The following is a 72,089-nucleotide window of genomic DNA, read 5'->3' on the forward strand; positions in this document are numbered from 1 at the left end:
AGAGGTTTTTTGGGATGTGTTCTAATGCAGAATGGCAAAGTTATAGATTATGCCTCCATAGACTTGAAGGTTCATGACAAGAATCATCTAACATATATCTTAGAGTTTATTGCCATAGTTTTTTCCTTGAAAATATGACGTCACTATTTGTATGGCGTTCGTGTTTACATATTCATCGATTATATATAAGAGCCTACAATATGTGTTTATTTAGAAAGTGTTTAATCTCAGGAAAAGAAGGTTGTATATATGGGTAGTACCCTCCCTTATGAGAAAGTTAAGAAAACATTAAAAAAAGAAGGTGCAAAGACTTTCACGATTAGGAGTTTGATTAATTAATTACACAGAAGGGGGATTAGTTGTAATGAATAGGTATGAATCATCATTAGGTTCAGAATTAAAGGCTAGCAAAACCACAACACTATCAGGATTGAATTAAAGGCAAGTGATCATAAGTAAAAGATGATGGCTTTATAACTAGGGGGAGATGGTGTATTGAGATATCAAATAAGGTTGTGTATACCAATGGTTGATTATATTACTTTAAAAGTTAACTTATGAAGGGTGGTATGAGATTTGGTAAGAAGAGAAATCAATTTGTAGAGAATCTACTATAGAAGCTAAAGAGGATAGGAAGACATGTCTTTGAATTCGGAGAGGTTCCAAATTGAGGTACTAATCCTTTTCTTGGCTTTGATATTAAGTTGGCATGTTGTATTTATATTTTTATCATTGGTGTTTGAGCTGAATGTTAGATGTTACACCATAATCCTAGTAAGAAGTAATCTCATTTGAGGACAAATGTTCCCAAGGGGGAGATATTGTAATATCTCGTAAATTTAAATAAGTTGGAAGAAGAGTAGAAGTTAAAATAGTCACCTTTGGAATGAATTAAAATCTAGTAATTTTCTTAAGTTAGGAATTTTTTTTTTCAAATTCAAACTTCCATAACTCCTATCTCAAGATAATTAGATGTATTTCTTGATATTTTTAATGACCTTGGATAGATCTTTCCAATGCCGCCGAGTTTTTGCAATTTCGATATTGTATGAGTGTGATATGCCCTTTATAAGTCCGGCTATCGGATAAAGGTATTGTCCAAATCCGGGACCTTAAAGGGTGTTTTGATCTTTTCGTCACCCAACCTAATTAATTTTTTCTGGTAATAAATTGGGTTCTAAACTGATCTTATTTAGTTTATACTTTTAGAAAAATAATTTAGGGTTTGTATATAGGAGAAAAGAAGAGGACAAAAGAGGAGAAGGATAAGAAGAAGCAAGAATGTTCAAGATTGTCGAAGTTTGGTTTGTGAAATTCATCGGGAATGTTCTCTAAAAAGGTACATTGGATCTTCTAGTATTGTGTCAGTTCACCCACACACCAACTTGTTTAAATTCTGTAATTTGAGTAGGTTGAATGATAAAAAGTGAATTTCTTGAAAAATATTATTGAATTATTGTTGGTTTAGTTGTTGGATACCTAGTGTTGATTTGATTCATGTTTCGGGGTTTTGTTCCGATTTATATCTATTGCGTATTGAGGTTTCTAATGGTCCTCATATATTGAGGAAATAGCCACGGAAGTTTATCGGGTTTACAGATAAAAAACAGAGGAGAAAAGGCGAGAACGCATGTCCATAGGGTCTTGGGGTGCCATGCCTACCATAGTCCCACAAGATAACCTCTGTTCATACGGAAAGCACACCATCAAGAGAACCTCAACCTGGACTCTGATGTATGGGGCCTGGCGCCCCACTCGTCTCAGAGAGCCAAGGATGTTGTGCACTCCATTCATTCCCCACCTTTTCTTACTAGTTCCTTAGTGGTGTACCCACGTTTCTTAGTTGATTTCAACACTCTAAGATAAATCTAAACATAATGAAATAATCTATAAACATGAGATCATTAACCTTAAAACCATAATCAAATTCAAAGAAAAATAAGATCAAAGTATAAAAAGTTAAGAGTTAGTCTAGACGTTAAGAGGTAAGTCAAAGCTAAGTTTCTTAAAGTTTCGAGACTCTTTATTAACCATTTTAACTTCGTTTTAAGGCTCAAGTTTCATTTTAAATAAAGAGTGAAAAGTTGAGGTTCTTTAAGAGTATTCCTCAAGAGTTAATTTAGGACTCAAATTTCAAGCTAATTAAGTGTAAATAGCAATGTTTAATTTCATTTCATCAATACTATATGGGGACTATATATTCCCAAAGAGATTGAAAATATTTTCACAATTAAAAATTTAAGGGAACTATGTTTTCCAAAGAGCATTTGGGTTAGTCCTAGGAAAAAGTTATATCTTTATAGAATGAAGCAAGTAGGGAAATAGAAAATTCCAAGATAGTCTTTGAGCTATGTTTTAGAGCACTTATCTTAAATCATAGGAAAAGTTGTGTTTAAAACATATAAGATAAGAATAATTTTGGGACTAGTATTGAGCACCGGTGTGGGGATACGAGTTTCATATTAACTCAAGTCTCCAAGAAAACCATGTAGCCATCATGGGTAGAATACGGTCATACTTTTTAGATGAATCATTTTCACAATAAACTAGTGGATACATTAGACAATTCAGGTCCTATACTCTGGCAAGGTTAACATGGTCGGGCAGCGTAGGCCGAGTAATGCTTTCTCATCATTAAAACTACTAACTGACGGTTTTCGGTTAGAAAAACTCCCATTGTAGTAGTGGCATGGTTCATCAAGAGGTCCTTCTTAATATAAATGGGGGTATGAAAGTTCATTCATGCATTGTAGGAACATAATTTGAGAGAATGCATGATGTATATTTTATTATGATTATGAGTTGAAGTCAGTTTATTTTGTACTTTTACATACATCTTAGAGTTATTCTGTATCTTTGTATACATAGATCTTACATCATAGTTTTAAACAACTTATCTTTATTATGCACTTTCCTTTAAGTGTTTTATAATGAAATGAGTTCAGTTAAGTATTCACGACTTAAGAAGATCCAAGGTAAGTGTTTTTTCATAATCTCTTTCAATCCTATGTTTCAATTTGCATACTAATTCATTCAATGTATTGATACCACTTGTCCTGGATCGTATCATGATGCAGACTTAGGTAACTATTATCAACATTCGGCATACCATTAATCAAGTGAGTAGCTCAAAGTCAGTTGTTGAGCCTTCCTTTTTTTAGGAGGATAACTTTATCATTCAAATGATTGTTTTTAGTTTTATGTTATTCGGATGATTTTGGATCATGTCCCAACATCCCTGTTTATTTTAAAGGCTTCATACAAATATAGTGTTAGTTTCCGTACTCTTTTAATTTCACTTGTAAACGTTTAAGACTTGAGTTTCCACTTTATGTATGTATTACTTTTAAGTTATTTCTTGAGTGATATATTGTATTTAACTATTCCACTGAGTTATGTTAACAAGGCAGAGGGTTCTCTCAAGGTGACCAATGGTCATTAGGTGTCGGCCACGTCCAGGGTATAGGTTTGGGGAGTAATAATTACATGATACATGATTATGCATAAGTAAAGAGTGTGATTTTCAAGGTTCAATGTTGTCAATCACATGCAATGAGAGTATTTTTTTGAGAGAAAAAGTGTATTTTTTATCCATTGTGGTTGTGATTGTGATGTGTGTTGACGGTTGCTCTAGTACTATGCTTGTTAGGAATATCCACATAGTTGTCTCATAAACCACATACGTATATACTAATATTTAGCTTGTGTACCATATATGTTATGATAATTAACATATATGGTTCGCTCTGGTACTACTCTGATAGTCTAATGATTTGTGTGTGAGTTCCATGAGAGAACCGGGTTTAATTGTAGTGTTATGGTTGTACATTTTTATAGGCATATAAAAAATAGGCAAGGACTCATAGTGTGGGTTATACTATCACTATGAGTTGATTATATAATATCTGTTTTAATAAGATTTAGTTTTTTGTTCATATTTTATGCAATTGGAACTAGCCGATGATCCTATCAGTACATGTTAGTTATGTATTGACACCACTATTTCTCTTTATTTATTGAGTGCATGGTATATTAAGGTAGACCTACTATACCTCTATAATGAGATGAGTGAAATTTTGATTCAAGACTAAGCTACTTCTTCAGGGTTTCTATATTTTCCTCTTTTCTTAGTTCACTTTATTCAACTTAGAGTTTTTTGACTTATGATTTCTTGGCTTTTCTAATTTGCATCCATTATTTGTAATGATCGGGTTCATTCATTATATAAAAGAAAATGGGGGAAAATATGGGTAAGAAAAACTATTTGTAGTATTTGGAATTGTCCCAACCTACTTCACATTTGAAAGGAGTCATAATGGTGTAACTTAATCTAATAGCACTCGAGCAATATATTTATAATGTTGATTACATGAAGGTATAGATAAATTTTTAAGGGATCCAAAAAACATTACGTAATTGAATTTGGGTGAGTAGAACTCCCAGAATTGATCTTCACGTGAATAGTATTATGTGAGTGTCGTTGGTTAGATGTGTGTTGTGGAATGGGGGTCTTCGAATTATTTAAATAGCTTACTAGTTCCATGAAACCAACCATAGTGGGATTTTTGGTCCCGTCAGCGGGGCCATTATAATGGGGTGAAGCCCATTGGCGTGGCCACTATAGCAGGGTGAAGCCCATTGCAGCAGGCTTGAAGCGACTTGAGGTTATTAAAAAAAACCTAAACTACCTTGTCATGCACTTTTCATATTTTTGAACGAGGGAACGAATCTCGTGCGACTCCTACTCGTTTTTCACTATTCTTGAGGCTAAAGGTATATTTTTCACTCCCAAAATCCGCTTCTCGATACGTTGAACGTAATAGAATGTGAAATTAATGACGAGGAAGAATTTTTCATTGGAAACAATGTTAGGAAAATCCTTAGTTTGGATATTTCAGATCATGGGTATGATCAAGGGGTTATTAGAATTGTTAGCAATCCGGGTAATTAGTGATTTTTTATTGATTCTCATATTATAATGATTTTCTGTAGACTAAGAAATAGTGGAAAGATAAAAAATCAAATGTATCAAGATTTTAAGGGATTTAGGCTTGTTTTAGGTAGGTGATTGTTGTGATTCTATGATTGTGTGATGTATGCTTGTTCTTCCTTCATTATGATACTTGTATGTATAAGGTTGTTGCATTATTCATCATATTTGTTGTAAATGAGATAGATGAATTGCCATATTCCATGAATAACCACTTGATTATATGACTTTAGAGTTTCCTCCTTTCTTCATTTTGTAAATCTATAACTCTTTTATTAAAACTATCCCGAAGGCTCTTTGGAAAACTCATTTTCTGTTCTTGTTCAAATGTGAAAAACATTTCTTTTAAACTTCTTTGGGAGTACATAGTCTCCACTTATTTCTTTGAAGGAATAACTTCAACTCTTTAGTATTTACTTCGCTTGAAACTTGAGTCCTATAACAATGTTAAAACATTGCGAAAGACTCTTGAAAAGTTTTAAGAACTTTGCTTTGACATGCTAGTTGAATCTTAACTCCTTTGACTTTGATCTCAACTTTCCTTGAATTGCATTACGAATTCAAGGTTTATGATGTCATGTTTACGGATGATTTCACGATGTTTAGATGTACCGTGAAGTATTGGAATCAACTAAGAAACATGGGTACATCACTTAGGAACTAGTACGAAAAGGTGGGGAAAGAATAGGGTGAACTAGCGTTCTTGGCATTCTTAGAGGCATGAGATGCCAGGATCCTAACTCAGAGGCCAAGGTGGGGTGCTCTGGCTTGCGTGTCACCACAAGGTTCTACAGACATAGATTGTCCTTTGGGGGCTTTGGGAGACGAGACACCCTAACCCCTACTCCCAGGTGTTCCCCACTTTTCACTTTCATTTTTCATCTCTAAACACTTGAAACACTTATGATCATTGGCACCCTCAATACCTATCACGTTAAACTCTAAAAACTACTCAGAACAATTCAACACTAGGAATTCAACAACTCAACCAATAAGAATTCAACAATGTTCTTCAAGAACTCCACCTATTAACATGTAAACAACTCACCAACCACTGAACTGAAACAAGTTCAGTAAGTGAATGAATTTACCCAACAATAAAAGATATCACATACCTTTGTAAGGATCACCCCCACCAAATTTCACTCGCAGAACTTGACGTTTTTGGCGAATTGTTGGCTTCTTTCTACGTACCTCTTATTTTCTATATTCTCCAAGCCCTAAGCGTAATTTTTATTTTTTCAAAATGATCTAAATTTAGTGTTTACCCCAATAAATCCCTAAAAGAGAATTAATTAAATTATGTAAGGAAAATATAACTTTGACCTTCTCAAATCAGGATTGGACTTTACTTAATTCAACACCCAACTTGCGAAAGGGATGACTCACACATACTCTATGGAAATCGTGCAAACTCGGCGGCGTTGGAGAGATTATTCTAAGGGATTTTCTACCATATGTGGAACTACCCCTAAATCATCTTGAGCTAGGAGTTATGGTCATTTAAAAATGACCAAAACGCACTTTCCTAACTTAGAAAATATTCCTGATTTTTCATGTTCTTTCAAAAATAGTTATTCCACATTTTTAACTTTCTTTCTAGTCGTTTGTAGTGGCGAGATGAGGTTACATTTTTACCATAAATTGTAAATGAATATTATAATTCAATACATGTTATTTTTAATGCACCAAACTAGACAGTGTATGAGAAATAATCTATGTACAACTAATACAAGGATTACTGACGCAAGTATTAAAGGCAACATCAATTTTTCTCTAGTAACATGATTATAGTTCATTTGTGATACCTTTTGTCTCCTCACATGAAACTTGAGAGGATGTAATTGTGATTCATCGATATATTAAAGTTGATTGGGCTTTGGTTCGTAAAGCTTTACCATTAATTATATGGTGTGCGAACTTTAAAATCACATCCATCAATAAATATTGGGACAAATCAATGATGGAAGAACATGAAGCGGATAATTAAATATGATGAATAAAAACACTTTATAAGAGGAGAAAAGTTTTATTCTGAGAAATTAAGGCCTATATTTATAAGATTTGTTTGAAATTCCATCAAGCATCACCAATTGCCAAACTATTATTGCTTGGAGATAATTTTGGACACCCAGTTTTAACTTGATATTTCAAAGTTAATAATACAACATTTTTAATTCATCAAATAGTAAAAATCAGTTTTTATATCTTTTTTACGACTTAACAACAAATATCCTTATTTTTAAAAATATAAAAAAAAATTTATCTATTCGGTTTGATTCATTTTGTTGCGACTATGCTTGTTATAGTGTATCGTATATAAATAAAATGTTAGTTTCATTAAATTATTATTTTTATTTCAATCACATATTTACTTGACATTAATAACATTCTATATAACTTATTTATATTTGTTTTTTAACAAAGTCTCTCAATACATTCAAATTCACATAAAGTAATGCAAAGAAAGAGAAATTAATTAGACCACCAATATGGGCTAGGCCCGTTGTGCCGGGCAGGCCTTACCCATGATTTGTTAGGTCTAAGCAACGATATTTGGAGCCTATTTTAGAGAAGGATTATTTAGTCCGGCCTGAATAATTATGTCGACTTTTGGGGCTTGAGAAATACAAATAGGGGCGCATGGGCCAAATAAAATTAATAATAAATATATAAAAATAAGTATTAAATATAACTTGAGTCTAAACTACACTTGTGTTTAGTGTTTGAAATAGTAAAATTTAAATACAAATTATGTATATAAAATATGGACTACATAAATTTAAAATTTCCTAAATTTTTTATGAAATCACAAGATAGGTTGTAGCCTAGGAAATATTGTCATAGTTTTTGTGTTTTATTAAGATCATTGGAAAAAAATTAGTTTACTATTTCTATTTTTCTGTATATTCTTTTACTTGAAATCAAACTAAATAAATATTATAAAGATAATTTCAGCTGCAAATATGATTAGTAAGTAGTAACACTAACACCATGTAATATTGTCTGGTCGATATTTAATTATATATGACAATATTTTTAGATTAAAATTTTATTTTAAAATAAAAAAAATATTTTTTAAAAAGAGGTCAGACCCGACAAAACCCATAACCCACATACATGTGGGCTTGGCCGACCAGTTTCTGGCCTACTTAAAAATGGGCTAGCTTGACTTGCCGCGTAAAGTTTTAAAGTTTGTATGGATTAGCCTGGATAGGGCGGGCTAGCCCATGTTGACATCTCTAAAATTAAATTTTGAAGCCCATGGTTTGTAAGTGGTGACTTTGTTGCCTTTATAACACTCTTCTTCTCTCCAAATTAAACAGACATATGAATTTTAGGTTTTCATCATTTTCTCCTTTCTTTCTGTTGCGGTCTGACCGCTGCCTACCACCACTACACTACCTGTCATTTAATAAATGATCCAAAGTTTCAACACTTGTCCCTCTCACACTCTAGACGAATTAACAAATTATCAACTCCTCCGGTTCTTAACCATGGTTCATAGATCTGAGAAAAATCAAACACCCAAATATTTTTTTAAAAAAATTCGTATGGTTCAGGTAATCGTCATATCACACAACTTACATATGCATATAGGTCTCTTCCATATCTCTTATTGATATAAATATCACATACTGAATTTCTAGTGAGAAGTTTCACAACGAATATACCGCTGCTCATTGCCACTAGTCATCAATCCGTCTACCTCAAAATGGCCCTAAAATATACCGCTCTTCCTCTCACCGTCCTCTACAGGAACCCACAAATAATTTTCTTTTATTCATAACAAAACTCCATAGATCTGTCACTTTATTTCTAAAATTCAAATGTTTAAGTAATCTTTATCTCACACATCATACATAGGCATGTAGATCTCTTCAAGATCTATCGATTGCTATAAATTTTATGTTAAAACGCCAACAAAAAACGTTCTGATAAACTTTTTCGGCAACGCCACTAACGAGATCAAACAATTAAAACATTACAGACCCAACTAACATTTTTTTTCCCTAATTATGTACACTTTAAAGAATCGGATAGAGAGTGAAAGATTCGGCTATTACATGAAAATAACCTTTAACTACAAACTTTTTCTCCAACGCAATTTTGTTAGTATTTGTGATCTGTTTCAGCTTTTGTATTTTATTTGTATTTTATGTCTTATGTGATAGGTGTGTTTTTAATTTACCATGGTTACATTTTTTTTCCAGCATATCTAGATTTTCTTTATATTTTTATAGCTTTGCTTTTGCAATTTTTTGCTAATTTTTGTGTTAATTTGATTCTGTTACGTTGTTATTTTCTATCATTTTTATATAGTGAATGTTTGTTATTTAATTGCTAGTATATATTGTTTATTTTTCATTGTTTTGGATGTTTTCAACAATAATCATCTACTACAAGACACAATGTTGAGAAACTTTTTGTTGCTAGAATTTGTTATTTATTTGTGAAACTTTGACCCGTCATTCATTAGACCACTATCATTCTTTGACTATTATTTGAAACTGTGACACTGTATTTCTCATATGATCAATAATAATATTTGATAGCTTATTATTGGTTAATTATTCATTTGATTCTTTTACCATAAATTGAAGGAATATTTTGCCAATGAACGATGACGATTCTCCCCCCCCCCCCCCCTCCCCATTTTTAAGACCTCACTTCGATATACATAAAAGGAGTTTTATTAATTAATTTATTTATTTATTATTTCTTCTTCTTCTTCTTTCTTCCGTTCTTTTGATTCATATTAATCGAGTTATAATACTTTGCATAAGTGTTTATTACAAGTATCTAGGATTGTTTTTCATTGAAGATATTCAAAAGAAAATGTTGAATATTTTTTGAATGATTTATCCATAATTATCTATATTATTGACAATCGGTAAATATTTCACTATTATTTTACGTTTAAATTTTACTGTGTTATTTATGTATACATCTTTCATGTTAGAAAAATTGTGAAATTAATTTTTATCTCCTCCTCAATTAAAAAAATGAGTTCAATCGGGAGACACAATATAATTGTGGATTCTCAAGGTTGCTAACTCCTTTCCTTCGTGATCATATGAAATCGTACGTAGAACCTTATTAATTTCATATATTAATTTTTATTTATTTATTAATTATTTAACATTTTTCGTATTTTCCCTGAAATAGATGGTGGCACTAAAATTTTAATTTATTTAAATAAATTAGTTTTTGTTTTAGTCCCACGACGTTGCTATTTATTTCTGCTAGGTGATTCTCTATGGGTTGATATCTTGTTATTCAGAAAGTCCAATAGTATGTCAAGAATGACTTTTTGAACAAGCATATGTTTAATCTTTCTAAGTCTGATTGAAGTTGCGGGATTAGTTGTCTTTTTAAGTAAGCCTTTTGGATCTTGGTTCAACTGATCTAAAACTTATATATATTTCTTATTACTTTTCCTTTATTCAGTTGCATGCATTGCATTATGGGTTTTTTAATTCTAAATTCTAACACTTAAATGTTGTTATAATTTTAAAATAAATAAGCTATACTAAATTGCTGACATGTTTCATTTTTAAGATCTAAAGTAGTTGAATTGCTCTGCTCAGAGACAAGACATGCTAACTAATTAAGCACGACAAAAATGATGTTGAGTTCATCATTGTTTGCTTCTTATCTTATAGTGAGTCGATTTTCTTTTGTATAATAAAGACTTAATGAGGTACATGTATTCAAAAGATTGTGCTAGGGTTGCAAAATTTTGTGATGGAACTTTCTTGTTATTCGTGCAACTAACTACTTTAACAAGGTTCTAAAGGTTGTTCGTCCATAATAGCTTTATAGTGTGATTTTATAGTTTTGGACAAAAACTTTTCAGAACCGTCATAAGCAAGTTAGAAGGTGGCACCAAGAATAACGTAGTTCCATTTCTGAATTTTCGGCCTAGCAAAATCATTGAACCCACGTACCTCATAAACAATGTATACGGAGAAAAATCCTCTTCACTATAAGCCAAGAAGTAAAAAATATTGAACCCAATGTAAGTTGCACAATGTTTAGTTATCATGTCTAGGTAAAACATTAACTAAGTTAGGTCTTAAAAAGAAACATGTCAGTACTTGAGTGTAGCTTATTTATCTAAATTTGTGGCAGCATTTAAGTGTCAAGATTTAGAAACACCCATTAAAAGTAATGCGCTGATTTCAACTTAATGACTAAAAAAGAGTAATAGTAATATAAATTAGTTAAAAATTAGTTGAATGAAGACCCACAAATTTGTTGGAAACACAATATTATTATCTCAAAAATACAAAATAACTGATGCAAAATTGAATTGCCTTTATGACAAATTTGACTTTTGCCAAACGTTTCATTTAGACTAAATATTTTTTGCACTATTAATAGCATCGATAGGCTATTAATATTCCTTTTTTAATCTAACGTTACACTTTGACAATTGATTCACTTTCTTTGTTGTCATTAACTCCTAATTATAAACCATTTATTGTCTTGACTTCTTTGACTGTTAATGGACAATTAGTCGTGGTATATATACTCCTATTGTGTAGTTGTTGAGAGGAGGGAAAAAAGCAGATAGAAAATCGACAAATCTCATCCCTTTCTTTCTATAATCTTGTGCTAGATTATATATTAAAGAATTTTTGTTAGTTTCTGACTTCTAGTTTTATACTAGAAGATCTTCTTGAATCCTGGGAGATACAATCATATCGGGTGGAATATCCAAAAGATTGTTGTAAATTCTTACGGAAAATACCTCCATCATGAAAAGTTATATTGTTGTAAACTCTTACTGAAAGTACCTTCATCAAGAACACTTGTATCAAACTCATCAAGGCTTGTACTTCACCACAAACTCTTGTTGGAAATTCTTATATATTGAATTTTGTGTAACCACACTATCCTTAAAGATATTTCACCCGGTAAGGGTGTATTCCAGGGATTAAACAAGCTTTCTAGTATAAAACGATGAACCAGAAACTAACAGATATTCTTTAATACAAAACCCATCACAAGAACAATGAAAGAAAGAGATGAGATTTGTTGATTTGCTCTCTCTTTTTATTTCCCTCCTCTCAACAACAACACAATAGGAATATATATACTATCTTTATTGGTCCTCCAAAGGTCAAAGAAGACAAGACAATAAGTGGCTTACAATTAGAAGTTAATGACAATGAAGAAAGTGAGTCAATTGTCAAAGTGTAACGTTATATTTAAAAAATGAATTTTAATAGTCTATCAATGCTATTAAAAGTGCACAAAATATTGGGTCAAAATGAAATGTTTGGAAACTATCAAATTTGTCTTAAAAGCATTAAAATTTTGCATCAGTTATTTGTTGAGTTGAAAGTTCTCAAGAATATTGTATTGTTGAGATATTAGTATTATTTTCCAACAGTCCCCTACATATCTCATGAATATAGTGTGGAATAGACTGAAAAATAAGTTTTGCTGGTTTCCACATATGAGACTAATGCACCGAATCTGTTGTCCATAGACTATGAACAAGACCTAGATAAACAAGATTATACTTATTGTTACCAATCTGTGTTAAGAAAATCAGAAATTACTGGTTGTAATAAATCATTCAGAAACACGAAGTAACTGAGATTTTTAGAACCAGTAAATAAGATGAACAGATATTTATTTGTAAAAAATAATTTAATCTGTAAAACTTACCAGAATCTTGAATACTCTTTTATTTCTCTTTTTAGGAAGAAAATCAAGTCCACTGAATTCACAGTGTCCCCTTAAGGAAATTATTCCCCTCTAGTATCCGAGGTTTGATTTGCAATATAACCTCCCATGGTAAAATGATCTTAATCAGTAGAGTATAGATACCAAAAACTCTACTATCAACGAATCAATCCACAACAGGAAAGTACACGAAGAAATATATATTTTTTAAGAAGAAGGAAGATCAGAAAATTCGTTAGTAAATATTTTGAATACTGAATGGTATTTATAGGCAAGAATAATATATTCTGAAAGGTTGCTACCCTTTCAGAATTGACACGACCATTAATGAAAGGTTGCAAACATTCAAATGGTATTGACTGTTCCTGAAAGTTGCAACCTTTCAGAACAGTCATGACGGGAAATTTTGAATATAACGGAATTTAAAACGGGTCACCCACGCGGATCCGAGTCGGGTCGGGTTAACTAAAAAGTTGAAAATATTTCGGTTAAATTCTGTTATCAACTGATTTATTGAAAATATTTTTTGGCCATTTAAATTAATTAATAAATAATTAAAATAAATTTTGTCCATCTCTCGATCGATCATTTGCCAAAGCCAAAGGCAAAGCCAAAGCCGAAGCGAGTGAGCGACGACGACGACGGCGCGAGAGGGGTCCCTCTTTCCAACCCTTTTAACAATTAATAGGAGTGTTTATTTATTTAAGCTCTCCTATTTTCATTTCCTTTACCGATGAGGGACTATTGCCTTTTTCAATAAAGCATTAGAGGACTTTTCAAGTTCCCATCCTTTCAAGTTCTAAAAATTTCAAATTCCTCTCCTTCCCTCTATTTCCCATCAATTCTTGCTACATACCCAACAATCCCCCACATTGATAGGGAATAGTTATAACATAGGAATGCATGGACAATTGTATACTTTACAAGCAAGGATTAATTGCATCTGGATAAGTAGGTTTCCCCTTGGACTTTCCGTAGTGAACATATGTCGAATATACTCGGTCAATAGGTAGATGTGATATCTTTGAACCGTCGAACTTTGGTGTATACCTAGACAATCATATGTCACACAATTAACCCTTTACTGTTTATGATTCTTACGGTTGTGTTCGTTTCAGCCATGAACACCTCCTGGTTTCATGAGTGTATAGAGAATAGGCTTTTGACATAAAATTCTCTTTGAAGCGGCTTCCACTTCACACTCACGTAGGTGATTTCTAACCGTGTCATCTCGTAGATACACTATTTGGTCAAATCTACCAAACTTAGCAAATCATTAAAAACTTTAAGCTTTATTACCTCATTAACAAGCCTTAAAGTTTTAACCTTTTCTTGAACATTGTCTTCATCATGAGAATGGATTGAGTTAATTGACAATGTCGAACCGTCATCCATAACTTTGTTTTTCTCCTTGAATCTAGCTCTTGAAATCTCCAGTCTGATAGATACAGTTACCGTCATGCTGACTTGTCCTATGCCGTAAACCCATTCCCTTAGATGATCTTTCAACTGCCTCTCTCACTAGGCCTTTCGTTAGTGGATCTGACACATTATCGCTTGACTTTACATAGTCAATTGTGATAATTCCACTAGAGAGCAATTGTCTTATGGTGTTATGTCTACGTCGTATATAACGAGACTTCCCATTGTACATAACGCTCCCTACCCTACCTATTGTTTCTTGACTATCGCAATGTATGCAAATTGGTCCAACAGGTTTGGGCCAGAATGGAATATCCTCTAGGAAATTCCGGAGCCATTCTGCTTCTTCACCAGCCTTATCCAAAGCAATGAATTCAGATTCCATTGTGGAGCGAGCAATACATGTCTGTTTGGAAGATTTCCAAGAGACAGCTCCTCCACCAAGTATGAATACATAACCACTCGTGAATTTTACATCATTTGACCCGGTGATCCAATTTTCATCACTATATCCTTCAATCACAGCAAGATATTTATTATAATGCAACGCATAATGTTGTGTCCATTTTAGATAACCCAACACACGTTTCATAGCCATCCAGTGAGTTTGATACGGATTACTAGTGTACCGACTCAGTTATCTAATAGCACATGCTATATCTGGTCGCGTGCAATTCATAATATACATCAAACTTCCCAACACTTTGGCATATTCCAATTGAGAGTCACTTTGACATTCATTCTTTTTAAATGTACAACTCAAATCAATTGGAGTTTTGACTACATTGAAATTCAAGTAATTGAATTTATCCAATACTTTTTCAATATAATGAGATTGAGATAATGCTAGTCTCTGGGGAGTTTTGATAATCCTGACCCCTAGGATCAAATCAGCAACTCCTAAGTCTTTCATATCGAACTTGCTCGACAACATGCACTTAGTAGCATTTATATCGTCAATTTCTTTACTCATTATTAACATGTCATCAACATACAAACAAACAATGACTTCATGATTCATAACGCTTTTAATGTAAACACATTTATCACATTCGTTAATCTTGAATCCATTTGCCAACATTATTTGATCAAATTTAGCATGCCATTGTTTGGGTGCTTGTTTGAGTCCATAAAGTGACTTCACAAGTTTGTACACATTCTTTTCTTTACCAGGAACTATAAACCCTTCAGGTTGTTCCGTGTAAATTTCTTCCTCTAACTCTCCATTTAAGAAGGCTGTCTTTACATCCATTTGGTGGATTTTAAGATCATGCACTGCTGCTAGTGCTATTAACATCCTAGTTGATGTTATCCTTGTTACTGGAGAATATGTATCAAAGTAGTCCAGACATTCCTTTTGTCTGTACCCTTTGACTACCAGTCTAGCCTTATATTTGTCAATAGTCCCATCAAGTTTCATTTTCCTTTTAAAGATCCATTTTGATCCTAAAGGTTTGTTTCCTGGAGGAAGATCAGTCAATTCCCAAGTGTGATTGCTTAAAATTGATTCAATCTCACTATTGACTACTTCTTTCCAATAAGTTGACTCTGACGAAGACATAGCTGGTTTAAATGTTTGAGGCTCATTTTCAAGCAATAGTGCTACAAAATCTTGTCCGAAAGAAATATATTTTCGTTGTCGAGTACTTCGCCTAGGTTCCTCACTAGTTAGAATATTTTCCATTGATTCTTCTCGTGGTCGTTTAGGTCTTTCACTTGTTGACTCACTTTCAGTTTTATACGGATAAATGTTTTAAAAAAACTCTGCATTATCTGATTAAATTATCGTATTAACATGAATCTCAGGATTATCAGATTTGTGAACCAAAAATCGACAGGCTTTACTATTCACAGCATACCCAATAAAGACACAATCTATTGTTTTGGGTTCAATTTTAACCCTCTTAGGTAAAGGAAACTCTACCTTGGCTAAACACCCCCACACTTTGAAATATTTCAAGTTGGGTTTTCTTTCTTTCCACAACTCATATGGAATTGATTGTGTTTTTCGATGGCGTACTCTATTGGGTATTTTATTAGCTGTAAGGACTGCTTTCCCCTAAAGATTTTGCGGTGAACCAGAATTGATCATTAAGGCATTCATCATTTCCTTTAATGTTCTGTTCTTCCGTTCTGCCAAACCATTTGACTGTGGTGTATAAGGTGCAGTAGTTTTATGAATAATACCATATTCCAAACATATCTCTGCAAAAGGAGATTCATATTCTCCACCACTATCACTCCGAATCATTTTTATCTTTAGATTCAATTGGTTTTCCACTTCATTTTTGTATTGCTTAAATGCATCAATTGCTTCATCCTTACTATTAAACAAATATACATAACAAAATTGAGTGCAGTCATCAATAAAAGTTATAAAGTACTTTTTCCCACCACGAGATGGTGTTGACTTCATATCGCATATATCTGTGTGAATTAAGTCTAAAGTTTTAGACTTTCTTTCAACAGACTTGTAAGGATGTTTAACAAACTTACCTTCCACACAAATTTCACATTTCGACTTATCGCATTTAAAATTAGGCAATACTTCTAGATTAACCAATTTTCGCAAGGCTTTGTAATTTACATGTCCCAAACGGGCATGCCATAAATCACTTAACTCCAATAAGTAAACAGAAGCAGAATTTTTATTAATACTGTCAATAACCATTACATTTAGTTTGAAAAGACCCTCATTGAGGTAGCCCTTTCCTATAAACATTTTATTCTTACTTATTACAGCTTTATCACTAACTAGGACACACTTAAACCCGTTCTTAACGAGTAGTGCAGCAGAAACTAAATTCTTCCTAATAGTAGGGACATGCAGAACATTGTTTAAAATCAACACTTTGCCGAATGTCATTTTCCACATTACTTTCCCAGTTCCTGCAATCCTTGTTGTTGCTGTGTTTCCCATGAATAAATCTTCATCGTACTCAGCAGGAGTGTACGTTGCAAAGGCTTCTTTTGTAGAGCAAATATGTCTAGTAGCAACTGAGTTCAGAAACCACTCCTTGGGATTTCCAACTAAGTTTCATTCTGATATCATTGCACACAAGTCATCTGCATCTTTCATCTTTTCCACGATGTTTGCTTGACTTTTGCCTTTGCCTTTGTTTTTGTCATTTCTTGGAGCATGACAATCAGAAGATCTATGACCAGCCTTGCCACAATTATAACAATTGCCTTTGAATTTCTTCTTGGCCTGTTCTGACTTCTGCCCGTTGGACTTTTTTCTCTTTTTGTCTTTGGTAGGAGCTTCTTCAAAAATATTAACTCCAATGATTGTTGAACTCTTACGCGACTTCTTTTCGGCATTTCTGTTATCTTCCTCAATCTTGAGACGAATCACAAGATCTTCAAGCTTCATTTCTTTACGCTTGTGCTTTAGGTAATTCTTGAAATCATTCCACAAAGGAGGCAACTTCTCGATCATTGCAGCCACTTGAAAAGCTTCATTTACTACCATGTCTTCAGCAATCAGATCATGGAGAATAAGTTGAAGTTCCTGCACTTGTGATCCAACAGTTTTACTATCTACCATTTTATAGTCTAAAAACTTTGCGACCACAAATTTTTTCAAGCATGCATCTTCTGTCTTATATTTCTTCGCAAGTGCATTCCACAACTCTTTTGAAGTTGTTATTGCACTATAGACATTATATAAGTCATCCTCTAAAGCACTAAAAATGTAACCTTTACATAGGAAGTCTCAGTGTTTCCATGCTTCAACAATCATAAATTTTTCCCTGTCTGGCATATCATCAGCAGGTACTGGAGTATCTTCACTTGTAAATTTCTGCAGACCAAGAGTGGTAAGCCAGAAAAATACTCGTTGCTGTCATCCTTTGAAATTCACCCCTGTAAATTTACCCGGTTTCTCTGCTTGTGATAAAAGAGTTCGGGTTGGTGCAGCAACAGCCACTGTAACACCAGTATTTTCCATTTCTGATAAACAAAATTGATACAATATAAGTAAGCAATAAATTATAATTGCAGACTTAAAGGAGTATAAAATCACAAAGATTTTTGTCTCCACCAGAAACACAGATTTATATATAATTTTCTTAAGATTGTTACCAATCTGTGTTAAGAAAATTAGAAATTACTGGTTGTAATAAATCATTCAGAAACACGAAGTAACTGAGATTTTTAGAACCAGTAAATAAGATGAACAGAAATTTATTTGTAAAAAATAATTTAATCTGTAAAACTTACCAGAATCTTGAATACTCTTTTATTTCTCTTTTTAGGAAGAAAATCAAGTCCACTGAATTCAAAGTGTCCCCTTAAGGAAATTATTTCCCTCTAGTATCCGAGGTTTGATTTGGAATATAACCTCCCAAGGTAAAATGATCTTAATCAGTAGAGTATAGATACCAAAAACTCTACTGTCAGCGAATCAATCCACAGCAGGAAAGTACACGAAGAAATATATGTTTTTTAAGAAGAAGGAAGATCAGAAAATTCGTTAGTAAATATTTTGAATATTGAATGGTATTTATAGGCAAGAATAATATATTCTGAAAGGTTGCTACCCTTTCAGAATTGACACGACCATTAATGAAAGGTTGCAAACTTTCAAATGATATTGACTGTTCCTGAAAGTTGCAACCTTTCAGAACAGTCATGGCAGGAAATTTTGAATATAACGGAATTTAAAACAGGTCACTCGCGCGGATCCGAGTCAGGTCGGGTTAACTAAAAAGTTGAAAACATTTCGGTTAAATTCTGTTATCAACTGATTTATTGAAAATAATTTTTGGCCATTTAAATTAATTAATAAATAATTAAAATAAATTTTTTCCAAAAAATTATCTCTCGATTTGCCAAAGCCAAAGTCGAAGCCGAAGTGAGCGACGACGACGACGGTGCGAGGGGGGTCCCTCTTTCCAACCCTTTTAACAATTAATAGGAGTGTTTATTTATTTAAACGCTCCTATTTTCATTTCTATTACCCATGAGGGACTATTGCCTTTTTCAATAAAGCATTAGAGGACTTTTCAAGTTCCCAACCTTTCAAGTTCTAAAAATTTCAAATTCCTCTCCTTCCCTCTATTTCCCATCAATTCTTGCTACATACCCAACAATTATAGAATAAATTGGTGAAGTATAGAAATTCTATGAACAAATAATTCTTTTTTAAGTCTAGCGTGATTTCTATCACATCATACTCGCAAAATCTTTGTTATTATCGCGGTTTTAAGCTAAGAGGCCATGCGTGTCGTCCTGGTATTCATGAATGCGCTAGAAATCTGTCACAATTTAATAGGAGCAGCACCACTTCATACTCATATAGGTCCTATCATCAAGTGTATTATGTAGAGCAATACACCACCTATAAGGTATATGACTTTTATTAATATCTCAAACTTTGACTCACCTTTCTTTGCAGATTATCACTATATTCACACATCATAGGAGGGACAAAAATTTTACTTGATTAATCCAATATCATTTGTAGGGTTACCCTCATTGTTGATTTTATCAAATGACTAAAAGTCTTTACTCCCACGACGTTTTCGTAGAATGTGAATTTACTTGATTCAACTCCAACTACACATAATTTATTTTCGTAAATAATTTATCTCACTATAGCTGCTTCTTCAAATTATATCTCAAAAATATGTGTCAATTTAGTCACATAAAAAATTATTTTATTGTAATTAAAATAAACACTAAGAGTTGGCTTAACAACTTAGTCTCATCACCAATCAACTCCACAACAACTAATTCTAATTGATTGTTTTTATATTATGACATCCACAAATTTACCAACTTCTTTTGCCTTTTTCATAATATATTGTACCTTTTGTACAATAAACTATTAACTTATTCAATATTTTCTTATCGTACTTCTTATGTATTATTAAATACACTTTTGAACATAATGCATCAAGAAGCAATAAAATTTTCAATAAGAACATAAATAATATGATCATTTCTTTTAAACCTCAACAATTATTTTTTCCTTGTAATATTAATATCCAATCAAATAACAATTAACTATCACAACTATGAAAATGCAACATTTATTAACATACAATTAAAACCTTAGATCATATTTTTCTTATACTTTTCTTTAGGATCATGTAACACAACATTAGTAACATACCCCTAGACATTCAAATATTTCACAATAGAGGAATTACATTCAACATCTATGAAATTCTATTGATTAAAATATTTTTCACAAGAATCAAATTACACGAATTTTAATATTCATGTACCAACTCAAATAATGCTAATATTCTTATATGTAAGTTTAATCAGTAGAATTTTTATTCTAAGAACTTAAGTAGTTCTAGAATCGTCAATTTCAATAAATATTCTTCTTCTCCATTCGAGTGTAGAAACACAAAATCATTTTAGTTAGCACAATTGTAGTCAGCATTTCAAAAATCTAACACTCATTTTTTCACGTTCAGATATTTTTCACAAGATTCTCTTAATAAAAGACCACAATAATTTACATTATTCTCTTATTCTTTTTACTTAGCGAATTTATCATTTCTCGGAATCTTCTGTAATATTGACGAATATGTGGATTTATTATTGTTTAAGAATACCGTTGATCCTAAAACTTCAATTAGCAACAAAAATATTCAATATATGATTTTGCTAAAAAGCTTTCTTTACAAAATTTAAGAATGAGTTTTACAAAAACACATTTCAATTCTACCAATCATGACCTTATTAGAATTATATTCGAGAAGATGTATTTTTGAAGTTTTTCATGCTTGATGGAATTACAAAAACACATAGTAATAAATATTTTCTTCTATAAAAAAGAATAATTCCCCTTACTAGTTAATATTTCTTGTTTAATCATTAGCTTTATATTCTTATTGCACTATTATTATGCATACTTACAATAGAGTTTGCATCTAACGATTAATTTTTAATTAGTAAAATAAGACAGAGTGTTTATGTGATATTATGATTCATATACATTAAAAATTATTCCTTTTGTATAGGCACACACCACAAAATTCGCAAGGATCTAATATAGGTATGTAAATCTCTTAAAGATCTATCAATTGATATAAATGTCATGTCAAAACGCAAATAAAAAATGTTCTGATGAACTTTCTCGGCAAAAGCACTAATGATATAATAAAACCACCACAACTCCAGAGATCCAAATAACATTTCTACCCTTATCTCCCAACTAATTTTTTTTTTGTTACAAGTAAAAATTACGGTGATGTACACTATTGTGATTTTTATAGAGAGCCAATGATTCGGCGATTACATAAAAAATCAACTTTAACTATAGACTTTTTCTCCAGCACAATTTGTTAGTATCTCTTATCTCTTTCACCTTTTATATTTTATTGGTACTTCATGTCCTGTATGGTAGATGTGATTTTATTTACCATATTATATTTTTTGATAGCTTATATGCATTTCTTTATATTTTTATAGTTTTGCTTTTGTAATAATTTTATTCTGTTACATTGTTATTTTCGATCATTTTTCTATATAGTTAATGTTTGTTATTTAATTGATACTTTATATTGCTTATTTTTCATTGTTTTAGATATTTTTAACATTAAGTATTTACTACAAGTCACATTGTTGAGGAATTTTTTGTTGTTTGAACTTGTTATATGTTTGTGAAACTTTTATCCAACACTCATTAGACAATCATCGTTTGTTGACCACTATTTGAAATTGTGAAAATTTGTTTGTAATGTGACTATCAATAATTATATATATATTATTATCTATAATAATGATCCATTTGATTCTTTAAATATAAAACATAACGGATTTTTTGTCAATGGCTGATGATGATTTTTGTTTTTTAAATGCCTCACTGAGATATAAAACAAAGAGTTTTATTATTTATTATTATTGTTATTATATCTTTTGATTTATATAAATGCAATTGTATTTCTTTCCTTAAGTGTTTATTACAAGTATCTAGTTTTACATTGAAGTCATCTGAAAGAAAAGCTTAAATACTTTTTGAATGTTTTTTCTATCATAATCTATATTATTGACAATCGGTAAATATTTCACAATATCTCAAGTTTAATTTTTATTATATTATTTATATATGCATATTTAATGTTAGTATAGTTATGAAATTAATTTATAGGACCTCCTCAATTAAAAAATTAGTTCAGTCGGGACCCACAATTGTGGATTCTTAAGGGTGATAATTCCTTTTTTTCATGATCATATGAACTCTAGCTTAAATCTAATTGCTTTTTTATATTAATATTTAATTATTAATTAATTAACATGTTTCATATTTTTTCTAAAATAGATGGTGAATCTAAAATTTTAAAATATTTAAATAACTAAGTTTCTTTTTGAGTTTTAAAATGTTGACACTTTAGGTGATGCTCAATGGGATGATATCTTGTTATTCAAACATTTCAATAGTATGTCAAGAAAAGCTTTTTGCACAAGCATATGTTTAATCTTTTAAGGCTAATTAAAGTTTAAGGATTAGTTTTCTTCTTAATTAAACTTTTTGGGTCTTGGTTCAACTAATCTAAAACTAATTTATTGGATTCTTATTGATTTTCCTTCATTCAATTGCATATCGAATTACTTTTTTATGGTGTTAATAAGCTTAAATTATAATACTTAAATGTCGTCATAAATTTAAAATAAACAATCTACACTCAAATACTAACATATTTCATTTTAAAGAGCGAACGTAGTCAATTAATCTGCCGAATAAAGACAAGACATGCTAACTAAGCACTAAATGATGTTGAGTTCATCAATGTTTGCTTCTTGTGTTGTGTGAGAAGATTTTCCTTTGTATAAAGAGTTAATGAGGCACATGTGTTCAAATATTGTGCTAGGGTTGCAATTTCAGTGATGTAACCTTCTTATTCTTTGTGTAACTAATTGTTTTAAGAAGTTTCAAAAAGTTATTCATTTCTTAATAACTTTATGGTGTGATTTTAATGTTTTGGATTAACACTTTTCTGAACCGTCATAAGCAAGTTAGAAGGTGAGACTATGTATAATGTGGTTCCATTACCATATTTTCCAGACCTAGCACAATATACCAAGTTTGTCTTGCGGATACGAGAGTATTGAACCAAGTCTAGTATTTAGATGGAGAATTGGCACTTTTAATACTTCTCTCTGTTTAGTACTAATATTTTATCATTAATTTAATAGTAGAGTGATTTTGAACTCCGGTACCTCATAAACTATGTATACGGAGCAAAAACCTCTTCACTATAAGTTAAGAAGTATACAGTGTTTAACCCAATATCATATGCATCATGTTAAGTTTGCGTCTTTAGGCAAAACATTGACAACGTTAGGTCTTATAAAGAAGCATGTCAGCACTTGAATGTAGCTTATTTATCTTAATTTATGGCAGCATTTAAGTGTCAGAATTTATAAATATTATACCTATTAAAAGTAATGCAGTGATTTAAACTGGGTGAATAAAAAAGAGTAATAGAAATATAAATTAGTTGCAAATTAGTTTAATCAAGACCCACAAATCTTAATTACGAATACAGACAATCCTAAAACTTCAATTTGCCATAAAAATATCAAATATCTTATTGTGCAAACAACCTTTCTTGACATAATTTAGGAATAAGTTTTATAACAACGCGTTGGAACTCCACCGATCATCACCATGTTGGAATTGTATTCAAGAAGATTTATTCTTGATGTTTCATGCTCGATGGAATCGAACCAATTCATAGTAATAAAATGCTTTCTCCAGGAAGAAGAAAATTTGCCCTTCCTATCACGTGTTGTTATTTTTCTTATTTAATCATTAGCTTCATATTCTTATTGCATTGCTATTATGTACGAAATAACCTATCTCATCTTTACATACATGAGAGTTTGCATGGACAAATTAATATTGAATCAACCAATTGAGACAAAGAGTATTTATGTGTTATTATGATGTATATACGTAAAAGATTACTACTTTTGTATAGGTATACACGACAAATCGAGATGGGTCTTATATAATCACATCTTATGGAAGGAATACATATATATTGATTTTCTCAAAAACGTTTATAAAACAGTATTCTTATTGGACAACAAAGTCTTGATCTGTAGGCAACTTTTAAAATGTGCGTAATAGAATTTTTTGAGAAAGAAGAAAGAAATATGAAGGCATGGAATATTTTACAATCATGGCGTCGACATTCACATTATGTGTTTTGATATATTAAAAATATTTTAAATTTGTAAAACTTCAGAGATTATGTGCATATGAATTCTTTTGCTTTGTTTTGTCCTCATTTTGTAGTTAAACTCTCCTGGATAAAATTCAAAAAAACTAGAATGAGAAATGGACATAAACAATCATTGAGGACATAAATTGGTGAACTAGAAACACATTATAAGTCTGGAATCACTGACTCATTGCAATCACTATTTGAGAATTTCCAGTTTTTGTTTGATACAATATGATATAAGGGTTTCACGTCGCTAATGTACTGGAGTTAACTCCCCTTTAGCGGGTGTTCATTCAATGCAGGAGACACTAAAGTAAATTAGGCCGCTACAGTGGGGTTAAATAACAATTTATGTTGAAACTCCCTTAAAGAACTCATTATTCAATGAAGCTCATTTTTTAAAGAGGAAGGGAAACCTAGGGTAATTTTCTTCACATTTTTACTAAATTCTTCGGTAAAGATTACTAATTCATTTCCCTGACTTATTATTGTGATTCTTTGGCCTTAAAATCCTTGTTGGGTGATCTTAGAGAGAGCTTGACTTGAATTATGGTGGAAAACACTAGGTTTTGTAAAAAAGAACATAGAAATCATATTGAGTTAGGATTGATTATAATCTGAGTATTTGTAGGTCATTATTGATTGACGGTTTACTGTGTTTTTTATTGTTTTAGTCTAGGAACAAGCCAATATTCATTAAAGGGATTACTCATGTTCAATAAAACTTCGAAGGCTTGATTTAAGGTATGCTATCATTGTTTGTTTTCATGTTTATCTTATATGAGTTTGTATAGTGCTTCATTAATATTACATATGTAACATCTCACAAATTGAAACAGCAAGGAAGAAGCTTAGAAGTTTAAATGGTCATTTTCAGAAAGAATTAAAATTTGGAATTTTTCTGAAGTTAGGACAAAGTGTATTTTTGGTCAACTTCAACGGCCATAAATCCTAGTTCAGGACGATTTAGAGGTAGTTCTTCTTATAATTAGAAATACCTTGGTAAGATCTTTCAAACGCCGCTGAGCTTACACAATTTTGACATCGTATTGTGAGATATGCCCTTTAGAATTTGGGCTATCGGATCAAGGAAATATCCAATCCGGAATTTTAAAGGGTGTTTTGGTGTTTTCCTTATCCAACCTAAATAGTTTTTATTGGTTAATAAATTTGGGTCTAAACTAATCTTATTCATTTTACACTTTAAAAAATAAGTTAGGGTTTTGAGAGTAGAGAAAAAAAGAGGAGAAAAGAGGAGAAAGGAGAATAGGAAGCAAGAACGTTCCAAATCATCGAAGTTCGGGTTGTGGAATTCATTGGAGGTGATGCCTCAAAAGGTACGTGAGATAATCTTTCGTTGGGTCATGTCACCCACACACAAACTTGTTTAAATTCCGGGTTTATTTTTTAGTTAAAGATATTGGTTAATTAGGGTACTAATTATCCAATGTGTTTGGGGAAAGAACCATGGAAGTTTAGAGGATTAGAGATAAAAACGTAGGAGAAAAGTTTAGAACGCTTGACCGTAGGGCCTTGGCGTTCCACGCCTCCCACAACTCAACAGGACAATCTCTAATTGTAGGTCCTTGGGGCGCTGCTCCATCTAGAGTTCCCCAACATGTGCTCAAAAGTTTGGGGCCTGATTCCCACAACTCTCAAAGCACGCAGGACACATGTGCATCCCATTCATTCCCAACAATTTTTAGTACTAGTTTCTAAGTGATGTATTCACATTTCTTAGTTGATTCCACCAATATAAGGTACGCCTAAAAATCATGAAATCATCCATAAACATGAGACCATGAACCTCGAATCCATAATCCAATTCAACAAAATATAGATCAAATTCAAAGAGGTTAAGTGTTAAGTATAGAAGTTAAGAAGTAAGTCAAAGTAAAGTTTCTTCAAGTTTCGAGAGTCTTTATTAAATATTTTACCTTCGTTTTAAGGATAAAGTTTCAGGGTAATCAAAGAGTAAATATTTGAAGTTCTTCCTTCAAAGAAATAAAAGGGAATTAAGTATTCCCTAACAGTTGATTTAAGACTCAAGTTATAAGTTAAGTAAAGAGTAAAGAGTAAAAAGTAATGTTGAAGTTCATTCTTCAAAAGTATATGGGAACCAAGTATTCCCAAAGAGATTTAAAATGTTTTCACATTTAAACAAGTAAGGAAACAATGTTTTCCAAAGAGCATCCAGGTTAGTTTCAGAAAAGATTTATAGCTTTATAAAATTAAGCCAGCAAGAAAATGAGATTTCCAAGATAATGTTTGAGATATGTTTTTGAGAAGAAATGCAGAATCACAGGAAAAGTTTTGTTTAAAGATATAAGATAAGTATATTTTTGGGATTAGAATTGAAAACTGATATGGGGATGGGATTTTAGTATTAACTAAAGTATCCATGAAAACCGTGTAGCCATCATGGGTAGAAAAAGGGTCATACTTTTTAGATGAATCCTTTCAAATCAGACTAGTGGATCCATTAGAAATTTTAGGTCCTATTCTCTGGTAAGGTTACGATAGCAGGGCAGCGTGGGCTGAGTAACACTGTATCATCACTAGAACTACTAAGTGATGGTTGTCAATTAGAGAATCATCGACAACAATAGATGCATGGTTCCTCAAGAGGTCTTGCCTAGTATGGATGTGGTATGGGACATCATTCATATATTGCATGAGCATACATTGAGAGGAAGCATGATAAGTCTTTTATTATGATTATGAGTTGACGTTAGTTTATTTTGTACTTTTACATACATATCATAGTTGTTTTGTATTTTTGTATACACACAGAGCTTACATCATGGTTTTTAAACAACCTATCTTTATTATGCAATTGTTTTTAAAATGCTTTATAATTAAATGAGTTTTGCTAAGTATGCATAAGTTAAGTGTTTCTTTCATATTCTCTTTCAAGACAATGTTGTTTTTTCAATCTAACACGCAAAATCATACATTCAGTGTACAAATGCAAGTTGGTCTGCATCATATCATGATGCAGATGTGATGCAGATATTGGTAACTAGGATCAATATTTGACGTAGTGTTGATCCACTAAGCAACTCAGAGTCACTTGGTGATCCTCCCTTCATTCTGGAGGAAATATTTATCATTCTAGTGATTGGATTTAGTTTTCAGTTGTTAGGATGATTGGTTGTCGTGTCCCAATATCCCTCTTTAAATTAGAGGCTTCATAGACAAATGTTGTTTTTAACAACCCTAAAAATTGATATGCTAAGTAATGCTTAATGTGCCTAGAATTCCTACGATTAGACCGGGTTCACACGGATTGATGCGCGTAGAACTAGACCTCTTAATCCTTGCGACATCCAAGCCAACTATCTTGGGGAGTTATTTGAGTTACGAATGTTTGGTTCCTGCCATGAAGTGTACCCGAATACTAGGATTCACCCGGATGAGTCTTAACCGGACTTAGAGGGTTAGTCCGATGTTTTAAGGGTTTTATGGGTATAAAGAAAATTTAGGGTCCTTCCATTAAGTGTACCCGAATACTAGGATTCACCCGGATGAGTCTTAACCGGACTTAGAGGGTTAGTCCTAGGTTATAAGGGTTCTAGGATTATAAAGGTAATTTTGGGTCTAGGGGTAGTATATTAATTACCCTAGGCTGATATTTAAATAATAAAATAATGTTATTAATTATTAATATAAGTCAAATCTCGATGGTCAAACCCGAGATTGAACTTACCTCCATACTTGGGTTCGAGCCAAGTTGGAGGCATAATGAGGCATAAATTAATTTATTAAAATTAATTAAAATAAGGAGGGGCATTATAATAACTTAATATATATTTTACAATCAAATTTAACATTTTAATTGAATTGAATAAGTCAACAACAATTCTCACAGAAGAGGTGCATGACTCCCACTAGGAGTGTGCTTCATGCCCACTCTTAATTCTTTTTATTACTCCTAAAACCTTTTTCATCTTTACTTCACCATTCAAAAACAGAAAAAATAATATAAGCCTACTGCTCTAAACGTGTTCTTGGCTGCATCCATCAAAAACAAAAAGAAAAATTCGTACGCCTAAGCATCACTCATAAAGAACTTCACTTGTGAACAAGAATCAAGGCTCTGGAGAGAGGTTTGGGCATGGGTTAGGGCGTGGGATTGTGTCTTGTTTTCAAGGCTGAAAAGGTATGGGTTTTCATACTCATGGTCCCTTTCCAAAGATACCCTTAGGACTAAGATGAATCTATTCCGAAAACTAGGGTTGTTCCGCGTTGTATGTCCCTGTCATAGATCCCATCGATTTATAGGTTTGGAATGCGTGCGGGTAGAACTTAGGGATGTAATGTGTTTTCTTGATGATTACGTTCATGTTTGTATGTAAGGATTTATGTGAAATATAATCATGTTGTCCGAAACTATGTGTTTATGTGTGTACTATGTGTAGCCGTGACATATACTTTTGGGTTGAAGTTCGAATGTGACATGTTATGGTTGTATTCTTACGTGCACAAACTTGTATAAATCGTGATTTTCATATGACATATAAGGTGGATGATTTGAATGAAAACTATTAGCTAATTGAATCCATGAAAATGCACCTAAAGATGTACTAAATGATCCATGAATCACCCTAAGAACTAACGTGTAAACGTTGATGAAAATGGGCTTAAAAACATACATAATTTCACGCAACTTGTTGATGAGTTTCGGACAAGTTAAGTGGTATATCATGCTATATAAAATGAAATTAAAAATAAGTGAGGTCACTGAGAATCGAACCCATGACCTCACCATGTTAAAAAATTTTGAAATAAATTGATAGAAAAAGAATGTGGAATCCGAACCCGTGTTCCTTGACCAAAACATAATAAGGATAATGAAAAATAAAAATGAAGGGTGTAAGTTTCGAACCCACAACCTCTCGCCCAGACTTAAGGAAGACTTAAAAGAAAAATAAAAGTTGAGACGTGTGGTAATCGAACCCATGACCTCTAGGCAGAATAAAAGGAATTAAGGAGAAAATTAAAGTAGGGTTGTGGGTGTTCGATCCCACACCCTATTGGTCAAAACAAAAATGGTTAAAGGAAAAAGTAAAATAAAAGAAAATGAGGTTGTGGGGTTTTGATCCCACATCCTCTCAGTCCCAATGAACGAAAAGAATAAAGAGAGAAATCAAGGAAAAATGAATAGAAGGTTGGGGCTCAATTTTGGGTCCCCAAGCCGTGTGGGTCAAACTAAATTTAAAAAAATGTAAGTGTTATCCAAGAGATTTGAAATTGGGTTCCCTTGTCCCATTTACGTATTGATACATAAGTCATACGTGAAGAAATGTCCAAATAATGCTGCCTACATAGAACGAAATCAATGATCTTGGCATACAGACAAGATGCATAAGTCTTGTACTACAATATCTTAGGAAGATAGATTTAGCATATATAGAGTCATTGGTCTAGCATACGTTTAAAAGTAAGTGAAACTAATATGTATGAAACGAAATGATGAACTCCTAGAAGGGTTAAGTAAGAGTGTGGAACACACAAAATGGCCAAGTGCATTGGCATATGATGAAACAAACATTCACGTAAAAAGGGGTGAGTAATTATGAAGAGCAAATGTGGTAAAGCTAATGAATGTGGTGACAACATAATAAGAGGCTATTGTGAAATATGAGAGCAATCTCAAATGATCCTAAGTAAATGTTACCAAAACATACTCACCTATGAGAGTGTAAAGTTAATGAATAGACCAGTCTCTATGAACAATCTAATGAATGTATTGAGATTAATGTATGCTTAATACTAATGATAAGAGGAGAAATTATCTATTTATCTCTGATGTCCTCATACTAGAAGTCAGCTTCCATGATGTATGAGTTGAATGAAATGGAACTTTATACTGAGAACCGATTGGCTAGCTATGAGCAGTGATGCCTTCCTTCGAGAAGGGCGGAGGTTCACGTAACTCCCATGAGATGAGACTGTATAGTATATTAGGTATGGGTCTCCTTATATCTCCTAGTCTTTGAACATATACTGCCAATATATGGATCTAGCAGGTTTAAATTCCCTATATACGCTAGCATGTTTAGGGTCACGTTGGCCGGTGATTCTATCTCTTTTTGGTGTGGGGAAGACACTGTATTTTATGATGTTCACATGATCTATGTCGGTTAAAGTTAAAGATCCCAAAGAAAGAATCAGGCCATCCTCAAATAATGCACATAATGAAATAAATGATACTTACCAAAGGTGTTAGGATAGGATAATCAAGAGGTGATCTAGACTTAAGAAATGACACTAGCTTATTCTTGGTCATTGCACAACAAACCCAATGAGAGCCTTAAACTAAATCCTAGGTTTGACTAGTAGTTACACTAGTATATGAATGAATGAAATGAAGTACGCCTGAATTAATGAAGCAGACTCTGTGTTTGATAAAGAAGGCTCACTAGTCGAGGTCCCATATGTGGAGCCCTCATTTTGTGAAGTCTTAATGTCAAGTCCTTGATTCCAAGGTCTCATAGCATATGAACGAATCATATGAAATATGTTAGGTGGTATATGCAATATGTTAGGTGCTATATGTACTACGTTATGTGTTGTGTGCCATATGATACATATGATGAAGCATGTTACTCTCATGGCATGACTTTTCTAATAAAATTTGACAAGTCCACTTGACTTTCCTAATCAAAATTTTGCAAGTCCACTGCCTTGACTTTCCATAAATCATGCTGTTAGGAAAGAGTTATTCTTACTCATGCATGTCCTTGGTGTGTGCTTGCATATACCAATACTTAGTACAAGTGTGTACTAATCTCATGCAATATCTACTTTTAGGTCCAGACACAGGTGGACGTTAGATCTTACAGTACGACGTTGAAGCTATCCGAACGTAAAGCTTTCAACTTCAATTGGTAGGCCCTCATGCTTTTGAGGATGTCTACATTTATTATATAGATTAGATATAGGATTTAGATTGTGGAGCATGTTCCACTAGTGTTTCGTTTATACTTTTATTTCATACATTGTATTGGTTCCATTTTTGCAAGAATACACTTAATAAAGATTGAACTATTTCTTTCATTTGATTATCTTATTGTTATATGGTTGATTGTGAACGTTTATAAGTTTAAGTAGAATGTTTTACACAAGTGTTAAGTAACAAAAGTTTCAAATTTTCTGCTAAAAGTAACCTAGATGAAGTAACGATAATATATGTAGGATTGTCTGCGACCACTGAGAGGTCAACGACGCCGGTTTCGTCTGGGGTCTCGATTCCAGGCATGACAGTGTTAGTTTTTTTAGTCTTTTCATTTAACTTGTAAATGATTGATACTTGAATTTCCACTTTGGCTAAGTATCACTTTTAATTTATTTGTTTAGTTATATATTATGTTTAAGTCTTCCGCTTAGTAAAGTATGTCAAGCCGAAGTTTTGTTGAACACCAAAAATGGTCATTATGTACTTATCATGTCCAGGGTGTAGACTTGGGCAGTGACAAACTTAGTATCATAGCATAAAGTTCAAGAGTCATAGCGATTATATGAAGTCGTGTATGTAGTATCTTTGTCATTGGTTTGAAGTGTTCCGCATCTATGATTAGGAGGATACAAAATGTTTGAATTTCTAACTTCCTTCGTATTCCTTTTTTCTCTTATTCATATATGGACGTGTTTCGAGAGACTCATGCTTCCACAAAGAGCAATCAAAAATCGTCTAGATAGGAGAGATATTGAGAAATAAGAGTTGCAAAATGCACTTGAAGTGCAACCACAAGGAAAAATTACCCATACTAAATTATTTGAGACTATCTGGATGTTAAGTCGAGTTGCCCACATCAGTTAGATATAGACGTAAATGAGAGGATGTGGTTGATACTTCAGAGATCCATGAATTTTTAGCGATGAATTAACCAAGATTTACACGTTGAAGTGTCTCAGAGGACCCTAAAAACATTTCTGAAGTACTTCAAAAATCTTTTGACATATTGCATGTTTTTTATGTTGAGAGGGTTGAACATAGCTGCATACCAAATAAAGAGTATTGCTAGAGTCTTGTTTGCCCAATGGAAAAAGAATACAGCTGAGGATGTACCAATTGTAAGTTGGGTTGTGTTTGAGAATGTTCTCATGGTAGGTTTCATTCGCTATGTGTTGTGAGAGAAAAATATAAGAGAGTTTATAACGCTTAATCCTGCGATTATGAGTGTTCAAGAGTACGGTCTGAAGTTCGCACAACTTTCCTGCTATGATCTGGAGATGGTTGCTGACAAAAGAGGGGGAAATGAGTTTATTTGTGGATGGGTTGTCTCGTCAGTCAATAAAGGAAGGAAATGAAGCTATGCTGATAGGGGATATGCACCTAGAAAGGTTTATGATCCATGTAAAACAAGTGTAGGAGGATAAGTTGAAGGATAGAGTAAACTTTAAGAAGAAAAGGACTATGACATTAGGAAATGAGTTCATGCAACAAAACAATAATGCCAGCAAATCCTCCGTACATTAGAAGCAAAAGAGACCTACTCCATCATCTACGAGTGAACCTACACCTATGAGCAAAAGTGAGTACAATATTCAGAAGTTCAGAGATAATCCAGACTATTCTAAAGAGAGTTTGGCGCAAAGGGATAGTAGGCCTCATGCATGTGCTAAGAATGGAAGAAATCACTTGGTATTTCTCGTGAGGCCTTTACTAGTTGTTTTAAGTGTGGTCAAAATACTCATTTTCTGAGGGAGTGTCTTGAGAGCTGGCAAGGTAGTGGAAATCAGGGCAACAAGGTCAAAGCTTCTCCAGTTGCTCCACCACAAAGAGCTGCACCTAGAGGGCATACTTTTGATACTGGTAAAACAAAAAACCACTTATAGGATATCAACACTTGTCAAGAGCAAGAGGATTCACCAGATGTTGTCATTGGTATGATTCAAATATTTGAGTTTACTTTTTATTCTTTGCTAGACCCCGGAGAGAGTTTATTTTTCGTAATTCCATATATTTATATAATCTTTGATGTTTTTCCTGAACATCTTAGTGAAATATCTAGTGTTTCTAAACCTATTCGTCGGTCTATTCTCGTAGACAGAGTCTATCGTGATTGTCCTATTTTCGTCAATCACAAAAGTACCATGACTGATGTAGTTGAGTTAGATATAGTATACTTTGTTGTCATTATATGTATTTACTGACTTCATGCATGCTATGACTGAGTTGACTGTAGAACTCGAGCAGTCATTTCAGTTTCCAACCGAGCCAGCCTTAGTGTGGAAAAACAGTTCAGTAGAAGAAGGGTCAATTCATTTCGTACATTAAGGCGAGAAAGTTAGTTTCTAAGGAGTATGTCTATAACTTAGTCTATGAATATAGTGTTGAGATAACTCCTATTTAGTGAGTTCTAGTAGTGAAAGAGTTTCTAGAAATCCTTCAAGACGATATTCCGGGAGTCCCTCCCGAGAGAAAGAGAGAGAGAGATAAACTTCAACATAGATGTTCTTCTAGATACTTGTCCTAGATCTATCATTCCATATAGGATGGCCTCAACAGAGTTTGTAGAGTTTAAAGAAAAAATGAAAGATCTGTTTGATAAGTGCTCTGTTCGATAAGTGTTCTTCGACCATGTATCTCACCTTGGGTGCTCCGGTCTTACTTGTGAGAAAGAAAGATGGTTCCCTTAGGATATATATATATATATATACATATATATACATATATATATATACATATATATATATATACATATATGTATATATATATACATATATACATATATATATACATATATATATATATATACACATACATATAGGTTACTATCTGCAACAACTGAGCAGCAACCCGTAGAAGCTACAAGGTTTAATAAACCTCTCGAAGGTCTCAAAATAAGTAAGAATTTAAAGCTTTCTTCACCATGAAGACTACTTTCATTAATAAAAAAGAACAAGAATTTTAAAAATGTTCTACCTTTACAATGTCTCATTAAAACATCTATACGTTAGAAAACAACATTTATTACTAAGCCCATACAAGACTTAAAATAAGCACTTAAAAAGAAGATGTGGGTCTTGTCCTCGAATCTATGTGGACTAACCAAAGCATTATATTCAACACTTCGAAACCTATTCATCATACATGGCATATAAAGAACTTCAATCGCTAAACTTTAGTGAAAACGGGAAAAGGAGTTAGAACATTTAATGCACTAAGAATGGAAGCCATGCAAACACCACAAAAAGGGGACATTTTATTTATGAAAACATGATTTCATGACATTTAGATAAAAACCTTTACAATAAGAGTTTAAGAGGCATAAATATACAAGTCAACAATTACATATAATACATATTCAAATAATCCGCAACCTACCAAAGGTTATCCTAAAACCCACTTACGTAAGATACCAAATGGTCGCCCATACATCCCATTCACAAACAACCAGGTGATCCTCAAGAGTACCCAGAGAAAGGATATTCCTTTACATCACATAGCACTTAAATCCATATTCATCAAGAAAGCCTTCTCATCATTTATAATATCTACCCATGGTTAATATAAGAATTACTTGAATAAGACATCAAAAGGTAACCCATACACACTCTTCAAGCACACCTAAGCAGTCCTCAAAGCTACCATAGAAAAGAAACTCTCTATTAAACATGCTTTAATTAAATCAACATTATTCATTAAATTTATAAAAGAGATAGCTAAAAATTAGGGGACTTCACATAATGGTCTTGGAAGACCTAGGGAACTTATTGTAGTATATTCAAGGGCTACTTGTTCCATATATAGATAGAGTCCTATTCCACTACCTACACGTTGTAGAGCCCATCCAATACTAGAGTGCATATCACACATGATGAGAATAGGAATTAACCTACATAGACCATACTAGAGGTATGTAATCCGGAGTCCTAAGACCCCATACCGTGTAAGGTTTCTACTTAACAAAGGTAGAACTAAGACTCATCCCATGTTTGCACAAGGTTAATGGATATCAAGGGATTATTTATATTATAGTTTCATAATTATGTAGAGCTACTAAAACCATATCACTCGGTGCTTTTTTTTAATATGATAGAGTAAATTCATTCAAATGACGGTATTTGAGAAGGTGCCATTTCTTATTCTTACAAACTCATAATACCCTACCAAGAATGGTTCCACTAGGGATTCTACTCAAAGTCCATTAGGGCATTTCATTCTTAATGTTATTTTGATATTCATGGTTTCATACAAGTAATTAATAGAATGTAACCACTATAGGTCTACCGATCGTAGACTTTCATTGAACTATACATACATGACTAGGCTGCCTAAGTCTACCAAGTTAAGATATCACCTTCATATAACTTTCATGTATCAATAAGAAGGAATAAATCTATCAATAAAGACAAAACATTAATCATATAACTTAGTCAATAATATTCATGTACCCAATAGGGACATCAAGGTACCACATCATTCTATAATGACATGTAACACACCAAAAATTCAATTAGGGAAAGATAGAGTCTATTATGAGGCTATACAATCTCCTCAGAAAAGATCTTTTCTCAGCCCTCAATTGAATTAACTCCTCATGAACATCACTTCCATATTGATCATCTTCAAGTATTTCACTATCTTCATAATCATCACTCTCTTCAGTTGACTCATCAGATACTTTTACAGAGTATTCACTATCTTCAGAATTTGATGGATCACTATTTGGAGCTGTTGGATTTGAAGTAGAAGGAATATTTGAGGTAGTATGTATAGTTATATCTACCCCATTATAAGCAGCCTCACCTACTTGATTATATCCGCTACCCTCAGTGGTCCCAAATTTATTAAAAGTTGTACCAGAATCCTCACTAGGCATGTGGACATATACTTCCAAAACAGACCCACTTTGCAAACAATTACACATTGCTAAGAGGATATTATCATTGTCAATATCTCCTAAAATGCAACTATTAGGTGGCCGGACACTAAATTTACAATTTGGGCTATACCCTAGTTCAATAATATAGTCTTTAATCTCAAAATATGATATTGTATCCACATCAATATCATAATATTCACTCACTAACCCACTCACATATCTTGCTTTATCACCTTCATACAACAAGGCCCCACAATGATAAAACTTTAAAGTAATGAATGTAAACCCACTCATACCTATATGCATAAACATAACAATAATTAAGTAAAAGTTGCTAATAGAATATAATAATTGATTAAGAAAATACATACCCAAATAGTTATAAAAACAATTCAAGTTGAAGAAAACACATATCCAACCCCACACATAAAAAACACAATACCCCACATGAATAACACAATACACGACATATCTTTATCTTCTTACAATTAGGTATGTAACCCCACACAGACACAACACAACTCCCAACATATATTATAGTCTTAGGATAATGTTATTTAAGTTTAACTCCACACCCACACAGACACAACACAATACCCAACATGAAGTTACTTTATTGTAACCCAGAATATAAGACAACACAGAAAAACACCCAACTCGTCTTTATCTTCTTGCATGTTTCATATTATAACAACATAACTCACACAACTATAATACCACCCTACCAACACATACTCAAAACACGTTCCATATAAATGTATGAATAACAAGTCACATACCCCATAACAACAAAGATGACAGTATGAATATATGAATAACATCAACCCTAAAAATAAGAAATTTGATATCTAACAGAACCACAACATAAACCCTAAAAGTTATATTTCACTCAAAATCGAAATCAATATTTAATATATCATAACCCCTACAAAATCTAAGCATGACCACTACAAAATCTAAGCATAACAAAAAATAAAATAAATGAAGAAAAAACTAACCTTTGAACTCAAGTCAGTCACGATTCTTGCTGAATGAAATCGACCCACACTTTCACGATTGAAATCGATCCACACATGCAGCACTGCAACCAAAAATTAACTATCAAAATCCAACATCGAAAAACAAATTTCAGTTGGAAATCAAATTTCTAACTTTTGAAATCGATCCACACACAAATTTCAGTTGGAAATCAAATTTCTAACTTGTTACTTCATCTACTTTTTGGTAAAATTAATTTGGAAAACATAAAACGCCAGCTTTTCAAACTTGGGAAGTGTAAAGTTACTTTTTCGAAAGCTAAAAAAGTGGGTCCCGGCACGTGTTGAACAAACACATCGACCTTTCAGATTATTATTGCCACGTAGGCACGAAAGTGGTAATTAATTACTTAAAAAAAAGTTGGAGGGGGTAATAGGACCTCATCAAAGATAAGGTGTGTCGCAGGGATTTTGGGTATATGCTAGGGGGGTAATTGAGTATTATCCCCCTTTTTATTAGTATTTGAATGTTACTAGTCTAAAACAATAACAAAATACACAATCAATGAATAATGTCTTATAAATGCTCAAATTATAAACAAATCATAACACCATGTGATTCCTATGATCATCCCTACAAAAACTAGGGTTTTCCACCATTCATTCAAGTCAAAGTCTCTCTAATGCCACCAAACAAGGGTTCTAAGGCCTAAGAATCACATTAATAATATAGAGGAATGAGTTAATTATCTATACTGAAGAATATAGTAGAAAAGTGAAAAAAATCACCATAGGTTGCCCTTCCTCTACCAAAAAGGAGCTCTATATAATAATGAGTGCTTTTAGGGGAATTTCAATATAAACTACGATTTCACCTCTCTATAGTGACCTAACCTACTATAGAGGCTCCTCAATAGCATGAACACTCACTATGGAATGAGTTAGTTCCACCACAATAGTGACGTGACACCCGCTTTATCAAATTGCATCGAACAAACACTTGGAATTCTTCAAAATGTTCATGATTAATCAAAGATTTCAGACTCATATTAGATTTCTAGTTCACCAAATTATATCCTCAATGATTCTTTAAGTCCATTTCTGATTCTAATATGTTTAAATTTCATCTATGAGAGCTTAAGAAAAAAAATAAAGGAAAAAGAAGGCAAAATAAGTCAAATTCACATAATATCTGAAGTGTTCAAATTTACAATATTTTTTAATGTATCAAAACACATAATGTGAATGTCGACGCCATGATATCTTAATACTTTTTTCTTCTTTCTTAAAAAATTCTAGTTTCCACATTTTTATAGTTACTTACATATCAAGACTTTGTTGTGAAATGAGAATAGTGTCAAAAGTTGCATAGGAATCTCGATATAACTTCCATAAGATGTGGCTATCATAGATCCTATCTATTTTGTGGTGTATACCTATACAAAATTAATAATTTGTGATGCATATTAATCATAATTACACATAAACACTCTTTGTCTCATTTGGATTAAAAATTATTCGTCGCTGCAAACTATTATGTAAGTATACATAATAACAATGCAATAATAATATGAAGCTAATGATTAAACAAGAAATAACAACACGTTATAAGATGGGGAATTTTTCTTCTTCCTAGAAGAAAGCATTTTATTACTATGATTTGTTGCAATTTCATCGAGCATGAAAAACTTCAAAAATACATCTTCTTGAATATAATTTCAACAAGGTGATGATCGGTGGAATTGTAACCTCTTGTTATAAAACACATTCCTAAATTATGTCAAGAAAGGTTGTTAGCACAATCACATATTGGATATTTTTATTGCTAGTTGATGTTTAGGATTAGCCGTATTCTTAATTAAGCTTTGCAGGTTTTGATTCAAGTAATTTTAACTAATTTATATTACTATTACTCTTTTTTATTCTCTCAGTTGAAATCATCGTATTACTTTTAATAGGTGTAATATTCTTATATCGTGGCACTCAAATGCTGCCACAAATTGAGATAATAAGCTACACTCAAGTGCTGACATGCTTATTTTTAAGACCTAACTCAGTAAAAGCTTTGCCTTGACATTCTAACTAAACATTGTGCAAATGATGTTGGGTTCAACACTATTCTCTTCTTGGCTTATAGTGAAGATGGTTTTGCTCCGTATACATAGTGTATGGGGTATCTTTGTTCAAAAGATTGTGCTACGCTAAAAAATTTAGTAATGAACCTTCCTTATTCTTTGTGCCACCTTCTAAATAGCTTATGAAGGTTCGGAAAAGTGTTAGACCAAAACATTAAAATCACACCATAAAGCTATTATGGACGAACAACTTTTGGAACCTTCTTAAAGCAGTTAGTTGCACCAAGATCAAAGAAGGTTCCATCACCAAAATTTGCAACCCTAGCATAATATTTTTAACACATGTACCTCATTAACTCTTTATAATATGAATCAAAATCCTCTCACTGTAAGGAAACAAACAAACAATGATGAACTCAACATCAGTTCTGCAGTGCTTAATTAGTTAGCATGTCTTGTCTCTGTCTGGCAGAGCAATTAATTACATTAGGTCTTAAACATGAAACATGTCAGCACTTGAGTGTATCTTATTTATTTCAAATTTATGACGATATTTAAGTGTTAAAATTTAATCTTATTAAATCCATAAAAAGTAATACAATGCATGCAACAAAGAATTAAATATATTAGTTGAACCAAGACCCAAAAGGCTTAATTAAGAATAAAACTAATCCTAAAACTTCAATTAGTCTTAGAAAGATTAAGCATATGCTTGTGCAAAAAGTCCTTCTTGACATACTGTTGGAATGTTTGAATAACAAGATACCATCCCATAGAGCATCACCTAGCAGAAACTATTGTTATATCCCTAATATTTTGAAATAAGTTGCAACATCGTGGGGGTAAAAAACAACTAATTTATTTAAAGAATTTCAATTTTAGAGTCACCACCCATTTTAGGAAAAATAGGAAACATGTTAATTAATTAATTATTTAATAAATATTAATATACAAAATCAATTAGATTCTAGGTAAGGGTTAATATGATCACGAAAGAAAGGAGTTAGCACCCTTGAGAATCCACAATTGTGGGTCCCGAATGAACACATTTTTAAATTGAGGAGGAGATAAAAATTAATTTCACAATTATACTAACATGAAATATGTATATATAAATAATATAGTAAAATTAAAATGTGAAATATAGGGAAATATTTACCGATTGCGAATAATATAGATAATGATGGATAAAACATTTAAAAAGTGTTAAACTTGTCTTTTTAATATCTTCAATGGAAAACAATTCTAGATACTTGTAATAAACACTTCAACAAAATATTACAACTAATATATATGAATCAAAAGAAATAATAATAAAAATAATAATTATAATAATAATAGTAATAATAATAATAATAATAGTAATAAATAAATGAATAAGTAAAAGTAAAATTCGTTTTATGTATATCTGAGTGAGGTCTTAAAATTTCAAAAAAATAAAATAAAAATCGTCATCGGCCATTGACAAAATATTCATTGAATATCATAGTAAAAGAATCAAATGAATCATTATTATCAATAATAAGCTATCTATAGTTCTCACAATTTCAATTAATTGCCAGCGAACGATAGTGGTGTAATGAATGATGTATCAAAGTTCCACAAACAAATAACAAGTTCCAGCAATAAAAAAATCCTCAACAATGTATCTGGTAGTAAATGATTAGTGTTGAAAACATCTAAAACAATGAAAAATAAGCAATATAAAAATAGAAATTAAATAAAAATATAAGCTATAAAGAAAATGATAGAAAATAACAAAGTATTAGTATCAAATTAACACAAAAATTAGGCAAAATTGCAAAAACGATACCATAAAAATATAAAGAAAATCTAGATATGCTATTAAAATAAAATATAACCATGGTAAATAAAAAACACATCTACCATACAAGACATGAAATACCAATGAAATATAAAAGGTGAAACAGATCATAGATACTAACAAAATTGCATTGGAGAAAAAGTTGTAGGTAAAATTGATTTTTCATGTAATCGCCGAATCTGTGACTCTCTATCCAAACACATCACTGCAATTTTGACATGTAACCAAAAAAAAAAAAACTTTTGTTGGGAGATATGGAAAGAGGATGTTTGTTAGGTGTCTGAAGTTTGTGGTGGTTTGATGTCGTTAGTGGTTTTGCTGAGAAAGTTCATAGAACACTTTTTGTTGGCATTTTAGCTTGTAATTTGTATCAATCGATAGATCTCGAAGAGATTTACATAGCTATGTACGTTGTGTGGGATGAATATTACTTAAACCTTTAAATTTTAGAAAGAAAGTAACAGCTCTATGAAGTTTGGTTAAGAATAAAAGGAAATTATTTGTGGGTTCATGTAGAGGATGGTTAGGGGAAGAAGTGGTAAGTTTTGGGGCCATTTTGAGGTAGGCGGATGGATGACTGGTAGAAATGAGTGGCGATAAATATGTTGTGAAACTTCTCACCAGACATTCGACATGATATTTAAATCAATAATCGATATTGAAGAGATCTACATGCTTATGTAAGTTGTTTGGTGTGAAGATGACCTGAACTTTGCGAATTTTAAAAAGAAAGTGATTTTGGTGTTTGATTTTTCTTAGATCTATGGAGATTGGTGTTTTAAGAAAAATGAATGAAAGTAAAAGTGACTATGACTAAGTTTTGAAGAATCAATTAATCTTATGATTTAAGGGAAATCAATTTCCAAATTAACAAAGTCGTCATTTGATTTTTTTTAGTAAATATAAAAAAAAACTTACAATTATTTTCAAAATATTTAAAACATATAAAAATCAATTGAAAAGGGTTCGAATTTCAAATGTAAATTCTGAGAAGGTGTTAGGTCCTCGGAATGCCCGCTAACTTGCGATTAACCGACGATTTGACTAAAATAATTTCTAAATAATTTTTTCAAATTATAACTAAGTAAAGAAAAATATATTTTTATTTATTTATTTATCTATTATTATATATATTTTTTTATTAATTATCAAATAAACTAAAGGGGGATTTTCTAAGGAAATTAATTCGAATGTTGTCAAGACTAATAATGAAAATAAAGTTAAGTATTAAATATAAATGTTTGATTTTAATTTTAATTTTAAAAAGAGAAATGACTATCTTGAGGATATAATTAAATCAAACCGAGATTCATATATAAGATGTTAGTCAATCAACAAATAAATAGGAAAATACTTAACTTAGGCCTTTTGCCCAAATTCCAATCTGATGGGCTTCTGGCCCAAACCTGTCCTAAAGTCTAGGCAAGGGGCTGTATTGTTGGGCCTCTGTTCGGCCCATTTTGCCTCTTTTTATGTTTGATTTTTGTGTATATATCCGTGTATACCACTATGTATGGGCAATATTTAGGCCTTTTACCCTGTATATTGGACCGTATAACAAATGTATACAATCTATTTTGGTTGCTGCAACCTGTATTGTCCTTTTTAATCACGTATTTGTTACGCTGGATTGTAAATCAATGTATAGAAGCCGTATTTCAGCCTGTTCATCCTTTCAAAAACAATAATGCAGCACCTTTTTAAATTCTTTTCAAACTTCTGAAATCCAAGAAAGGAAGGTCCGACTCGAAATACAACTTAATGGTATGCGAGGGATGGAGAGTCCGTGAGGACTCGGTCCAAGTTTATGCATAAAAGAAAAAAGAAAAGAAGCTTCGTATAATTCTTACTTAAGCCAACCAAATCAAACCAACGCCTACTAAATCGAGTAACAAATAGTAAAACACTCCGAGATGAATTCAACATGAGCCTTTCATGAAGTATACATGCCACCCAAGACAAGACTAAAAAAAAGATATTGAAAAAGGAAATAAACAATACTCAATGCACTTGATATTTTTAAAAATCAAAAGAAAATGGACTAATTATATTGAGAGAGAATAATATGCTATATAGTTTAAAACTAAAGACAAACTTAATCAAAATTCTTGCACATTTGGAGCTAAAGAGAGCAAGAAACGCTAAAATTAAGGAAAAAAGAAAATTTGCAATAAAAATGAATTGCAATGAACATCATACTTCAAAGAAGAAAAAAAAAACATGCTTATTTTCTAATAATGGATAGACCAATAACTAGTGGAAATTAAAAGACATGCTAAAACTTTCAACAATATATTTAAGGAATCAAAACCAAACCATAAGGATTCATAGCCATGTATCGTCATTCATTATGTATACACAAAAACTAAATTAGACCATCGTCAAATCTAAATTCTAAATAGCATCATGAACCTATTGATAACAAGCCAAAAAATTTCAATCCATTGAAATAACTATAATCAATGGACCATAATTGGTTCTAAATATTTTAACATGCCAATTCAAAATGAGTACAAACACTTAGAAAAAAATTAAATATAATTGACATTTGCATCCATAAAAGGATTAGTATGTATCCTCACATATTTCATATCAGAAAACATCCAGTGATGCAACAATATATTTGTATAAGATTCATAGTTTTGATGCATAAGTAAAAGAACCAATTGGAAGACGAAATTAATATTTTTTGTAACTTTTCCTTAAAAGAACGTAATAACAGTAAATAAAATATTCTGATGAACAACAGAGACCATTTCGAAATCAAGAATAGAAGAAATTAATTAGGCCAATATTCACACATACTAAATCCCAACAAAGAAGAAATTCAAAACTGAATAAGTTTTGCAAAACAGTACCAAATATAGGATATGGATTCTAAAATGGAAGAAGGAGTGAGGAATGTTACCTTTTTTCGGGAAGCGAACTAACACGGGAACGAGTTAGTTACGAGCTCCCGCCATCAAAGTGTGACTCCAAGAAACAGCAAGAGTGTCGGGTTCGAAAAAGAAACTGATTTGAGTATTCTCTACCTCACTTATCAATTTTTGGATATTATTTTGACTAAAAAAAAAATTTCTCCAACGTCTATTTCCTCCCTATTTTTCTTCTATTTTTCCAACTGTCTCCCCCTGAAAGAATTCAAAAGCTACTCCGATATCAAATTATGAAGAGATCATGATGTTCAAGAATAAAATTCATATCAGAATGTTGGAGTACAGTCAGGTTTTAAATATTGAATCCACCTACATATCCATAAATCATAGGAATCAGGTTGCTTGTAGTTCGACTCGATCAGTTGAAAAAGAAATCTATTATGATAGATTACCTTTGGTTCTGGACAAGTGATAAGAAACTGATTATGAAAAGGAGGCTTCAACCTCTTAGCCATGAATGTGGAGCTCGTCAAATACATAAGTAAGAACTTACATGGACATAATTTTAAAGCTCTTGGTGCCTTGTCACTCTAATTGGAAGGTGGTTTTGGTGAAAATTAAGAAATCTAAAGAAAAACCCACATGCCTTCCGACAGGGGTGTGGTTAGATGGTAGTGGAAGTCGCTCCTCTGCTCGCGTTTTAGGAGTTTGACACTCCTCTTTGGACTATGTCCCAGTTCGTTTCTAAGAAAAAGTTTCACGTTGTGCTGCATCTATGTTGATGTCGTCCGCACCTATGGTTTGATATGACAATTCATCCTCTTGGATGCTCTCGACAGAGACTGAAACAACTTGTTAGTAGAAAATATAACTGGAAAAGTGGTAGTATCTCTTATGATGCTTTTCAGTTACTTTTGATGTGAAATATGTCACATAAGTATGTTCAGTATATGTCACTTTCAGATGCAGTATGTCCGTTACAACTCATGATTTGTTGAGGATTTAGAGATTTCATTGCTTGTTTTCTGCATGGCAAACTTCGGTGATCTCTGCAACGAGCTAGCTAGCTCAATAATTATCCAACTGTAATAAGGTGGATGACTCTATGATTATCCAACTGTAACGAGGTGGATGACTCAATAATTATCCAACTATAGCGAGGTGGATGGCTCGATAATATTTTGACTGTAACAAGGTAGATGCTCGATAATATTCAAATTGTAACGAGGTGAATGACTTGATAATATTCCAACTGTAACGAGGTGAATGACTCGATAATATTCCATCTGTACGAGGTGGAGGCTTGATAATATTCCAACTGTAACGAGGTAGATGGCTCGGTAATATTCCATCTGTAACTAGGTGGATGGCTCGGTAATATTCCATTTGTAACGAGGTGGATAGCTCGATAATATTCCATCTGTAACGAGGTGGATGCTCAATAATATTTCAACTGTAACAAGGTGGATAGCTCGATAATATTTAATCTGTCACGAGGTGGATGCCCGATAATATTCCATTTGTAAAGAGGTGGATGCTCGATAATATTCCAATATAATTTAAAAATAGAAACCTGAAATGGGAAAACAAATACACGAACCAATTATGGGGTGGATTGCCCAACAAAATTATATGCGGAAGTCTTTGATAGGCCAATCAAAAAATATAATCTACTTATGGGGTGGATACCCAATAAATTAGAAGTTTGACTTTAACATTGTTAAGAACACGCATGCCTAAATTGCTACGCGACAAACTTACTGAAAAACTAAATTGATGTATATGCACGTTGTTACTATGATTCTCTCCTTAAAAGACAGAATTATCGAGGTGAATAACTTAATTAATTGACATGAAGATTAAAGACACTCTTTCTTTCCTTGACAAACTCAACAAAATTTAAGTTTGTTGTTGACGTTTCCAATCGTTATCAAAAACTTGTAACTATTCGATAACTTTGATTGTCAAGGAAATATTGTGGTATAATTTTGACTTTATCAATACTATCACCTGCAAAGCTCGACACCAAACGTTAGTATCGATGATGAAGTAAAGAATAAAATTAAAGTTGAAGAACTAAAATAAGTCATTAGGCTGATCGAGATTAGGCTATGATGAACCTAATTGTAACTTTGATCATGACTCTTAACTAGCGATCCTTCAGCACTTTGTTTCTTACAAATTTGAAAGTGTTGGCTTTAATATTCCTGCAAGATAAAAAAAAACTTGTTTATAAATTACTTGAGGCAATATAATTTAATGGAGATAAAATGAGATGGAAGATTTCTAGGTTTTTGTTGATGAATCCACGATGGGTGCAAATGACTCATTTTGTCATTCTTGACAGCTTTATATAGACATTTTTGTGACTTCGATGTTCCTGCATCCAAAAAAATAATTCTTAGTGTGAAAGACTGATTTGTGTGGGTCTTGTCTCCATGCTCCTTCTTACACTTGACTTACACACTCGTCCGTCCTTTGTAAGACAGACTTAATGAAATTTTTTTAGACCCTCCTCAAAAATTCTGTCCTGGTCTAAAACATAGAAGAACTCTCATAACTTGCTTGGTTTATCTGAGGTTGCTCATTCTGGAATTTTGAGGTCCATCCTCAAAATTGACATTTTTGTGTGAAATATTTGAGATCATCTCAAAAAAATTATCCCACTTGCACATTTAAACATGATTTCTAACATGATTCTCCATAAAATATCATCTTGGAATTTTGAGATTTACCTAACAAATCTAATCTACCAGTTGCATTTTGATATTTCAGTCTTGACTTATTGATCAAGTCCATTTTTAAATGAATTTTTGAGATCCTTTCAGAAATTTTGTCTCAGTTTCCATTATAAAGAGAATGGAAATCTTGCTGAGAATATGACCAAACCGTTGTGGTGTCTAAGTATCCCGTTGAAGCTGGAATCAGGTCAACATAGTTACCCTCTCAAATGTTAACCAAAAATAGGAAATTTTGATAAGAAAACGACCGAAGATGACACTGACCGCCTACGTATATCATTCTTGAGAATTTAGGTCAGACGTAGTTCATTAAAAGGAATGGGCAACAAAATGGAAAGAAAGAGATTTCAATGGGCATTATCAAAAGAGAGATGACAAAACTTCATATGCAAATCCTGATCAATGCTGGACATACTTCTTTTCAACCTTTAATGGCGTACATCTTCAAATAACTCAATTTAGAAAAGTCTTGTACTCATTCTTAAGCATCCAATATGTTATTCCTTGAGGCGGTTTTCTCAGTATTGATCAAATTGTTATTGATCATGTTTTGTATCTTGTGCTTCAGGGTTGAACAATTCTCTGTTCGTGTCCGATGATTCCTGAATGATAAGCACATATGTGGTCAGCCCCATGAAATTTTGCCAAAGGATTGACTGGTCTTCCTTCTAAAGTATAGAGCATACCCATTGATTTCAACCTTTCATAAAGTTCAGTTTGAGATTCCTCTAATTATGTAAATACTATAGGAGTCTTCCTAAAGTTTGGAAAGGGAAACTTTTTCTGATTGACATTATGGTTTTGATATTTCTTTTGGAAAGATGACCGCATATGGGTAGCCGTGACCATACCTACCTCCTTTGCTTTCCCTTTTTATGTATACATGTCACTAATTCTGGTAGATATTCCATTAGTTCGCAATGCATTAAAGTTCGTGACCCTTCCAGTATTGAAACCATCTTTCAAAGCTTCTCTCACTTTGACGATCTCGACAAATGTTTGTCCCATCATACACAACATTCTTTCATAGTACTCAGCTCTTGAATTCGAATGAACATTTCAGTGATCTCACATTCAGACATGGGAGATTGAACTCATGCGACCTCTTTTCTCCAACGAAGAGCGTACTCTTGATAATTTTTTGTAGACTTCTGTTTAATCTTTTCCAAGTAGTATCGATCTGGGGCATCTTCTAAATTATGTCAAAATCTATCCGTGAAATCTTTTGCGAGTGTATTCCAACTTGTCCATTGTTTTAGTTCTTGTGATGTAAGCCACTCCAGAGCCTATCCACTTAGACTCGACTGAAAAGACGCATAAACAATGCTTCATTTTTTCCAGCTCCCACGAGTTGAACATAATAAACTTTCAGATGTGCTAGAGGATTTCTAGTTCCATTAAAAGTGACAAACGTTGGCACTTTAAAACCTTCTGGAAGGTCCAAATTCGGATGAATGCATGGATTTTCATAATTCAGTGCCACCTCTTCTGAAGCACAATTAAGTTCATTTATCTCTTTCGCAATCTCTTTCTTCATGATTTGCTTAGTCTTTTCCTCTTTGGCCCTCCACTCCTTCTCCTTCTCTTCGTAGTTGTTAAGTTCATAATATGCAATATAGTGAAGATGTTGTTTGGTTTGGACTGGGATATGAAAAGTGACTTTCGAAGGTAAGGGTTGAGAGTTTTGTGGATTTTGAGTGTCCATTGAAGGGGTCTGATACATTAAAGGGGATGTTTGAGGATTGTTAGCATTTAAGTTATGAAACGAAGGGAATATTTAAGAGTTATTTGTGTTTTGGTTTTGAGAGAGGGGTAAAACTTGATTATTGGTATTGAGATTCTGAAAAGGGTGCGGTACTTGGTATAAAATGCTGGCATGATAAAGATTTGAGGTCTTTAGGTCGATGGTGGAAAGATTTTGAGTAGGGTTGGAGGGTGGGTTATTTAGGACATGCTCTGAGTTTGAAGTCAGAGGAGGAAAATGGAGTGGAAGCCTTCCATTGCATGGAATGTTGACATCGACACTCGAAATTGACAAATTTTTCTGGAGCCAACCCTCAACTCAACAATCTGTCGCATCAACTGTGCAGTTAACTCATTTTGTTCTGTGGCAGACGGTTGAACTATAGCAACTTCAGTCACGCCACTATTCTCATTATTCTGGGTCATTTTTTTCTTCTGTCTTTCAACAAATTTTGATTGGGAAAGTAATATTTGAGAACTTTGAATGATCAACAATTAATCAACATAAATCAGTTTTGAATACCTTGCAAAGAAAAATAACTCAAATGATAAATATGTTAGTTTGTGTATGTAATAGGTAATACAATATATAACACACAAAGTTGTAAGCATACAAGAGTCTCTATATTTAAAGATAAACTAGCCCACAGATAAACAGAAATTTATCTATTTGATTCCAGAATTAATGAATTAAAAAAGTCCACTCGAATCGAGACAAAGTCGATAGTATCGTAATTATGGTTCTTGATTGAGATGAACTCTAATTTCTTTGTAAGAGTTAAAAAAGATAATATTTCTCAGAATGAGGACCGAACCTTGGAAGGCTGCCTTCACATCTCATGGGGGAGAATTCAGGTCCTACGTAGTTCGACCCACTTGAATTTTTTTCACTTTGAGATGGTGAATCTTTTTCTGATAATAAATGTATGAATTTTTTCAGATAACTAAACACCCTAAAAATATTTGGATGCACTTTTGATAGTGACTCGATATTTGTGCTTAAAGAGTTTTAGAAAATAACATTTTGTTTTTTGAGAATGATAGGGATAGTACATCTTCAAAGAAAGCAACATAATCACGCAAATAGTTATAACACATTTACACATATTGCGTGTTCTAAGAAGATATGTGACCCTTTTATGCCTAGGGTAGTCCTCGATTTGAGTGATATATAGGTTATTTGAAATACTTCGTTGCCCCAAAACTTAAATTTATACAAATTTTATGAATAAAACTTAATTGGGATACATAATAAGGTAAATGAGATAAAAAATAATCAGTCCCACGCAGGGGAACGACCCTAAACTATGCCTCCACGGAAGATCTTTCTTCTTTCTTGATTTTTGTCATCTCCAAGTGCAACCGTCTTTGGATGGACTAGTAGCTTGTGAAACTCTTTCTTCAACCTAAATAAATTATAATCTAATCCTTACCCCATGAAACACTGATTTTTCAGATAACGTATACATCATTCAAATTTAAACAAATAAATATGATTGTCCGTCTTGGCCGTGCACCATTTTGGACTAAGGTGGTTTCCTTAATGAGCTTGACACGCCTTGGGTTTTGGGTCATCTTAGTTCAAATGCTCCTAAATTCGGGATTTGGCTCGACTCTACGCTAGTTGACTAAGAGTGACTTTTGATATGATCGGGATCCCAAGCGAACAACTTAGGCTGGAATTTATGACAACCATTGGACGCATGACAAATCAATAAATTGACGATCGTTCTGGAAAGGGATAAGTATAAAAAAAGTCCAACTGCGGTTCCGCAAATCGTCCTTAATATACTATACATATATATCAAAAGATGCCATGAAATAAAATGACAGTTATACAATTTAAACATATTCAACAAAAATATCATTTTAACAATTAATAACAATTAGTCAAACAGACAAATCTCATGGTTAGAACTTAATTAATCTCCATCAGAGTCGCCATTTATGTTTTACGAAAAATGAATGAAAGTAAAAGTTACGACTAAGTTTTGAAGAATCAATTAATCTCATGATTTAAGAGAAATTAATTTCCGAACTAACAGAGTCGCCACTTAATTTTTTTTATAGTAAAAATCAAGAAAAACTTAAAATTATTTTCAAAAGATTTAAAACAGATAAAAATCAATTGTAAAGGGTTCGAAGTTTAAATGTAAATTTTTAGAAAGTGTTAGGCCCTCAGAATGCCAGCTAACTTGCGGTTGACTGACGATTTGACTAAAATGACTTTCTAAATAATTTTTCAAATTATATCTAGGTAAAGAAAAAAACTTTATTTTATTTATTTATTTATCCTATTAATATATATTTTTTATTAATTATTAAATACACACACACACACACAATTATACAATTTAAAAATATTCAACCGAAATATCATTTTAACAATTAATAACAATTAGTGAAACAATCAAATATCATGGTTAGAACTTAGTTAATCCCCAACAGAGTCGCCATTTCTGTTTTACAAAAAATGAATGAAAGTAAAAGTGACTATGACTAAGTTTCGAAGAATCAATTAATCTTATGATTTAAGAGAAATCAATTTCCGAACTAACAGAGTCGCCAATTAATTTTTTTGTATAGTAAAAATCATGAAAAACTTAAAATTATTTTTAAAAGATTTAAAAAAGATTAAAATCAATTGTAAAGGGTTCGAAGTTTAAATGTAAATTTTGAAAATGTGTTTGGCCCTCCAAATGCCAGCTAACTTGCGGTTGACCGACGATTTGACTAAAATGACTTTCTAAATAAATTTTCAAATTATATCTAGGTAAAGAAAAACTCATTTTAATTCATTTATTTATCCTATTATTATATATTTTTTTAAGAATTATTAAACACACACACATAGACACACACACACACACACTCTCACACACACTCTCACGCACGCACGTGCGAGCGCACGTGACACACACACACACATTGAGATGATGACAATTATGTGTGAAATAATTGTTGAAGAGAGGACTGAAAATAAAGAGAAGAAAATAATATGTGATAGTCTAAAATTGGAAAGTGCTTAAGGAAGTGTAAGTCACTATTATATAGTTTTCCTACGTTTCCCTAGTCTACACTACAACCCGTTAAAATCCCATTTGATTCTATTCAAGCATGCTTAATTAGTGGAGATGTACATAATGGGCAAGTCTAGTGTTCTTTATGCATACATGTGAATTTTCTTTGAGTATGAAAGTTTTTCTTGATATGAAGTTCTTAATTTATATTTAATCTTTTCAATTGAGTGTGTGGACTATTTCTTTTTGTGAGGGAACTTATATCATGATGGATAGGTGATTTTATTAGCTTTCTTTGATGAGAATAGGTGAACAAGATTAAATTTGATGAGTTCAAAGTATTTTCTTGAGGTTAGGAGGTTAGAGATTTGTTGATTATTTGGATGTCTTGCATAATGATTGAGAAATCTACTTGATGTTTTGAAATTGATATATGACCTAATTGTTTGTATTAACCAAAGTGACAACATTTCTATTTTGATTTATTTGTGATGAGCTTTAATGTTGCTCGAGGACGAGCAAAAGTTTAAATGCGGGGTGGTGATGTGAGACAAAAAATACATATTTTAAATAATTATTGCCTCACATTTATTAATTATATTTGATATTTTTGAGCATTAATTTTATGAATTTTGCTAAACAATGTATTTTATTTGTAGAATTAAATTGGTATAAAGTCGAAGAAGTTTGGAGCTAAAACGAATTAAACATGAGAGATTGAAGAAGGAAATCAAACAAGCAACTTAATGGATTAAATTCATGTTGGGTATTAGCAAGAATTGATGGGAAATAGAGGAAAGGAGAGGAATTTGAAAAGTAGAGATCTTGAAAAATTGGGAAATTGAAAAGTCCTCTAATGCTTTAATGAAAAAGGCAATTGTCCCTCATCGGTAATAGAAAGGAAAATAGGAGAATTTAAATACATAAATACTCCTATTAATTGTTAAAAGGGTTGGAAAGAGGTAACCCCCTCGCGTCGTCGTCGTTGTCGCTCGCTCGGCTTCAGCTACGGCTTCGGCTTCGGCTTTGGCAAATGATCAGTCGAGAGATTATTTTTTGGATAAAATTTATTTTAATTATTTATTTAATTAATTAAATGGCCAAAAAATATTTTCAATTAATTAGTTGATAAGAGAAGTTAACCGAAATGTTTTCAACTTTTTAGTTAACCGACCGATTCGGATCCGCGCGCATGACCCATTTTAATTTCCGTTATATTTGAAATTCCCGCCATGACTGTTCTGAAAGGTTGAAACTTTCAGGAACAGTTAATACCATTTGAAAGTTTGCGACCTTTCATTAATGGTCGTGTCAATTCTGAAAGGGTTGCAACCTTTCAGAATATATACTTCTTGCCTATAAATACCACTCAGTCTTCAGAATATTTTCCAATGAATTTTGTGATCTTCATTCTTCTTCAAAACACAAATTTCTTCGTGCACTTTCCTGCTGTGGATTGATTCGCTGACAGTAGAGTTTTTTGTATCTACACTCTACTGATTAAGATCATTTTACCCTCGGAGGTTATATCCCAAATCAAACCTCGAATACAAATAAATTTCTGTGCATCTTGCTTACTGGTTCAATAAATTTCAGTCACTTCATGTTTCTGAACTATTTATTATAACCAGTAATTTTTTGTTTTTGATAACACAGATTGGATAGCAATCTTAAGTAAATTACTGTTTAAAATCTGTGTTTCTGATGGAGACAAAAATTTTCGTGATTTTAAACTTCTTTAAGTCTGCAATTATAGTTTATTGCTTACTTAGATTGTATCAATTTTGTTTCAGATTCTGATTCTGATTCTTAAATGGCAAACACTGGTGTTACAGTGGCTGTTGCTGCACCAACTCGAACTCTTGTACCACAAGCAGAGAAACCGGGTAAATTCACAGGTGTAAATTTTAAAGGATGGCAGCAACGTGTATTTTTCTTGCTTACTACACTAGGTCTGCAGAAATTTACAAGTGAAGATACTCCAGTTCCTCCTGATGATATGCCAGACAGGGAAAAATTCATGATTGTTGAAGCATGGAAACAATCAGACTTCTTATGTAAAGGTTAAATTTTGAGTGCTTTAGAGGATGACTTATATAATATCTATAGTGCAATAACAACTTCAAAAGAGTTGTGGAATGAACTTGAGAAGAAATATAAGACAGAAGATGCATGCTTGAAAAAGTTTGTGGTCGCAAAGTTTTTAGACTATAAAATGGTAGATACTAAACCTTTTGGATCAAAAGTGCATGAACTTCAACTTATTCTCCATGATCTGATTGATGAAGATATGGTAGTAAATGAAGCTTTTCAAGTGGTTGCAATGATCGAGATGTTGCCTCCTTCGTTGAACGATTTCAAGAATTATCTAAAGCACAAGCGTAAAGAAATGAAGCTTGAAGATCTTGTAATTCGGCTCAAAATTGAGAAAGATAACAAAAACACCGAAAAAAGTCGCATAAGAGTTCAACAATCATTGGAGTTAATATTGTTGAAGAAGCTCCTACCAAAGACAAAAAGAGAAAAAAGTTCAACGGGCAGAATTCTGAACAGGCCAAAAAGAAATTCAAAGACAACTGTTACAATTGTGGCAAGGCTGATCATAGGTCTTCTGATTGTCATGCTCCAAGAAAGGACAAAAACAAAGGCAAAGGCAAAAGTCAAGCAAACATCGTGGAAAAGATGGAAGATGCAGATGACTTGTGTGCAATGATATCAGAGTGTAACTTAGTTGAAAATCCAAAGGAGTGGTTTCTCGACTTAGGTGCCACTAGACATATTTGCTCTACGAAAGAACCCTTTGCAACGTACACTCCTGCTGAGTACAATGAAGATTTATTCATGGGAAACATAGCAACAACAAGGATTGCAGGAACTGGGAAAATAATGTTGAAAATGACATCTGGCAAGGTGTTGACTTTGAAAAATGTTCTGCATGTCCCTACTATTAAGAAGAATTTAGTTTCTGCTGCACTACTCGTTAAGAACGAGTTTAAGTGTGTCATAGTTAGTGATAAAGCTATAATAAGTAAGAATGAAATGTTCATAGGAAAGGGGTACCTCAATGAGGGTCTTTTCAAACTAAATGTAATATTTGTTGACAATATTAATAAAAATTCTGCTTCTGCTTACTTATTGGAGTTATGTAATTTATGGCATGCCCGTTTGGGACATGTAAATTACAAATCATTGCGAAAATCGGTTAATCTAGAAGTATTGCCTGATTTTAAATGCGATAAGTCAAAATGCAAAATTTTTGTGGAAAGTAAGTTTGTTGAACATCCTTACAAGTCTATTGAAAGAAATTCTAAAGCTTTAGACTTAATTCACACAGATATATGCGTTATGAAGTCAACACCATCTTGTGGTGGGAAAAAATATTTTATAACTTTTATTGATGACTGCACTCGATTTTTTTGTATATATCTTCTTAATTGTAAGTATGAAGCAATTGATGCACTTAAGCAATACAAAAATAAAGTGAAAAACCAATTAAATCTAAAGATAAAAATGATTCGGGGTGATAGGGGTGGAGAATATGAATCTCCTTTTGCAGAAAAAAGGTTTGGAATATGGTATTATTCATCAAACTACTGCACCTTATACACCACAGTCAAATGGTTTGGCAAAACGGAAGAACAGAACATTAAAGGAAATGATGAATGCCTTAATGATCAATTCTGGTTCACCGCACAACCTTTGGGGGGAATCCATCCTTACAGCTAATAAAATACTCAATAGAGTACCCCATCAAAAAATACAATCAATTCCATATGAGTTGTGTAAAGGAAGAAAACCCAACTTGAAATATTTCAAAGTGTGGGGGTGTCTAGCCAATGTAGAGGTTTCTTTACCGAAGAGGGTTAAAATTGGACCCAAAACAATAGATTGTGTCTTTATTGGGTATGCTGTGAATAGTAAAGCCTGTCGATTTTTGTTTCACAAATCTGATAATCCTGAGATTCATGTTAATATTATAACTGAATCAGATAATGCAGTTTTTTGAAAACATTTATCCGTATAAAACTGAAAGTGAGTCAATAAGTGAAAGACCTAAACAACCACGAGAAGAATCAATGGAAAATATTCTAACTAGTGAGGAACCTAGGTGTAGTACTCAGCAACGAAAATCTGCTTCTTTCGGACCAGATTTTGTAGCACTATTGCTTGAAAATGAGCCTCAAACATTTAAAGCAGCTATGTCTTCATCAGAGTCAACTTATTGGAAAGAAGCAGTCAATAGTGAGATTGAATCAATTTTAAGCAATCACACTTGGGAATTAGCTGATCTTAACCTGATGGGACTATTGACAAATATAAGGCTAGACTGGTAGTCAAAGGGTACAGACAAAAGGAAGGTTTGGAATACTTTAACACATACTCTAGTAACAAGGATATCATCAAATAGGATGTTAATAGCACTAGCAGCAGTGCATGATCTTAAAATACACCAAATGGATGTAAAGACAACCTTCTTAAATGGAGAGTTGGAGGAAGAAATTTACATGGAACAACCTGAAGGGTTTATAGTTCCTGGTAAATAAAAGAAAGTGTGCAGACTTGTGAAGTAACTTTATGGACTCAAGCAAGCACCCAAACTATAGCATGCTAAATTTGACCAAACAATGTTGGCAAATGGATTCAAGATTAACGAATGTGATAAATGTGTTTAAATTAAAAATATTATGAATCATGAAGTCATTGTTTGTTTTTATGTTGATTACATGTTAATAATCATTAAAGAAATTGACGATATAAATGCTACTAAGTGCATGCTGTCCAACAAGTTCGATATGAAAGACTTAGGAGTTGCTGATTTGATCTTAGGGGTCAGAATTATCAAAACTCCCCAAGGACTAGCATTATCTCAATCTCATTATATTGAAAAAATATTGGATAAGTTCAAATACTTGAATTTCAATGTTGTCAAAACTCTAATTGATTTAATTTGTACATTTAAAAAGAATGAAGGTCAAAGTGACTCTTAATTGGAATATGCCAGAGTGTTGGAAGTTTGATGTATATTATGAATTGCACGCGACCAGATATAACATGTGCTATTAGTAAACTGAGTCGGTACACTAGTAATCTGAATCAAACTCACTGGATAGCTATGAAACGTGTGTTGGGTTATCTAAAATATACACAACATTACGCTTTGCATTATAATAAATATCCCGCTGTAATTGAAGGATATAGTGATGCAAATTGGATCACCGGATCAAATGATGTAAAATCCACGAGTGATTATGTGTTCATACTTGGTGGAGGAGCAGTCTCTTGAAAATCGTCCAAACAGTATTGCTCGCTCCACAATGGAATATGAATTCATTGCTTTGGATAAGGCTGGTGAAGAAGCGGAATGACTCTAGAATTTCCTAGAGGATATTCCATTCTGGCCAAAACATGTTGGACCAATTCACATACATTACGATAGTCAAGCATCAATAGGTAGGGCAGGGAGCGTTATGTACAAAGGGAAGTCTCGTCATATACGATGGAGACATAACACCGTAAGACAACTGCTCTCTAGTGAAATTATCACAATTGACTATGTAAAGTCAAGCGATAATGTGTCAGATCCACTAACGAAAGGCCTAGTGAGAGAGGCAGTTGAAAGATCATCTAAGGGAATGGATTTACGGCTTAGGACAAGTCAGCATGACGATAACTCTATCTAGCAGACTGGAGGTCCCAAGAGCTAGATTCAAGGAGAAAAACAAAGTTGTGGCTGAGGGTTCGACATTGTCAATTAATTCAATCCATTCTCATGATGAAGACAATGTACAGGAAAAGGTTAAGACTTTAAGGCTTGTTAATGTGGTAATAAAGCTTAAAGTTTTTAATGATTTACTAAGTTTGGTAGATTTGACCAAATAGTGTATCTATGAGATGACATAGTTAGAAATCACCTATGTGAGTGTGAAGTGGAAGCCGCTTCAAAGAGAATTTTATGTCAAAAGCCTATTCTCTATACACTCATGAAACCAGGAGGTGTTCATGGCTGAAACGAACACAATCGTAAGAATCATAAACAGTAAAGGGTTAATTGTCTGACATATGGTTGTCTAGGTATACGTTAAAGCTCGACGGTTCAAAGATATCACATCTACCGATTGACTGAGTATATCCGACATATGTTCACTATGGAAAGTCCAAGGGGAAACCTACTTATCCAGATGCAATTAATCCTTGCTTGTAAAGTACACAATTGTCCGTGCATTCCTATGTTATAACTATTCCACATCAATGTGAGGGGATTGTTGGGTATGTAGAAATAATTGATGGGAATTAGAGGGAAGGAGAGAAATTTGAAAAGTTGAGAACTTGAAAAGTCCTCTAATGCTTTAATGAAAAAGACATGTCCCTCATCGGTAATGGAAAGGAAAATAGGATAATTTAAATGCATAAACACTCCTATTAATTGTTAAAAGGGTTAGAAAGAGGGACCTCCCTCGCGCCGTCGTCGTCGTCGCTCGCTCGGCTTCGATTACGTCTACGGCTACGGCTTCGGTTTCGGCTTTGATCGATCGAGAGATTATTTTTTGGATAAAATTTATTTTATTTATTTATTTAATTAATTAACTCGGATCTGCGCGTATGACCCGTTTTAATTTCCGTTATATTTAAAATTCCCGCCATGACTGTTCTGAAAGGTTGCTATTGGGGTGTTTGAATTACAAGATATCATCCCATAGAACATCACCTAACATGAATTATTGTTGTATCCCTAATATTTTGAAATAAGTTCCAACGTCATGGGACTAAAAAAATAAATAATTTATTTAAATAATTGAAAATTTTAGAGGCACCACCAATTTTAGGAAAACTAGGAAACATGTCAATAAATAAATAATAAATATTAATATATCAAATCAATTAGATTCTAGGTAAGAGTTCATATGATCACGAAGGAAAGGAGTTAGCAACCTTGAGAATCCACAATTGTGGGTCCCGATTAAAATCATTTTTTTAATTGAGGAGGAGATAAACATTATTTTCACAATTATACGAACATGAAATATGTATATATAAATAATACAGTAAAATCAAACGTAAACTATAGTGAAATATTTACATATTGTCAATAATATAAATAAAGTAGAATGATCTGGATTGTCAGTTGAACACTTCTACTCACCATTTTACCAACTGAACTCTTAAACTTATTTAAACGTAACATTTTAAAACCCTTTTTTTAACGTGTCATCCTATGTGACTTTTTTTTGTCCGAAGTTCGTGTAATACACACATTTCAAGCGCGTAAGATCTTCAAAACCGTCACTTCATATCCTTTATAATAGGTATCTTCTTCTCCAATGAGTCCAACACCATTATTGATTAAAATTTTATCTCTCTGGCCTTCCACTCAAATTTTCATACAAAAGGTTCCCCTTTTTTCTTTTTTCCATTCTTCTTCTTCTTCATCTTCTTATTACTTCCTATAGATCCTTCATTTTCAGTTGATTTTTTTCTTTAAATTTTGCTACTAGTATAATTATACTATTTTATATATATGCTTCATCACTTGTATAAACTTTTTTCTTCAATAATTTCCCTTTAATATAATAAGCTTTCTCCAATTTCATCAAACAGGAAAAACAGAAAATATACTCTTAGTACAGTTCCATCAAACACGCAACAAGCAAAAAAAAAAATTGATCCTTTTTCAATTTCTCTAACATCCAAAAGAGAAAAAAAATTATTTTATCTCTATTTTAATTATATGCCCAGATTCTTTTTTAGCTTTCTTTTCTAATTTCATTATCCTAAAATTTGAGATACAAAAAAAAAAACAGACCAAAAAATTAGTGAGCAGAAAATATTTTATTCTAGATTAAGACAAGATTAATACAACGAAAAATTAAAAATCACACTAACACCTGCAACAATGGGCAATACCATGAGAGTGAAGGGAAGAAATTGAGGTGAAAAGAAGTATATGAAAAGAAAATATGAAAAGAAATAGGAGGTTTTAGACTTTTAACATGCAATTTCCTATGTGACATTATTAAATGATGTCAAATTGACGTGGAATTAAGTGTAATACACAAACCCCTGAGGCATTTAGAAAGGGTTTAAAATGTTGTATTTTAATGTGTTTAAGGGTTTTGTTGACAAAGTTGTAAGTCAAATGATTCAACTAACAAACAGAGATAAGTACAGGGATTTTTCAGGTTATTCAGCTTAAATATAATGATTGATGAAACCTTCAAAATGTATTCAACCTTTTCTTTCAAATATCTTAAATGGAAAACAATTGTAGATACTTGTAACAAACACTTAAGCAAAGTATTATGACTGAATTAATATGAATCCAAATAAATAATAATAATAATGATAATAATAATAATAATAATAATAATGATAATAATAATAATAATAATAATAATAATTATAATAAAATTAATAAATAAATAAATAAAAATAGAACTCGTTTTATGTATATCTGAGTGAGGTCTTCAAATTTCATAATATAAATCGTCATTGGCCATTAGCAAAATATTCCTTCAATATTATTGAAAAAGAATCAAATGATCATTATTATCAATAATAAGCTATCTGCTAAAAACATATTTGTATTACAGTGAATGTCTAATTATGTAGAAATTTTTTATGATATAGTTAAGAATCTTACTTGGGGATACAGTTAGATTTCCCCTATGAATAAAGAGTTTTTCTCCATTGTAAAGAAGATCTATGAATCCTGAATATACTTCAAGAGAAATAAGAAGTCTTTTCTCTTCTCCCTAATTTACTTTTCTTCTAAATTTATATAGTTTCATAACACGTTATCAATACGATTGTTTTATTTTAAAGAATTATGATTAAAGATAGAAAAAGCGCAAAAGAGATCTTGCATAAGTTATGCAATAAGGTCCTCATAATTATAAGGTATGATTTATCAACGTGACAGATCTGACATTACCATTTGGAGTAAGCATTTAAAGAGACCTTTTGACTTTTTATACGTTTAATTTTACCCGATTGAGAAGAGAATTCCTTAATTTATTTTAATAACTGAATAAGCACAATTTACTGAAAGGTATATTTTTAGCCTTTATATGAGGTATGTGATCTCTTAAGCTATATTTATTAACTACTAATGTTGATTATAATAAATTAATAATCTCAATTTTGTGTTTATTAAAATGTACGATCATATTAGTGATCATAAAAAGTGATAAATTTACAATTATTTTGAAGGCTTGAGGTTGAACTTTATTGTGGGTAAGACGATAGATTTAAATTTTATCGCACCAAAATAATAAGACGATGGATTTACGTCCAATCGCACAAAGAGGGTAAGACATTGGGTTAAAGTCCTGATGCACCATGATGATAAGATATTGGGTTCAAGACCCATCAATTTATGAGCTAAGATACTTTTATATGGATAAAACATTATGTGAGTCTCAATGCACCATATTGATGATATAATAATGACTAAAGAAAAACTAATGTCTTTTTGATGAGAAGTCATGATATTTACTGAATTTACTCCATTACTTAAAGTGAATGTGGTATAGTGCATAATATGTCTGAAAAAAAGAGAAGTGATTGAATAATGTACATAAATATGGAATTAGGTACTAAAGTTATCATAATTTGATATGCTTACATGGTTGTTTTTCATTCATGAAGAATGAAAACTTTTGATAAATGTTAAAACATCCATATCCATTCCCTAAAGTGAATGAGGTGTAAGCCGTCATGCTAGGCGTGGAAAAGATCACAACCTTTGGTTGTAGATATGGTATCACCAAGATTGTATTTGGGCAGACATATGTTAAAGAAAAGTTCCATACTTTATATTTTGACTTCTATTGGATAATAATTAGTTCAATTGAGGCACATTCAAATACTAATTCAAATATTGTCTTACTTTTGCATAATTGTATGGGACATCATGAGTCTATAATGATGAGGTGAATTATAGATAATATGAATAATCCATTAAAGAACCTAAGATTCTTTTAAATCGTGAATTTACTTGTACTATTTGTTATCAAGGCAAGTTGATTGTGAGACCATCATCAATAAAAGATGAGATTGGATCCCCTGCGTACTTGGAATGTATACATAGGAATAATTTTGTACCTATTCACTCACCTAGTGGTTGTTTAGATACGTCATAATATTAATCGATATCTCATATGTGCCTATTGTCATCTCACAACTTGGGGATCGCAAAATCTATTGGCACAAATAATATGATTTCTGACTAAATTTTCTAATAATAAGATTAGTCTATTCAGTGATTGATCCGTCTCACCTTTAGAAGAGGTAGAGTAATTGAGAAAAAATAAATCTGAAAATTACTCTCGGAGTAATAAAATTGAAATCTACTCATATAATAGTAAATTAGAAATTTACTGAAGCAAAAGACACATGTCATAGTAAACTTGGAGTTTACAAGTACTAATAATTTTATTAGTTGGAATAAATAAGTTTGTCATCTCAACGATGTGCATACTGGCTAACAAACCTGCATTGATTTAGAAGATTATTTAAGAATTCTTTATGTTGCTTGTTCTAGTGATACGTTGATTGGATCAATTAAAGTTGGGACTAAATTCCTAAATTTTTAAAAGTATAAAAGGTGAATATGGACCCGTTCACCTATCATGTGACATGATAAAAAGAATGTATCTATAAGGTAATCACATGTGCATTTGTTGTCAACTTGTCATTAGACATTCTCATAATTGTTTGTGCAAGTTAATTAAGTCAAGAGCAAAACTTTCAGAATATGAAATAAAGATGATTCATCTTGATAATTTGATAAATATCCAAGCTGATGTGACATTAAATTCCTTAGAATAAATAGTCAATCATTGCTATGAGAATAAAGTTTCACGATCTGAAGTATAATATAGTTGTATGCATTAGACTAATAAATTATGATCAAATTTTATTTTAATTGATTTGTGGTCAGTGACCAGATATTTTTTATCTAATTATTTTGATATGTAGTATATAATCGATGAATATACAATGATGCACAAAGATAGAATCTCCAAAAGATTGAGATATATGTTAGTTTGTCTAACATAAGGGGGAGATTAGAAGCAACACAAGATTTATAAATACTCCTATTAAATGTCCCTTAAGGATAAAGTCTACCTGATGCATGAAGCATGAGAGACAAATCACATCTGATTAAAATAATCCTTGAAAAAAAGGGGAGGATCAAAGAATCAAAATGATCATAAATAAGGAGACAATGTGCGTTTGGAGAGCCTATGACATAACACTTTATGAAACCTCATGAGAGGAGTAGCTTCCTAAAAAATGAAGTGATGATATCTCAATAAGTTACGTCGTATTGAAAATTGATACAAAATGATACATCATTGATGATATCTTTGATACAATAGCGCACAATATTGTAAAAGATTATGAGGATATGAATTCTACGTCTATTAAAACATGATGATGTAGAAATGGTTATAAAGTGAAAAGTAAAATGATGCATCTTTGTAAGTGTAAAATTTTTTTGACTTGCAATCTAGGCACTAGAAGAAGTCATACATTTAATATTGGATGTTTTCAATCACATGACAAAACTAATATGAAAAGTCATGAAGGATTTCAAATCTAAAGTATGTGCAAGTTTTTGGAGAACTTGTTTATAATCCATATAAGGATTAAATCGATTTGAAATGCATGAATCATATACAAGTATTGTTGTGGAAAATTATTGGTGAATAATTTTATTCATATCTTTCTATGTCATATACATGGCTTTATATATACATAAAAGATCGTGCAATAGAATCACCCAAATTAACAGAGAATCACGAATATGATATTCTAGATTACTACAAATATCCAAAGTTCTGAGAAAACCATATCTTTATATAAAGAATATTTTCTCATCTTAAACGATAGGGCCCATTGTTACGCTTTCCCTAGGCGGTCTGAAGCGGAGGCGTCTGATGCTGTCATCACAGGTAATCTTCAGGTTTGTGATTGCATGGCTTCTGTATTGTTTGATCCTGGGTCCACGTTTTCTTATGTATCTTCCTCATTTTGTAATGGTCTAAATTTGTATTGTGAATTTCTTGATATGCCTATTCGTGTTTCTACTCCGGTGGGTGAGTCTGTGGTAGTTGAAAAGGTATATAGGTCTTGTGTGGTAAACTTTGTGGGGAGCAACACTTATGTAGATTTGGTTATCTTGGCAATGGATGATTTTGATGTGATTCTGGGTGTGACTTGGCTTTCTCCGCAATTTGCAATCTTGGATTGTAATGCTAAAACGGTGACGTTAGCCAAGCCTGGGATAGACCCGTTAGTGTGGGAGGGTGACTACACTTCCAATCCGGTCCGCATCGTCTCCTTTCTTCGTGCTAAGAAAATGATTAGTAAAGGGTGTTTAGCTTTCTTGGCACATCTCAAGGATGACACTACCCAAGTACCTTCGATTGAGTCGGTTTCAGTAGTTCGTGAGTTTCTGGATGTGTTCCCTGCAGATCTTCCTGGTATGCCACCGGATAGGGATATTGACTTCTGTATTGATCTTGAACCCGGTACTCGCCCCATTTCTATACCCCCTTATAAAATGGCTCCCGCGGAGTTAAGAGAGTTAAAGGCACAACTTCAAGCGTTATAGAACAAAGGCTTCATTACACCAAGTGCATCCCCTTGGGGTGCTCCGGTTTTGTTTGTAAAGAAGAAGGATGGGATTTTTCGAATGTGTATAGACTACAGACAACTAAACAAGGTAACCATAAAGAACAAGTATCTTCTTCCCCGCATTGATGACTTGTTCGATCAGTTACAAGGTGCTTGTGTCTTTCTAAGATTGACTTGAGATCCGGTTATCATCAATTGAAAATACGGGCAACGGATGTGCCAAAGACTGCTTTTCGAACGAGGTATGGGCATTACGAATTTGTAGTGATGTCCTTTGGTCTTACGAATGCCCCTGCTGCGTTCATGAGCTTGATGAATGGGATTTTTAAGCCATATTTAGACCTCTTCATGATCGTATTTATTGATGATATATTGGTATATTCAAAGAGCAAGAAGGAACATGAAGAGCATTTGAGAATGGTATTGGAAATGTTGAGGGAGAAAAAGCTTTATGCCAAGTTCTCTAAGTGTGAGTTTTGGCTAGATGCAGTGTCCTTCTTGGGACACGTGGTTTCTAAGGATGGAGTGATGGTGGATCCTTCTAAGATTGAGACAGTGAAGAATTGGGTAAGACCTACTAATCTGTCAGAAATAAGGAGCTTTGTTGGGTTAGCTAGCTACTACCGCCGATTTGTCAAGGATTCTCTTCTATTGCTTCCCAATTGACGAACTTGACTAAGCAGAATGTTCCATTTGTATGGTCGGACGAATGTGAGGAAAGCTTTCAGAAGCTCAAGACTTTGTTGACTACCGCACCTATCCTTACCTTGCCAGTAAAGGGTAAGAACTTCATTGTTTATTGTGATGCATCCTATTCTGGGTTGGGTGCAGTACTAATGCAAGAGAAGAGTGTGATTGCTTATGCTTCAAGACAATTAAAAGTTCATGAACGTAACTATCCAACTCATGATTTGGAATTGGCTGCGGTAGTGTTTGCATTAAAGCAATGGAGACACTATTTATATGGGGTTAAGTGTGAGGTCTACACGGATCATCGTAGCCTTCAGTATGTCTTTACTCAGAAAGATTTGAACTTAAGACAGAGGAGATGGATGGAACTACTGAAGGACTACGACATCACTATTTTGTATCATCCGGGGAAGGCGAATGTTGTAGCGGATGCTTTAAGTAGAAAGGCGGGAAGCATGGGAAGTCTAGCTCACTTGCAAGCTTCTAGACGCCCACTGGCTAGAGAGGTTCAAACTCTAGCTAATGACTTGATGAGATTAGAAGTAAATGAGAGGGGAGGATTGTTGGCTTCTGTGGAGGCAAGATCTTCCTTTCTTGACAAGATTAAGGGAAGACAGTCTGATGATGAGAAACTGCGCAAAATTCAAGATAAGGTATTGCGAGGAGAGGCTAAGGAAGCACAAATTGATGAGGAAGGTGTTTTGAGAATCAAGGGAAGGGTATGTGTACCCCGCGTCGATGAGTTGATCAACATTATTCTGACAGAGGCTCATAGTTCAAGGTATTCTATACATCCGGGTGCAACCAAGATGTATCGTGATCTAAAGAAACACTTTTGGTGGAGTAGAATGAAGCGTGATATTGTTGACTTTATTGCCAAGTGTCCAAACTGTCAACAAGTAAATTATGAACACCAAAGGCCCGGAGGAACACTTCAAAGAATGCCCATTCCGGAATGGAAGTGGGAAAGAATTGCAATGGATTTTGTGGTTGGTCTTCCAAAGACAATGGGTAAGTATGACTCCATTTGGGTGATTGTTGATAGGTTAACTAAATCTGCTCATTTCATTCCGGTCAAGGTGACTTACAATGCACAAAAGTTAGCCAAACTTTACATCTCGAAAGTGGTGCGATTGCATGGGGTTCCACTATCCATCATATCTGATAGAGGTACGCAGTTTACTTCTATGTTTTGAAAAACATTGCATGCAGAATTGGGTACTAGGTTGGACCTTAGTACTGCGTTCCATCCCTAGACCGATGGTCAGTCTGAGCGAACGATTCAAGTGTTGGAGGATATGCTTCGTGCGTGTGTGATAGAATTTGGTGGCCATTGGGATAGCTTCTTACCCTTAGCGGAGTTTTCGTACAATAATAGCTATCACTCAAGCATTGATATGGCTCCATTTGAAGCATTGTATGGTAGGAGATGTAGGTCTCCCATTGGTTGGTTTGATGCGTTCGAGGTTAGACCTTGGGGTACTGATCTCTTGAGGGATTCGATGGAAAAAGTGAAGTCTATTCAAGAAAAGCTTCTAGCGGCGCAAAGTAGACAAAAAAAATATGCAGATCGAAAGGTTAGAGACTTAGAGTTCATGGAGGGTGAACAAGTCTTATTGAAAGTTTCACCCATGAAAGGGGTGATGCGGTTTGGTAAAAGGGGTAAACTAATTCCAAGGTACATTGGACCATTTGAAGTACTTAAGCGAGTAGGAGAGGTGGCTTATGAGTTAGCCTTGCCTCCAAGGCTGTCCGGAGTGCATCCTTTATTCCATGTGTCGATGTTGAAAAGATACCATGGGGATGGAAATCATCCGTTGGGATTCAGTTTTGCTTGATGAAAACTTGTCTTATGAGGAGGAGCCTGTTGCTATTTTAGATAGAGAAGTTCGCAAGTTAAGGTCAAGAGAGATTGCATCCATCAAGGTGCAATGGAAGAATCGACCGGTTGAAGAAGCCACTTGGGAGAAGGAGGCAGATATGCAAGAAAGATACCCACATCTGTTTAAAGATTCAGGTACTCCTTCCCGCCCTTGTTTTTCTTCTTGTGATCGTTCGGCGATGAACGATGGGTAAATTGGTATCTATTGTAACGACCTGTTTAGTCGTTTTGAGCAGCAGACTTTATTTCTGGAAAAACTGGCAGAAGTGACGGACCCCACAACGGACCGTCATAGGCACGACGGACCGTCGCAGGGTCTCATTTCCAAATACTTAGAAAATCTGAAATTGGGTACTGAAAATCGACTCTCTGAACTTCGTGACGGAATGGCAGGACGGACCGTCACAGGCGTGACGGACCGTCATAGATTGTTCAGTGGAAATTGACTCTCTGACTATTGTGACGACCTGCAGGACGGACCGTCGCAGGCACGACGGCCCGTCACAGGTTGCGCAAATCCCAGGCAGAATCGGATTTCCTTACACATTTTAAGGGACGTTTTTGGACTATTCCTTCCTTAATTATGGATTTTGTGGGTTTATATTAATAACTCAAATTCTTGGGGGTTAAAAGAGGTAACCCTAAGTTAATTAGTGGGGTATTATTGCCATCTTTTACACTTAATTATATGTTAACTAGGGTAAAAGAAAGAGTGTTTGAATAAAGAGAATAGAGAGAACAAGGAGAGAGAGAAATTGATCGATCAAGAGGCAGAGGGAATATCAAAGCTTGGGAAATTGCTTGTTGATTCCAATTCTTCGGTGGAGGTAGGTTATGGTTCTCATGCTATTCGTAGTAGACTCTCAATAGCGAATGATATGTATTGGTAGTATTGTAAACCTGTCTATATGCTTAATTGTATGCTTGCATGAATATGATTATGTGATTGTGATAAAACAAGCATGATGAAAACTATTGAATCCCAAATCTTGAAAGAAACTTTAATATACATTATTAATGATGATGCCTTGGTATAGAAGAAGGCTTGATGAATTAAAGTAATGGGATTGATGATGCCTTGGTATAAAGAAGTCTTGATGAATTAAAGTAATGGGATTGATGATGCCTTGGTATAGAGAAGGCTTGATGAATTTATAGAATGATATTAGTGGATCGGAGTGTCACGTTCCGACACATAGTATTAGTGGATCGGAGTGTCACGTTCCGACACATAGAATTAGGGGATCGGAGTGTCACGTTCCGACACATGTAGGGGATCAGAGTGTCACGTACCGACACATGTAGGGGATCGGAGTGTCACGTTCCGACACATAGAATTTGGGGATCGGAGTGTCACGTACCGACACATAGTAGTAGGGGATCGGAGTGTCACGTACCGACACAAGAGGAGGAAAGATAATGAATCTTGAAAGATGATAATATACTCAACTTAATATACTTAATTCCCAAATGAGTATGGTATTGAGGCTTGAGCCCTCATGGATGAACTTGATGGTACTTACTGATGATTATAGTACTTGTTGTTGCTACATGTTGAGTTTTATAGTTGATTTATGATATTACTTGATATATACTGTTCTCTATTTTGAGTTGACCGATGATATCTACTCAGTACCCGTGGTTTGTACTGACCCCTACTTTTATGTTTTCTTCTTGTTATTTGTGGAGTGCAGCAAACGTTCCGTCATCTTCAACTCAGCAGTGACTCTAGCCAGTCTTCTTCATACCAGATATTCAGGGTGAGCTAATGCTTCTAGCTTGGACTGGGTCTTCTTCTTCAAATCTTGATGCCTTGAACTTCCGGCATGGACTAGCTTCTTATGTATTTTTAGCTTTTAGATACTCTTAGTTTAGTAATTTAAAGGTAGATGTTTTTGTGATGATGACTTCCAGATTCTGGGGATAATGATATGTTTTTGAGTTATAGAAGTTGATTATTTATTTTTACTTAGGAGTTTAAGTCTTCTGCATTACTTTCTGTTTATATTATATTGAAATGTTAAGGTTTAGATTGGTTGGTTCGCTCACATAGGGGGGTAAGTATGGGTGTCAGTCGCAACCCGGTTTGGGTCGTGATAAAAATGAATCCAGGTAATTTTGAAACACTCTATTCATTAGGTCCATACTCCGCCAGAGCATTAGTGAGACGGAAAGACATGACCAAGAACTCATAGTGCCCATACCAAGTCCAAAAGGCCATTTTTGGTATATCCTCACCTCTCGCCCTAAGTTTGTGATACCCCAATCTAAAATAAATTTTTGAAAATTAACTCACCCTTTTGAGTTTATCAAAGAAGTCATAAATCGAAGAGAGGGTACTTATTCTTAATAGTGACATTATTGAGTTGGCGGTAATCAATTCACATTCTCAAGGAACCATCCTTCTTCTTCACAAAAAAAATTGGAGCACCCCATGGAGAATATTAGGCCTCATAAAACCCTTATCTAGTAAATCCTTGATTTGAGCTTTCAAATCCTTCAACTAGGCCGTAGCCATCCGATAAGAAGGAATTTAAATGGGATTTTTCTCCTGTAGAAAATCAATGCAAAAGTCAATTTTCCGTTCGGGAGGAATACCGGAAAGGTCATTAGGGAAGACCTCCGAAAACTCACTCACTACGGGTACCAACCTAATGGGAGGAACTTCGGAGTCTAGATCTTGGAATGTTACTATATGATAAACACAACCTTTTCAGATCATTTGGCATGCTTTTATTCAAGAAATAATATGACCTCTAAGAATAGAACTTCCCCACTTCCACTCAACAACGGGTTCATTTGGGAAGTTAAACCTCACTATTCTTGTCGTACAATCAATGGAGGCAAAACATGCATGCAACCAATCCATACCCAATATAACATCAAAGTCAAGTATATCGAGTTCTACTATATCAACATACGAAAATCTATCGGTAAACACTATTTGAAAATTTATATACACCCTTTTTGCAACAACCGACTCTCCCACCAGTGTAGACACTACATAATGTTCATTAAAAATATCGGGTCAAATATCAAGTAAGGTATATACACCAATAGTGAAAACTTTCAACATATCGGTCACTACGTCAGGAGAAGTCTCTTACTCACCCTTACAGCAGAGAGCATACATGCGGTTCTTCTTTGGTGAACCACTAGAACCACTTGCTTGAGATTTTACCACTACCCCTGTCTTGACTCTTCAAGTTTGGACAATCTCTCATCTTGTGACCACTCTTGCCACAACTAAAACAATTATCCATCCCCTTAAGGGAATAACCATAGTGATTTTTACCACACTTTCCACAAGTTGGCTTCCCATTTGGTGAATTATTACCTTTTCCCTTCTTGAATTTAGGGTTAGACGCCCTATCACCACTAGTTGTTGGGAATTTGGAAGGGACTTTATTAGAAAACAACTTCTTAAATCTAGTCTTGTCATGCATTTCAAGCCTATTCTTTGAAGAACCTTCATCATATGACCTTGCTCTCTTAGCATCTCTACTCTTTCGCTTGGCCCTTGCCTCCTCATCCCTACTTGCATGCACCATAAGATGGGAAATGTTCATGTTGTCATGTAGCAAGGCCGAATGACACTCCTCTTGTAAGTCCTCCGATACCCCCGTCACAAAATGACTCATTTGGTCTCTATGAAAAGACCAAAGAAGGAGAATATTTGGACAACATAATGAATCCCAAAGAGTACTCACAGAAACTCTTCCTCCTTGGCGAAGATTGATGAACTCCAACACTTTTTCCTCCCTCATCTCCTTAGGGAAGAACCAATCTATAAAATCCACCTTAAGGATCTCCTAAGCCACCGGACCACCCCTCAATGGACTATTATCCTTCCATTGCACATACCACACTTATGCCACGTCCTTGTATTGATATGTGGCAAAGTCGGCCTTCTCACTTATGAACAACCTCATAGACAAAATATTTTAGATACCTCATCGATGAACTCTTGGGAATCTGCCTCAACAATACTCCCATAGAAAGTAGGAGGGTTTATTTGAGTGAAGTCCCTTAGACGGGAAGCCATAATAGCCACTTGTTGATGAGGATGGGGCACAACCTCGTGGTTTGCTTGGGCCGTCATATATTCGGATTGAGTAGTGGCGGCTTGTGCTTGGGTAGTAATAGGCTTGGGACATTTGGAAAATTACAGCCCTTATTTCATCATCCGTCAAAGGCGGAGGATTGACCGAGACTTGGTCATCATTCCCATCTTCCTCAAGATGAGGAACTTGATCACCACGGGGAGGAACTACCGCATTGGCAATCTCTTCTTCAAGTATTCGTGACGTATTCCTTCAAGTATTCATCGCCTATAATCAGAATAAAAGGATTAGATGCTAAATCACATAGAGCTATCACTCTATAGGCACGCCATTAAACTTCTAAGAATGTTAGAGTTTCCTAAGTATCTCATAGATTCTTATTCATATGTTTGGTAAGCTTCACAATTATGAATACAAACATACATAGACATGGTTGAGAGAGACATCGACTCAAAGATATTTAACCTTATGCTATCATACAAAGTTTGTCATATCCGGGAAAAACCCCTAGACGTAATAGGTGTCTTCTTCTTTGTTGAGGACTTAGACTAGCCTCTTATCTTACATCATTACATTCATAGGTCAAATTTAATGGAAAATTTAAAACTTTTCATTACATCTACTCGGAGGTTTACATAGACCTCTATATACACATAGTACTAATATATTGAGTATACATCGACCGTTCTTATAGGATGATTACTTAGTCTTCTACTTTTATCGCACATACGTATATAAAATATAGCATCATCTAAAGATAGTCGTCTCATCTCATAATTATCTAATAGAAGTATATAAAATTGGTCCTATCCATACATCAATGAAAAAGACAACATATAGGTCATACAATGTTTAATATAGTTTTAATACTAAAAACAACATCATGGCTTGATAGTGGCATCACCCTCGGAAAGTGAGGACCTACCCTACTTGGATGATTAAGAAATCCAAGTCTTCTTCAATGTCCTCTCCAAAAGCCCTTCAACAACCGAAACATAAAATTTTTGGGAAAAGGAAGAAATGGGGTTAGTACACAACAAGTACTAAGTATGAGACCATATGCACACATATCATAAAACATGCTAAAAGGGATATTTAATTACGTAAGCAATTTTCTTGAAAACCTTTATGCACATTTAACAAGACTATAACAAACAACTTATACATATTTATAATGTCATAGGCATGTACATCACAAGACCAATAATATCAAAGCTAGTCAATTCAACATGCATATCGTCTTATTTATACATAGTCAAGTAACTATATCATCAAGTCATCATTAACCATAAGCATGAATAAGAGTATATTTCATCATAACTACAACAAGAAAATTATCCATGAACACCTATCAAGTAACCAAGTGCAATGACCAAGCAAAGCCCCATAACCTTAGTCAATTAAGTAACTC

General features: G+C 33.2%; 1 protein-coding gene across 3 annotated transcripts; it reads right to left on the minus strand.

Annotated features, from left to right (window-relative positions):
- Positions 1 to 16,743: 16,743 nt before the first annotated feature.
- On the minus strand, positions 16,744 to 41,819 carry LOC104646713 (uncharacterized). Of its 3 annotated transcripts, XM_069297927.1 has the most exons (4): positions 41,142 to 41,819; positions 37,142 to 37,224; positions 18,335 to 24,387; positions 16,744 to 18,064 (listed from the first exon to the last, which is right to left on the minus strand). In XM_069297927.1, the coding sequence occupies exon 4, from the start codon at positions 17,658 to 17,660 to the stop codon at positions 17,151 to 17,153; it is 510 nt and encodes a 169-aa protein (XP_069154028.1). In that variant the 5' UTR covers positions 17,661 to 18,064; positions 18,335 to 24,387; positions 37,142 to 37,224; positions 41,142 to 41,819; the 3' UTR covers positions 16,744 to 17,150. The 3 variants fall into 3 exon arrangements, 2 of the variants coding, with proteins under 2 accessions (XP_069154028.1, XP_069154030.1); XM_069297929.1 differs by lacking the exon at positions 18,335 to 24,387; XR_002028045.3 differs by lacking the exons at positions 16,744 to 18,064; positions 18,335 to 24,387 and adding an exon at positions 34,409 to 34,902 and having other exon boundaries at positions 41,142 to 41,814.
- Between the last annotated feature and the right edge of the window lie 30,270 nt (positions 41,820 to 72,089).

This window comes from Solanum lycopersicum, chromosome 1 (assembly GCF_036512215.1).
Source record: "Solanum lycopersicum chromosome 1, SLM_r2.1".
NCBI lineage: Eukaryota > Viridiplantae > Streptophyta > Magnoliopsida > Solanales > Solanaceae > Solanum > Solanum lycopersicum.

What these genes read in the sequence shown, in the direction of transcription:
- LOC104646713 (XM_069297929.1), bottom strand. Translation starts at nt 17,660, where the DNA reads ATGGTAGATAGTAAAACTGTTGGATCACAAGTGCAGGAACTTCAACTT.